The sequence below is a fragment of the Cryptomeria japonica genome, chromosome 7 (genome assembly GCF_030272615.1).
Source record: "Cryptomeria japonica chromosome 7, Sugi_1.0, whole genome shotgun sequence".
Classification (NCBI taxonomy): domain Eukaryota; kingdom Viridiplantae; phylum Streptophyta; class Pinopsida; order Cupressales; family Cupressaceae; genus Cryptomeria; species Cryptomeria japonica.
Genome location: NC_081411.1, coordinates 840966309 through 841038397, shown reverse-complemented (window position 1 = coordinate 841038397; position 72089 = coordinate 840966309).

Below are 72089 nucleotides of genomic sequence, written 5' to 3'. Positions count from 1 at the left end.
TTAATCCTTACATATGCCTGACACATACAAGAATTCAATCATTCCAGACTAAGCTATAGTCCTCAAAATTCAAAGTTTCCTTCCAAAGAATTTACTGGTATAAGTGATCCCGCGTATTTAATTTCCCTCCTAAAGAGAAAAGCTAACAAACACTTATACTGAGATTGCTTTGCAATTCCATTCAAACTAAACAACCCTGGATTATTCAAAATAAAGATAGTAAATAAATTTGTGAACAAACTTGAAGACAACACAAAGCTTTACTCAAAACCGATGGCCTGTATATTGATATTCATTTCAAGAAATATTACAAGAAATTCTGATTCTCCATTTGAACTTTGGAAAAGCTCAAATAAATTTCTGCAGCGTTTTCTTACAAAAATTTTGTGATCCCCATCCCTCTATTCTTGGTATCCATTTATAACAATCATGGATGCACAAAGCTTCAGACTTCTTGAGGAGAGTTTGTTACAATTATTTCAAAAATTGAAGAGATTACAATTTTTGCATAAAAGTAGTTATGCGCTCTTTTTAGCCTCTGCAGTTTGTTCAACAGGTTGTTTGGTTGCAACCTCTTCTATCTTTTTAGGGGTGCTCTCCAACTGCTCTGGATCATGGGTGGAATATTTAACTTCCCACTCATTATATGTCTCTTCTGTCGGCCATGAAAAATTAATCACATTATCTTTAATTTTAGTCAACCTTTTCCAAGAATTTCTCAGTTTGTTGACTTCTGAATTAAGAAAACTATAATGTGATTTAATTTTTTCTATTTCCTGTATTGTTATAACAAAGAAAGAGGTATCATCAAGATCAATGATTTCCTTAACCCTTGCTGACAATTTGACTTCTATCTCTTTAAGCCATATTTGCTTGTCTTTCAATTGATCCGGATTGGCAAAAATTCCTGGGAGCAACTCAAAAACTTGATCAGCGTATTCCTTCTTCCATAAATGGACCTTTCTATCCACATTATCTACATCTGCTACCAATTGCATTAAAACTTTAGCGACATCAGAAGTGGATTTGATAATGGGATTGGCTCTTGCTTCATCACAGGATACACACATGAACTCTAGATCTTGCTCCCTAGGCCTCCATTTGTCAAAAATGGGTGTCAAAATGGCCTTATCTCTCCTCAGTTCATTCCATATCTCCATAACTTTTCCCACACTATTGTAAAGCAATGAGGCATTTATCGTATCTGCAAAACTGGAGATTGTAGCCCTTACCTTTTCCTCATATTTCCCTGCATACAAAGCCTGAGCTTGCTTCAGGTTTTCTAGTTCTTGAGGAGTAATCTCAATCATTTGGGAGCTGGAAGGTGCTGGAGATGGTGGAAATTTGACTTGTAGGTGGAGGTCTTGCAGGAGAGGAGGAAATCATCAATGTTGAAGGCTCACCTTGTTGGTGTTGTCCCATCAGCTGGCTCTGCAACTTGGCAATGATGCTATCTTTGCCCCTTACCTCCTCCTTGGCACTGTTATAGGCCTTCAAAACTATTTCCAACTTAATTTGGAGGGCCTCCTTTTCTTTGGCTTCCTTCTCAGCCACTGCAACACTGAATTTTGCAGTTTCTAGCACAGTGCTAGCAGCCTCTACTACCCCTATACTCTGCACTCTTTTTACCATCAATCCACCAAGGTGACTTGACCCTGGGGTGTCTTTGCCTTTCTTGCCCTCATTTCTCTTGAGGGACCACATTACTAGTGCAGCATTATCCTTACTAAATGTAACCCCTTCCATGGGTTTAGTTTCTTTTCTTACTACATCTAGCACCAGAGCATCAGCAATATCCCACTCTGGTAAGATGAGCACTCCAGCTTGTGCTACTAGATCTCTTCCCTATTTAGGAGTGATGGTTTTAAATTCTTCCATCATCTCCTATTTTATTTCCTCCTCCACTGAGGCTAGATCTTTATCAGGCTGCTCAGCCTTTCTTATCTCACATCTAGCATTATATCTATTTATATGCTATTTCCAAATGAACTACATGAATGCTTCTAATGTGACAAAGTTGTCATCAGCTAAAAAGGCACTACTTGCCTTTTTTATCTCAGGATCCCACTCCTGGCCTTTAAGTTGAGTTGATGTAATGTCCATTTCAGCTTCAATGGGCTCTTCTGGCATCCCTTCTTCCACTTCATCATAAGTGTATGCAATTTCACCTAAGCTACCCAACTGCAAGAGGTGTTCAGCTGCTACTTGTTCATTTCCTATATGAATAGGGGATTGGGATGGGGAATACAAGGATGTATCTGATTTCACTTCCTTCCCCGCCCTTTGCTTCTTTGGGCTATCTTGGATGTCAATGACATCTTGTACTTTCCTCTTTCCTTTGGATGAAGAGGGCTCCCCTATTGTAGGCACTAGCACACGGTAACCTGATTTCTTATGCAGGGTGTAGTCACCAGGAGGAATTGCTTTGGTGGAAGCTGACTTGCTCAGGATCATTCTAGCCTTTTCAGGGTTACTCTTAATCACAGCTTCCCTCTTCTCCTTCAGTGTTTGCATCACATCTTCAAAGCAAACAATCAAAAATTTTATTTTTTCTTCCAATGGGAAGAAACTAGACAATGGGTCATAGCTAGCATCAAATTGATGCACAAAATCCAAGGCTTTCTTATAAGCCACCCACTTTTCTTTCCTTAATTCTTACTCATCTAAATCAAATTCATTTCTGATGAGTTCTTCAGGAAATTGGAATTGATGAGGCCTACCTCTGCATGCTACCTTCTTCCTAAACATACCATTGAAGAAGTCTTCTGGATCAGCACACCGAGACATTGCAGTGGATAAATGGTAAGGTTTGAGGAAATCCTCAAAGCAATTCCAGCCTCCCTTTGTAATTACGAATTGGTGGGCTATGGTGGCTGTAGGAAAAATAGTTCCTTTACCTCTGCCTGTTAACTCTGCCTCTTGTAGGCCACCAATTTGTCTAAGGATCTCAGCTATTCCCACTTTGAGAGGGACCTAGTAAGGTAACAAAAATGGAGTACCCCTGAAACCAAAAACTCTGAAAGCCGTGGAGACTGGATATAAATACATGTCACCCCAGTTATGAATGATTTTGATGTTCTCTGCGAATTCTTTTGGCCTTATGAATTTGAGAAGAACCTTGGGGACTCTTGAGTTATTAGAGCAAAGGAGAGTCCTTATTTTAGATGCAAAATATTTATCAAACTTTAGGAAACTAGCATCCTCTCTATCCCATGACAACACAATACTCCATAATTGTACTGGCATTTTCTCTCCTTCCTTCTCTTTAACCAGGTCTAGTCCACTGGCGAAATAATCACCACCTTTGAAGAGAAAAAGGTGCATTAAGAGTGAATACCATCCGAAAGGTCTATCCACCTCTCCATTTTTTATTCCTATCAACCCTCCATGGATAGCATCGGCAATGTAAGAAGCATAATCGAATGTGATAGCAAGAGAAGGATTCAAAATCTGAACAATTATTAGCAAGTAATGATTTGGCATATTTGCTTTAGCATCCTCTCCTAGAACTTGGCAAAGTGCCCAATACATTCCTTTAGCCCTCAAGGTAAACATACTCAATGAAAAAGGCTCTTGTGTGTTGGGCCCTACAACTGCTAACCCTCCTATTTTCAGAAAAAGTTCTTTAAGAGGCCCATTCCTAAGATGACTCCTCTGTGCACTATACACTTGGGCTAATGATGTGAAATTTATGGGTTCCAGGAAGTTTGTGAACTCATTGAGCCCAAATGTTGTTCTTAATTCTTCCGCATTGATTTCCACAAGGGTTTTCCCATTTACATCCTGGATGCATCTTGTGACTGAATCATAGTTCAATGCCATTTGGGTTAGTAGGTCTGTATCCATGAATACCCCTGGGACTACTAATTTCCCAACATCTAGTTCCCAAATACTGTTTTGAGGAGCAGGAGAATTTCTCATTCCAAATCCGACTCTAAACAGCCCAACCCGGACAATCCAACCTGTGGGTCTCTCAACCAATTACCTTTGTCATACAATCCTTCTCCTATCTTCAGATGGGGATCCCTTGGCACTAACTCTTTGGCCTTTGATGCCTGGTTAGTTGACAACGTCAACTGTTTTAAAAAATCATCACATACACTTCTTTCTAAATAATCAACCTTGCCGGAAAATTCCCTTTTAGGAGCCATTTGAAAATGCAAGAAAATGAATACACTCTTAAACAATCTTGCAACACGAGAATGATTTTATTTAAAACACCACACAAGAATTGCTACAAAACATGAGAGAACCTGATTCTTGCTTGAAGGAATTTGCTCTGCAACTGAACCGCTTGCTCTGTATCTGAAAAAGATAACTCTGCGTCTTCCCTTCTACAAAATCTTTTAAAAGATATCTTCACTTGGTTGTTAGGAAATAAAATACTTGTACTCTAGGCCTTAACTATAACATTGATTTTGCATGCTTCGGCCGTCCCTTCAAAATCGAATTCATACGAGAATTCGTATTTTTAGCTCCAACAAGTCACAACATTCCTGCAAGTGTTTCACTGTTACCTTTTTGTTATTGATGGCTTTGTCTTTAGTCTAGGTCCCGCTTTTCTATTGGCTACATAATACCATGCGGCACCCAACCATTGGCCTTAAAAATCCCTTCACATTCCACTTGATACTGACCGCGTGTCTTTCTTTATACTGTGACGGGCCCACATTTTCTTTTTTGACCATGTCATCATCATGACATGTGGACGGCTCTCGTTAACTCTCGCTATTTCGTGGGCTTAAAGAGTGAGCATTTTACCCTTGCGAAATAGCATGGGCCGTTGGATCATCCCTTGAGTTGATCACTAATTAGTCTTTTGAAAAGGTTCTCAGGAATGGTGGGCCCGCTGACTCGTCACTGACACCTGGCATCCAGTCACCTACGACGCTGATTTTTCGCTCTGTCATTCACCAAAAGGAAACCACGAGGGGCCCCACTTTCATCTCAACAGGTCTATCTCTCACGTCATCATCATGACATGTGGATGGCTCACATTAACTCTCGCTATTTCGCGGGCCTAAAGGGTGAGCATTTTACCCTTGCGAAATAGCGCCGACCATCGGATCATCTCTGCAGTCGATCGGCATTTAATCCTTTTAAAAAGGCTCTCAGGAATGGTGGGCCTGCGGGCTCATCATGAACACATGGCATCCTTATCACTCACAGAGCTGATTTGTCATTTTCTCATTTGCCAGAAGGGAACCATAGGGACCCACATTTTCCTTTTAGACCGCGTGTCATCATGACACATGGACGGTTCTTGTTCATTCTCGCTATTTTGTGAGCATAAGGAGTGAGCATTTTACCCTTGCAAAATAGCGCAGGCCGTTGGATCATCTTTTAAGTTGATCAGCATTTAATCTTCTGAAAAGGCTCTCAGGAGATGTGGGCCTGCTGACCCGTCATGGACACCTGGCGCCTTGTCACTTTCAGAGCTGACTTGTCACTCTGTCATTTGCTAGAAGGAGCCACGAGGTCTCAATAAATTGTTAACAGCTGTACCTGCCAGGTCATCTCCACCTGCGACCCGACTCATCTCTGGGACCCACTTTGAACCTTTAATCCTGACCCGCTGACTGTGGTGACTTGTGCCACGTGCTACCTTTTAATACGCCAGAAGAAAGCCATGGGGCTCCAACCACCTTTGATAGCTACACCCTTTACTTCCTCCGTCATGACGCATGGATGGCTCTCGTTAACTCTCGCTATTTCGGGGGCCTAAAGGGTGAGCATTTTACCCTTGCAAAATAGCGTAGGCCATTGGATCATCCCTCAAGTTGATCACTAATTACTGGGCCCGACAACTTTAGAAGAAAAGCATACAAGGCATAAAATTTTCAAATAATCAACATAGCCGCCTAGGCAAAAAAAACAAGGGGGGACACTTCCTACGACCCCGCGACCCATAACTTAAGTGAATAAAGTAACAAAAGATTAGAAACTAGAGGGTTTAACACAAAAAGATAAGATCTAAAAAATTAAAAACCCTTAAACCCCCAAGGTTTAGAACAAAGCTGAAGCACTTGGGATTACACCCTATTTGAAAAATTTCAAGGTACCATAGCCAATTATGGGAAAAGAAGAACCCAATTTTAAAATAGTGATAACACCTTCAAGGTGCTGAAAATTGAACTCAATATCCTCATAATCAGCAACACCACTCCATTCTAAAACACTTTCATCACTGGGTATACTTGCACTAAAAACACTATCAACATCATCTACAATTTCATTTTCATCTTTATCAGACTTAAACAAAATCTGATTACATCATATTGCATATTTCCACTTGCATAATTAGCAACACTCGGTGATCCCTCAATATTTGGTATTTTAACATCAAATACATCAGCAGCATGTAAAGACCAATGGTTATCACCATCATTATTTTTATTATCATTATCCTTGGGAGATGCATGATTTACTTGATAATTTGCAGCTACACAATCAGCATAACTGGCATACAAATCAAATGGTACATATCCTTTATATAAATCTACCTCTGTATCAGCATTATTACAACATTTCCCACTGATCATTCTATCATTACTGTGAGAGACAACCGATATTGACTACAGAGATTCTTGACTCTCATCTAAATTTGGATCACATGCATCAACAAAACCATTTGGAGCAGCAAAGCTTGATGCACCTAGACAAGGAACGATTTGTTCAGCTTCACATGGTATTTCACCATTGAAGGTATTTTGGCAAGAAACAACAATAGACACAAATCTCTTTGAGATCCCAAATTTCAAATTATTTTCAATATCCCTAGCTGTATTGAAAGCTTCATACAAAGTTTTAGGTTCTTTGTTTCTCAATAAGAAACCAATCTTCTTACCAAAAGCACTCATATAAATATCTAGACATACTTTATCATCAAACTTACACTTGCTAGAAATTTTTGACAATGTTTGTGAGAACCTGATATTAAATGTTGGTACCAATTCATCTTTCCTGATTTGTATGTATGTGAATTCTTTCAACATATCATAATCACTCACCTTTTCAATAAATTGGTCTATGAATTCTGAAATTATTTCTTCCCATGAGGAAATACAATCTGTCGGCAAAAAAGAGAACCAATCCCTTGCATCCTCTCTCAATGACTCAACAAATAACTTCATGCACACATCTTCTTGAAAAATTTCAAACTCTCCTATCAAATCTAAAAACCTTTTCACATGTTGACATGCTAATTCTGATTTCTTCCTATTGAATATTGGCAAATTCTTTCTGATTTTTGTGGGTATGGGATTTGGGTAACTCGGAATACCTTCAAAATTTAGAGCAGCATAATACTTCATACTGAAACTTTTCCTGTTACATGGTTGTTCTAGTTTACTAGACATGGTCATATGTGAATAAGATTGGGGCTGAACTAATTGACTTCACATTGTGACTTCTCAAACTTCATACACAACCCCACCAAAAATTCAACAACTTCTAAATATGTCAAGCTACAGATTTATCTTCTTCACTTTTTGACATAAGACTCAAGGATACTTGCATATCATAGGAAAACATATAAGATCTTGAAACTTAACAACACTTTAAATATGCAAATATTTTTGATCTTTTTCCCTTTCAACAAAGTGCAAAACACTAGATAGGGAAACTATTTTTCTCTTTTCAGATACCCCAAAATACGTTTAATGTATGAAAACATCTGACTGGACCTGGATAATTGTAGTTGTAAGACTTGTAGATCTGAAGATTAATTTCCACTTTCAGCATAGTCTTTTATCTCAGAGTTGCCACCTCTTGCATAGAGGACATTTTGAATAGTAGAATGCCATTCAACACATATTCAATTCTCCATTTCATCCTTCAATCTCACTGCAACCAATTCACTCCAAGCTATTTAACACAAATCTGGAAAATACATTAGACTTATGTATGAACTGAAATCTTTTATTGCACTTCTCTATAAAACTTTTATGATGAAGAATTTATGTGTAAATCTGCATTAGCAGTGATAGCTCATATCTCTACATTATATATGGAACCATAAAACCTTACGCAATACTAATTGCATAGACATTCAGCATTGGTATAAACCATAGTGTCGCCACCCAAATAAGGAATTGGGGAAAAACTTGCATATAGCTGCAAGGACTTGCTCACAACTTAGCAACATGAATATAATGTTACTCCTTCATAATATATGACATGAAATAACACATCATTCTATAGATCTAGAACAATGAACACTCTCTTCACCATAAAATCACTTTCAACTTTGTGCATACATAATGGATAGACTAGCTGGATATGAAATTGATAGGATGAGGAATACATTCAACTTCTAACCTTATCAATCAAACATTTAAATCCATTTATTCCCCAGCAGAGTCGCCATTTTTGTTGTTCACCAAATTTAGTTAACCCAAGTACACTTGCAATCCTTCTATGAAATGGCCAATTTCAGTCTATGAAACACATCAGGACTTGGACAACATAAGATAGGACCCTAATTGATCATCCTGCACTTCAGGTTCTGCTAGACCTAGGGGGGGACACCCTTTTGATGCATGAAATTAACTCATTACACACTTATGACAGCATCAAACAACAAGCAGATAGATCATTTCACAAGCTCAACAAGTTAGGAAACACTACAGATTGGCTAGATTTGTACAAACAATAGGATGAAATAGAGCTTGGAAAGAATAGAACACAAACCCCTAAACATAAAGGGAAAAATATTGTCTTTAAATTGTATAAATCTAAAATTATCCCCAAATCTGCAAGACCAGTGCCTTATTCATTGGGCAACAGAGTCACACAAAGAATTGCAAATGTGTATCCTAGTTACAAATTGGTTTTCCTTGAATAATATTCCTGCATTAACACCTTATACTAATGCATTACTCAATTCCATTCACAAAATTATCAGATCTGGGACACATTCCATTATTCATGACTGATTACAAAGTTTAAAACCTCCATTGAAGGATAGCTATAAACAATCACACAATCTCCTTAAAATTGACAAATTTTATCTTTCTTAAGGATTCAATACATAATAATGAAATGCATACACAGAGACAATATTATGCAAAATTTACTCATGCCTAACATAAGTAAGATTTGCAACTAGAAAACAATCTACTATCCTGCAATGTAACCTCTATACCCTGAAAAGATCCATAGAATTTTACAAGTTTGGGTCAATAAATTCAGAAATGGAAGCCATGAAAACTGGAGCACTTCCTCCAAAATTTTGGAACCTCTACAACTGAGAAGAAAATGGGAATAAGAAGAGGGGGAAAAAGATTAGGTCTAACAAACATGCCATGTGTCCCCCTTTTCCGACTGAAATTCATTTTCTTTCTCTTTTATGTGGAAACTACTCTTGAAATATCCCATATTTGTTAAAACTAACTGCATGATTTGATTTGTTATTCTGAGAGATTTTTGATGATATATAATACTTGATATTTTGGGTAAAAATGAGCCTCTGAGCGAATTAAATCTTAATATGTGCACATCATTTAATTTTTTCAATTTTTTACCAAATTTTGGCTCCTGATGCCCTGCCACGTGGCAGTCTCTGATTCACCAATAGGGTCCATTAGGTGCCACCTCAGATGACACCTCATTAATCCACCATGTGTCTGGATGTCACTACCACTAGATTTCCTACTTGTCGCCTTGTCAGCACCATGCCATCTTTTGCCATTTCACAATGGCTAATGGACGTGCATCTTCAGGTCACGAAATCGCACCGATCGTTGATCTTGCTGAACTTGTATGCTCTTTAACACTTTGCCATTTTGTGAAGGTTAAATGACGAGCATCTCCACTTCGCGAAATCACGTCGGCCATTGGATCTCCTAAAACATGCGTGATCTTTAGTCTTTTCGCTGCTTTGCGATACTTAACTCTCACACATCTTTACCCTGCGAAACAACACACGTCGTTGGATCTGTGCCTGTGTGGTGTCCACCTGGTCACCACTTGTCAGCCTCCTTGGTCACCTTGAGAAATGTGCCCACACGCATGGGGTCTGCTTGGGCCCAGCCAACACCATCCATCAAAAGCCCTTGAGGCTTTGACATTATAGATCGATGGAGTTTTACTTATAAATACCACAATTGATGCCTGCCTAGCCAATGTGGGATAATGCATTTTAGCCTAGAACTGTGCATTTTTTGCAAGTTTTAATGGCACCAATAGTGTTTGCTTAAAACTTTCAATGCCTCTCCTTAGCCTTCTACATTGCCACTCCATTCGCTTAACCACGTAGGGGGAAAGAATGTCAATTTACATATGCCAAATGGATTTTCCTTAAAGTTTTTTCTTGAGGTTTTCAACCACCATGCAGGAGGAGATTGGCTCTACACTTGGTAATTATGTTTGCTTGGGAGTTTCTGCAGCCTATTCCAAACACTCACCATGCAGAGGATCACTACTAATTGCATTTTCTCAGAGTTTTATATGCTCAGAGACCCACGCAAGGAGGAATTTGGCATTTTGACTTGCCAAATTTGCATTTGTTGAACTTCAACGCTACTCTATGCCTTTCACACATCTTTCAACCTCCTTCTAGAACAACTAGTTACATCTTGTGCAGAGGGGTTTTGGCTTTTAGCCTTTTCCATGGCATTTGCTTAAAGCTTCATTTTTGCTCCACACACCACGCAGGGGCTGATTTGCCAATAGCATTTTCTTGATGTTTTATGCAGCCTACTCAAATGCCACCACCAACAAGGAGATGGGGAGGATACCTCGTGAATTTTCTTTGAAAGTTTTAAATCTCCTAAACTTTACTCCACACAGCAGGGAGGAAGCCAAAGATCAAGGCACTTTGGATTTACATTAGCCAATTTGCCGCCTTGATATACTAGTCATACACTTCACAAAGAAAATCCTCTATAGCATTGTCCCATTTGAAAGGTACACTTGAACTTTCATTCACTATAGAAATTGATATTGACTGAAAATCATCCAATGAATCTTCCAGTCATTCAGGCACCTTAGACTTCAACCACATCTTGATCAATTCAGTACCCTCTCTTCTGATATCTTGGAGTTTTTCTTTTCTTTCTTTTGCTGACTTTCCTAGTTTCAATTATTTCTTTGAAGTTCCTCTTCAATATCCTTAGCTGTATTGTATGGCCAACAATGTTCACAAGACTATCAATCAATAAATTTGATAATTTCCCTTGGTTCATAGCTAGTATTATTACTTTAGCAAGATTCTATTTGACAAGTGCAAGAAACCGTGTTTTTGCTCCTTGTGATGACCAATCTTTCTCTTGAATGTTTATCATAGTTGGGTATAATTCTGCAACACTCTTTTCCAACTCTTGGAAAGATCTTTCCAACATTAAATCTTTAGGCCTCCCTATATTGTCTTCCTCAGAAGCTGATGATAAGAGTTTCTTTCTTTGTTTAATAGTCCCCATGCCATGAGCAATGTTTAATATTCCCCGTATAACACAAGATTATCCTTAGATCTAACAAGCACACCCTTTGGTTCTCGTTCGTCCTTAACTACAGAATTCTTGGCAGAATTATTGTGTCATACCTCTATAGTAATAAATGCCTCTTCATTGTTACTAATTCTCTTATAGTTGTTAATTTTACATGGCCCAAATCCAAAGGTAGAGCCTTGAATTGGGATCACTTCATTTACCAATGAACAACCATTTAAATATTCTGAAATTCTCTCAATGAACCAAATCGCCAATAAAATCAATCCACGAGCATGAGCCAGGTCGGGCCCCAAAGTGGGTCCGACTAAAAAAAAATTCATTTTCATGCAATTGACCTTTGAAATGCCTCATGAACCTTAAACATACCTCTGAAACCGAATGGAACCATTTTTGGATCATCAAACTGAGTTTTGCAACTTTCAGGCGCCTGCATCACATTTTCGCATTTAATCGCGTAGACATAATTTTCAAACTATTCAAAACACATTTCTGGACCTTGCAAACTGATAGGCATGTACTCTGGTATACAAGGATGAACTCTACCAAGCAATTTATTAGGAAGAATGCCGAGTGAAGAGATATTAATGGTCAAAGATGACCAACTGGCTTTGTAGGCATTGCGGACCTGATGAAGTCAATGCACAGGCAACACATGATGCCTTTCTTAAAAATATCAAATGATCTTCATAGACCCTCAAATCTAAGGCATAGGTACCTTGAAGTACATATCAAATATTTGAATGCTCAGTTCATCCAAAAGGATGATTGGGTTCAAATGGTGTGCTCATGAAAATAGCTACATTAACTGATATAGCAATGAAAGTACAAATCACTGAAACAGATGGCTCAATAAACCCTTTTGAAAACTTATCAAATAGATTGGGAGGATCTTCAAACTAGAAACATAGCTTTTCATTTGCACCAAAAATAGCTTGGAATAAACATTTTGACATGACACTTACTGTGGCAACTTTTACACTTATGCAAAACAGGGCTCTGACTAGTAGCTGAAACAGGGACTTGTCAAACCATACAAACTGCAAACAGATTGAGGTTGGTAAATTGAGAAAATGGATTCATAAGGACTTGAAATTTTGTATGCTAACTCACATTTGTGTATATAATTTAATCCATTTTTAAATTCTTCATGATGATTAATAGGGAAAAAGATATAAGTACTCGAAGTAGGCCACTTAATAAAATCTACAAATGTGCCTAAAATGCACTTTCAGCTCACCCCTTGAAATGGGTACCTGATAAATTGATCCAAACTGAAATATGAAAGTTGCACATCACTGCATAGGCCAAATGAAAGGTGTAGAACAAGTTTCCCAAGCCTTACCCCTTGAAAATCAACTCGGTCCATTTTACCCTCTCTCTAACTAGGCCACCTGAATGAGATTAGGTGCCTTTCTAAAAATGCAATATCAACATTTCAAAATGGGGCTCAAAACTTCACTCAAATTTAATGAGTCCCAACAAAAGTCATGAATTTCAATTGGCCATCCAATGGAGACTATATTGCATGGAGTAGCATGTATCTGAATGATGAATAAAAGTTGTAAATAGTTTGTGTAACTTTTTTTGTCTTTTAGTGGCAAATATTTTTGAACCTATATAACAAAATAAGGGTGATTTTCATCATGTGTTTTGAAGAAGTCGGTTGCATACTTTGATCCTGTGTAGGCGAGTTCAAGGATGATTGTTTTGTATAACATAATGCAGTTATATGTAGTCATTTTGAGGTGACAGGTGTCTCCTCTGGCCTAAATCTTGTTTTCTCCCTTGTTTTTTATAAAAGGGAATTCAGGGCTATGAGACAGGGTTCGAATTTTCGGTCCTTTGAGTGTTTGAATTTCTGTTTCCAAATAGAAAAATCTAGGTGAAATAAAAAGGTTGTAAAAAGTTAGTTTACAGAGCAGAATAGAAGGAGTCTTGTGTCTATAATTTTGCAGGTTCTTGAAGGAAATATGTATGGATTGTATTCTTACAGAGACAACAAAATTACTAAATAAATATATAATTCAAACCCACTTCTCTCCAATGTATTGTTCTATAATGTTTTAAATGCATACTATCAAGGATTTTATCATTTGTTGCAGTGTTGTGGTGTATGCATTTTTATTCATGATTTGGTCTAAGGGGTCAATTAAATTCTTGAATGAAATTGCAGAGTGATAGGGATCTTTATAGGGATTTTGATAAGTAGTTTTGTGTAGGGATTATAGATATGATGTATTGCAAGGTAATATTATCTTAGGTTATATGTTGTTAGATAAATTTTATCAAAAGTATAGTTCAATGCAGTATGAATTCATGTACCCAATGAAATAAGGCACTGATCATAGTTAAGTGAATGCCTTGGTATTTATTTACTATTCGGAATCACCACTGGTTTTCTACAACTTGTTGAATATCAGAATATTTTTATTTTACATGAATGTTGTCATGTGTATTAATCATCTCATGCTCCAAATTGGTTGAGGATCACTAACGAATTTCCCATTCCTGAGCATTCTCCCTTATTGTTGAGTTTTTATATGAGATTATCTACTTTGTTTCATGCATAATTTGTGAGTGTGGCGTAAAATCACAAATAAGAATGGGGATCACCCTCCCTAGTTCTACAGAGCCTAAAGTGCAAAAGGATCTCACATCCTTGTTATTGTTAGTCCAAGTCTGAAAAATATTAAATAGTTGGAAGTGGCTTTCCATAGATATTTTAGAAGAAAACAACTTGGTCTCTGCCTTGAGTTAGTGTAAACCCATTTTTAGGCACCAAAAAATAATGGCGACTTTGCTGGGGACATGAATGGTAAAGAGTCTCTGGTTAAAGAGGTTTTGTTTAAAATATAGTAGAAGTTTTCATAATATCTCTGTGATTTGATAGTTGAGCTCGCATTTCTATATTTTTGGTTCATATTTTCCTATGAAAAGGGTGTTCTACATTTTTGTGAGAAAGATATTCCGGTCTGTGAACAGGGTTCAAAGATTTCTTTCAAGAATTATCAAGCAGTATATTATTTGATATCCCAAAGTAATTTGGGTGGCGACTCTAAGGTTTTTACGCCAGTGCGTATATCTTTGAATAATTCTAACAAATCTTTGAAGGAGTTTGCTAATATGAATAAGGAGAAGAATACCAGAGGTTACATGAGGTTGCATCCTGAAGAAAAGTTGGAAGAGCTTCAGGGAGCTCTCTTGTTCTCCATTTTGAAAACTTTTGTTTCTTCTCTTTAAAAGTGAAAATTACTGCCTTTGTGCTACAATGGAAGAGAACAACGAAAGTTTGAAATAAAGACAATAATATGAGGTTTTAGAATTAAGAAACCTCCTACACTTTAAGCTTATAGAAGCTTGGGTAGGTGAACCCTTTTAAAGACTATTTTCTCACAAAAATAGTAAATGGTTTGTAGAAAACTAGTATAAATTCCTGCAAACTTTCCTTACTGACCAGTACAAGTAACCTAAATGGAAAATTGATTTGACTTTTTTTTTTTTTAATGATCACAAAGTGCAACAAAAACCAATAGATAAACTAGTGCCTTATCGGAGGAACAGAGTCATGTACAACAGACTACAACCTCACAAGAGAAACTAGTACACAAATCACAAGTTCCTGATCTATCAACTCTGAATATGCCTGACATAAACATAGTCCTAATCTGCACTAGATTTCATCATCAAATCCACACCAAAAATACTAATATCAATGACTTTGTTCAAAGTATATTTATATTTTTCTCCTTAAGAAAAAAACTCAAAACAACTTAATTAGATGCCTAGCAAATCATTCAAATAAGCAATCCTTGATTACTTAAACGAAATGAACACCCGTACAATGACATAGAGACAATACAAATCTGAATTTAAATTCTTTGGACTATATATTTCATTCCTCTATCAAAAGGTTACAAGTACTTCATATTTGACTCGGAAATTACTAAGACAAAGGCTTGTATTAATTTTGCTAGAGTTTAGCCACAAAAATTTGTGTCCCTTTTCTAGGTAGCCTTGGTATGCTTTTATAGAAATCAGGATGCAACAAGGTTTGGACTACCTAGAAGAAAAATATTACTCTTACAGTCATTTATTGCAACTTATATTTTTGTGCCATTGCACTTGAGGGAGAAATCTAACATTCTTTTTGGGATGCATGTTTCATTTATTGACGAGGCATTCATTTCGAAAATGTCTGAAAGGGCAGGCCCCTATTAACCAAAAATTGGATACAACCACCATCAAATTCATAATGTGTTAGGACCCGGAGGTAGTTGAGAGGGGGGGGGGGTGAATCAATTGTCTATTAATTTCAACCCAAATATAACTTAATCAAACTTGATACTTAAGACCAGTAAACCAAACTTAATGTCGGTAAACAGATTAACAGTTAATGTCAATACTGGTGAAACTTAATGTATGAAATAAAAAGAGAAACAACATCCCCAATACATAACATAGAGATTTGCACATGGAAACCCTGTAAGGGGAAAAACCATGGTGGGAAACCTTACCCACAATTAGATGATACTACTATAGATAGTATGTGTATACAAATGGGGTTTGCACATGCAAAAAGGCCACCTGCCTAAATCTCACTGCTCAATCACAAAAATGAGTCTCACTAACTACAAATGGATGATTAAATCCAATGACAATGTACTGCTCAAAGTAGCATCTCCAATGCTAGATTCAGTACCTGTTAAGCTTTGATTATCTCCTTCAAACCTTCCTTGAATATTGAAATGATGTCTACGTGAGTAGCTCTTCTTATATTCATATATATCGAATATCACAATATTACCATACCATATTACATACCATTACATAATCTCACAAATGAGATCTTATATATATACCAAAACCTAAGATGAAATGTGTAGGTTAGCTCACTAAGAATATTACAATAAAATCAATTAGAAGTAAGTCAAGATGTGATGCATCATGTCAACTCAACAACAATACCAATTGATTCAAGCATCTCCAAAAATGTGTCATGCTGATCTGAAATAGATAATGCATGTCAGTCTTGTAATGCCCCGCCAGGAAACCCCGAAGGGATAAGCCAAAATAACAAGAATAGAGTGCAAATTTTTTTTTTTAAAGTTACAACACATAAGATGCAACAAGATAACAAAGATTCAGATTACATAGCGGGAGACAACAACTAACTCCTAAAGAGTTTCCCAACGAGATTACTTAAATTTTCACAATACACTTAACTCACACAATTAGTCCAAAAGCTGGATATCTTAATAACGAGATAACTCATAAGCAGGACAATTTCTTTCAAAGGATTGAAATGTAAATCACAAGCAAGGATTCATCATTAAGATCCATTCATGATTCTCATTCAAGCTTTTCATTTAAAATTACAAACCATACATCTAACATACTAATACACTAGGATTTTCATCATAACATAAGAGATCTTTCCAAGCATATTTAAATTCCTTAATGACAACTGAGTATAATTCATTACTCTAAGTTACATTCATTCATATACCAACTTATTGCGTTAAAAGGACGATTTCACACATGCATTACGATAAATCGCATCTCAACCAATTATGCATTCGATCAACAAGGCATTCAAGATAGACTGATTATGAGCATTTTAAGTTAATTCCTATTATCCACTTAACCATTTTACATAAATTAATCATACATTAAAAGCTGAATAAAGGAACCATAAGAGAATACATCACATGACACCATAATGATCTCGGAGTTCACCCCTAAAGGGCTACATCTCCGGGTCTGCTCAACTGCAAGACCCCCTCTGATAAATAATAAGGTTAAGAATACAAGAGGTTACACCAATTACAATCCAGCCATCAAGGCGATACATAAGCAATATACAAATGACCACACCGGTCCACAATTACATAAACGATCCTTACAAGGAACAGGATCCAGCTGAACATAATCCAAGCTAATACAAGAGGACCAAGAGAGCATCCATAAAACTGAACCATCACCACCCAAGGTCTAGCATGAAACCGACACTCACAAGGGCAGCGACAAAGGACAACTCACAAAGGTACTCAAAACAAGACAAGACGACAACACACTAGCGAACGTAGGGACAAGTGTCATCACACAACCTGGTATGGATACCATGGCAAGTCTTCATAGGTCCCGGCCCATACACTGGTAACCCTGGCAACCTAATCCGAACTTCCGACCCATCCAAGCCTCATGTGGACCCACACATCCTCTCGTGAAGACAAGGAAGGTAGTTTGCCATTTCAGGCCTTCTCACAGCATGCCGAATCTATGATAGCATTCGTCCCATGTGTGAGGCACATTATCTTATTTAGAGATTATTTTCTAATCTACTTAGGTTATCACTTATTAGACTCACTTTCGATGGGTTACCCAGCAGCCACTTTGGGCGCGGCCCCCAATCGAAAGCCACTTTCCCATACGACACTAGACTAACTCAGACGAACTCAAACCACGGAATACACATGGTAAGATGAACGGAGTTCAAGAAGGAAAAACAATCATCAGGTCAAATACGACTCACAGAAGAGGATATGACCAACTAAGACAACATCACAATACCATAGTCAATTCAAAATTCGAGGACTGAAACAAGTACTCCAAGTCAATCCATACGACAGGGTCCTTTTAAACACAGCAAAACATGCCATTTCATAATTAAAGCGAATACAGTAATTAAACTCGCAATGCAATAATCAGAAAAGACAATATTTCCTCAATTTGATTTAATCATTAAACGACGATCAAGTTTTCTACAAGATCCAATCAGATTACAGTTATCTATCTCATCAAGGGTTAAGTTGTTCTTGGGTTCCTAACTCCTAAGGTTCAGGCATTGAACAGGCAATTTAAGCCATAAAGAGTTTTAACCAATTCATATTAATAAAATTCAGACAACCATTAATCAACCAAAATAAGATATTTAATCTCCAATCACCACGTCATTAACATACTGGACTAAAATCAATCTCTACAGATTCATAATTTCACTTCCAGATGCATTATACGAATTACGGAAATAAAAATGTAGAAAGAGAAACTAAAGAAGCTAATCATTTCCAAAAGCACATCGTTTAATTTTCAATACCCAACGATAAGTATTTCACTACTATACAGTTACTCAAATGATCTGTTCCACGATAAAATTTAACATCATCAACAATTTTCAATTGCGAAAATCAACAGTTTTAAAACTTAATCAGGAAAGGAGCATAGGTCGAGAAATGGGATTGAATAATTAATTCACTTATAAACCCATTATAAGATAAATCCATATCTAATTATCATTTACCACTATATGCCACCCTAATCCAGTTTAAAACTAATTAAACTCAACATTAAAATTACTCTCCTTTAAATGATATAAATATCATATGTTTTTCTTCCTTTTTTTTTTTTTATACTAAACATTACATTGAATACGCATTTAAAACTTCGTTTAAAACAACTACATTTAAACAAAGAAATGCATTTAATTAAAACTAAGCTCTTTTATAAAAAGGAAAAGCATTAAAAAAAAAACACGCATTGAATGCGGCGAGGGCCGTGCCCTAACCCTAGCCGCAGGGCAAGGGCGTGGGCGGCACTCGTGGTGGTGCCCGCAGGTGCCGCGGCGCCCTGCGGCCACCGTGGCCCCTGCGGCCACCGCCGTGAGCCGCAACCGCCACGGCCGCACCCACCATCGGAGAACCAGGCTTCGCGGGGAGCAAGGGAAACAAGGGCGAGCAGAAAACGGTGGACGTGCGGTAGAGGGGAGAGGGGAGGAGGAGCGGGGGAACCCCAACTCACCGCTTGTCAAACACAAAACCTCCGCCCAGCTTAGTAAACAAAATAACGCACAGTCCGAAACAAAGACAAAAAAAACGTCCAGCTCGGATTCGAACGAAAATGCACAGTTGGTCCATTTTAATAAATTTGCTATTTAAAACACACACACAGTTCGTTTTCAAAAAGGGACGGAATAACCATGAACTGGTTCAAATTCTAATTTCGATAAAACCTTCAAGAATTCCATCTTTCTCTAAATAGGGATATGAGTTTAAACACTTCCTTTCAACACAGCAAACCCCATCATGATAAAACACAGTTCAATAAAGAGATTAACAATATGGTTTCCAGCATGGTAAGTTCTCCCAACCCCACCCAATCTTTCAACACAGACTCATATTGAGCCAACAGGATCCATTTAAACACAATAACTAAAATTGAGAGATAAATCCTACCTGATCTCGCGATCCTGGCATGGCTGAAGGAGAGCCCCAATCTTCAACTCCCAAAATCCTCCAATTTTCATTCCCAACCAAAATCTCTACCAAAAAAAATGTCCATTCCTCCCCAAATTTTCCCAAATTTGGGTAATATGGAAGAGTTGACCTCCAAAAATTCCATTTTTTGGGAATAAAAACTTTTATTTACAAATAATACTCTAAATTTAATCCTATTCAACAATATCAACAATATAGCTTGCTATTTCAATTAAAAATTCGATTTCCTCATTTAACAAATTTAACCTTTCTAATATAATAATCCAACAGTTTACAATTAATCTATTGCGATAAAATATCAGACTTTCTTTTCATCTGCATATACAAATGCATTTAATAATCAAAATCAGTCATTAATTCAAATTTACTTCCAATTTACAACGAGCAATTCATTAACAACGAAAAACGCATAACGAATTCTCAATCAATTTAATCCATTAATCTTCACTGCTCAAATGCATAAATACTCAAAATAATGCTAAGGACTAATTAATCAATTTACCAAACACACCAGGCACGCAAACCGAGGAAGTCAACCAAACAGATGACTCGCAAACCCAAACAAGAAGGGATTACCGACGACGACTGGCGATGCTCACTAGAGCACGACTAAGGTCGACTAAGGTCTTACGACCACCTAATCCGACTCTAGGGATTAAAAAGGGTATACTCAAACCTGCAAAACCAGGTGACGACGAACCTCGCACTCATGCAACTTCATACCTGAAATCTCCTGCAACCAACGATCATACATGCATACTTATATAAAACTTAATGAATGCGTTAGCTCGATGAATACCATGAAATAAGAACACTAAACAACTAGCATAAAACTAGTGTGAGAACCACATCAATAGCTATGCGTAAAATTAACATCTGACTATAACATAATATTACGATTAACTAATCAAGATTAAACCAAGGTTAGAGATCGATTACGGTAGGGGTACTACAGGTCTATAACCTAGACCAATTTGTCGGTAACAACAAATGTGTCAACTCGATTAGACCAATAAACAAATAACCAAAACAAAGTGCCCAAACCATGTCTTCGATATATCCAAGTGATCTTGAGATCATAACAAGTCATCCTCTATGCCACTGAATGATATAACATGTCGGTGAACCAAATACCAGTGACTGTGCATAAGTCACTGAACTTGCCGGTGAATATAACCAAAGATCTCTAGAAGGATAAGTGTTGATAAGTGTTGACATCAATGACAAAACCAATGTAACATATCCAAAATTCCAACAATCTCCCCCTTTGGCATTGATGGCAACACAAGATGGAAAAACCATCTAAGTGCCAAAGCAGAAATGCCAAAAACCAAAAACCAACAATCTCCAGAATAGATCAATACCAAAAATCAAAATACAAATGTAGAGAGTAAAAAAATTTCTCCCCTAATGAATAATCTCTCCCCCAAGGATAATGTTTTAATGTTTTTCCATAGATATCTCTCCCCCTTTGACATCAAATTCCAAAGCAATACAAATACCAGATACAATTAGTTCATAGAACCAATTACAAATACCAACTACTCCTCCTGAGAAATGGCTCTCCTCCATAAAAGCCTTAAACAAGTTTCTCTAGAAATTTTGTTTGTTTGAAGCCAAGCTTCAACTGTCTAAGTCTCTACCGGTGAGGGTATAACCCCAAGTTGTTCTCTGAGATATTCAAAAGTTTCCTTAGGAAAAGGCTTAGTAAAGATGTCTGCAATCTGCTCTTTAGTATTCACATAAACCAATCTCACTTCTTTTGTTTCAACATTCTCTTTTAGAAAATTGTATTTGATAGAAACATGTTTAGGTTTAAAGTGAAATACCAGATTCCTAGATATATCAATTGTTGTTGAATTATCACAATAGATGATTATAGGTTCTTTGCATTTTACCTTTATGTCCTTGAACATTTTCTTAATCCATAATACCTGAGTATAATTAGTTGCTCCTGGAACATATTTTGATTCTGTTGTTGACAATGATGTAAAACTTTGTTTCTTGCTCAACCATGAAATCAATCTGCTCCCAAGAAAGAATACCCTATCAGTGGTTCTCTTTCTGTCATCTACATCTCCTACCCAATTAGCATTGGTGTATGCACATAAATCAAAATTTTCATTTTTAGGATACCATAAACCAAGATTTGTTGTGCCTTGTGAATACCAAAAAATCCTTTTTACTGTTGATTCATCATTTTCTCTAGGATTACTTTGAAATATTGAAACAATACACACTACATTCATTATATCAGGTCTTGTTTGTGTCAAATATAGTAAACCTCCAATCATAGATTTGTATCTTGTCAGATTAATAGGAGCTGAATCATCCTTCAATGATAGTTTATCAGTGGTAGTCATAGGAGTACTTACCAATTTAGAGTTTTCCATACCAAATTTCTTCAGTAATTCATTCAAGTACTTTGATTGACATAAGAATATACCTTTACCAGTTTATGAAATCTGCAATCCTAAAAAGAATTTTATCTCCCCAATCATAGACATTTCAAATTCTTCCTATATCTTGTTAGAAAAGTCTTTACACAATCCATCTTCTCCTCCAAAAATGATGTCATCAACAAAAACTTCAATAACCAAAATGTCTTCATTAGTTACTTTGAAATATAAGTTGCTATCAGTATTACCTTTAGTATAACCAAGCTTCATAAGATATTTGTCCAATCTAGCATACCAAGCTCTCGGAGCTTACTTCAATCCATATAAAGCTTTCCTTAGTGTGAAAACCATATCTTTATCATTTGTCAATGAAAATCCATTAGGTTGTTCAATGTAAACTTCCTCTTCAAGATCACCATTTAGAAATGCACATTTTACATCCATTTGATTTACTTTATAGTTCTTGTGTGTTGCAAATGCAAGATATTATCTGACTGCCTCAATTCTAGCTACCGATGCAAAGGTTTCATTGTAATCAATTCCCTCTTTCTGTGAATATTCTTTACACACTAATCTTGCTTTGTTTTTTATTACCTTACCATCTTCATTAAGTTTATTTCTGAATACCCATTTAGTTCCAATTACATTTTTAGTTTTAGGTTGGGAAACCAATGTCCATGTATTATTCTTTTCACTTTGTTCCAATTCATCTTCCATAGCTTTAATCCAATGTTTATCTTCACATGCCTCAATGACAGATGCTAGTTCAATTTGAGAAATTAGACACACCTCTTCCTTTTCCAGTCTTCCTCTTGTCATAATCCTTGATACTTATTCCCAATTATCTAACTTTCAGAGTGATTCAATCTTACATATCTGGGTGTGTTCACTTGCTTTTGTTCTTCAGTCATTGTGGAATTCTTTGATGGTTCCAGTGTGACTAGATCAACATTCTGTACCGGTGCACTCTATATAGGTTTATTTGTGATTATCTCAACTGTTGGTTCAGAATCCATAGACCTTAAATTTATTTTATAGTGTTCATCTATCTTCACATTTGCACTCTCAATGATTTTCTGCAATCTTTTATTAAAACATCTATATGCTTTTCTTTTAGATGAATAACCAAGAAATATTTCTTCATCACTTCTAGGATCAAATTTACTAATGTACTCATCTCTCCTAATGTAACTTTTTCTTCCAAATATTCTAAAGTATTTAAGAGTAGGAATATTACCAAACCATAATTCATATGGTGTCTTACCAGTTTCACCTTTGATGTGAACTCTGTTGAAAGTGTAAACCACTATATTGACTATTTCTCTCCAATACACATGAGGTAGATTTGCTTTTGATATCATGCGTCTAGCTGCATCCAGAATAGTTATGTTCTTCCTTCCCACAACTCCATTTTGTTGAGGTGTCCGGGGTGCTGATAGTTGTCTTCTAATTCCATTCACTTCACAAAATGTATTGAAATCCTTAGATGTAAATTCACCTCCTTGATCTGATCTTAAAAATTTGATTTTCTTACTGGATTCATTCTCTACAAGTGCCTTGAATAATTTGAATTTCCTTTTGATTTCTCCCTGAGAAAAGTAACCCAACACATTCTAGAATAATCATCAATTATTAGCATAAAGTATTAATCTCTTTGTAGACTTCTTGTTATTGCCAGACCACATAAGTCAATATGAATTAAATCAAGAACATCATTGGTTTTCTCAGAAATACTCTTGAAAGTTGTTCTAACTTGCTTTCCCATTTGACATTCCTTACATACTGGATTATGAGGTTTTATAATCTTAGGTAAATCCCTTACTTCTTTAGATGAACTAATCTTTACAATGCAATCAAAATTCACATGATAGAGTCTTTTATGCCATAACCAACTTTCATCAATATGTGTAATGAAGCATGTATTTTCATTGTTATTCAAATGAAAGATATTACCTCTAGTTTGATTACTAGTTGCAATTTCCAAACTAGTTCTATTCATGATTTTTCATTTACCATTCTTGAATTGTAACTGAAATCCTTTTTCAACTAATTGACCAACACTCAGAATATTATGCTTCAAACCTTCAACATAATAAACATTTTCAGTAATGTGCTTACCATCAAAAGATATAATGCCTTTTCCTCTGATCAAACAAGCTTTGCCATCTCCAAATCTCACTAGACCTCCATTGTATTCCTAAAAGTATAAGAATTTACTTTTATCACAAGTCATATGATGTGAACATCCAGAATCTATAATACATTCACCCTTTTCTTCAATTTTAGCTGCTAGGGCCTGTTCTACCGATGGAATAGTAGGTGTCGATTGATCTTCTATTATTGCAACAAAATCCCATCCATTGTCTCCCAGTTGTTCATCAGAATCATCAATAACTCCTTCATTAGCATAGTAACATGATTTGTCTCTATTCTTCTTAAATCTATATCTCTGATATTCAAGGTTAGGCTTATATGTTCTTTTAGTTTCTTCTCTTAATCTTGCATGTCTGTCAGGACATCTAGATGCCATATGACCAATTTGATTGCAACTAAAACATTTAAAGGGTGCTTTACCTTCATACTTACTTCCAATAGGACCTTTAGGCATTTTTCTTGCAAATAGTACTTCAAGTTCTTCCAGTTCTTCATTTTCCCTCCTAATGTCTTCAGGTTCTCTTGCATAAAGTACTTTCCAATCAGATTTATCAGTTGATGATGAAGATGCTACAGATGATGATGCTTTGAAAGCTAAATCTATTTTAATTGTACCAACAAGACCAAATTCCTCAAGCTCAAATGCTGAAAGTTTTCCAACAAAGGTATCTCTAGATACTGATGTATTAGGCATAGTTCTTAACTCATTAATAATAGTTACTTTCATTTTGTATGCTAGTGGCAATGCTCTTAAAACTTTAGAAACAATTTCATCTTCACTTAAGGAACCTCCACAACATTGTATTCCCAAAATAATTTCATTAACCCTCTCCATAAAAGAAAAAATTCTTTCATCTTCTTCCATTTTCAAATTTTCATACCTGACCCAGAAGCATTCTAGTTTTACAATTTTGATAGTGGAATCATCTTCCTTCAATGTCTCCAATTTATCCCAAATAGCTTTAGTAGTAGATCAGTCTGATAATCCCATGATTTGTTGATCTGACAAGGTGCCCAAAAGTGCTTCTCTTGCTTTGCAATCATTTTCGTGATCCTTACTCTATGTAGGTGGATTAGGTTGACCTAGTGTAGGACCAACATAGCCATTCTATGTAACATCCCATATGTCTTTTTCAATGAAATTTAGATGTGTTTCCATTCTGATCTTCCATATACCATAGTTAGTTCCATCATGTTTTGGATTGTCCTTCCTGAAATAGTTAGTTGTCATAGAATCTCCTCAAGTTGTTAAACTTCTACAAAAAGAGGACTTATCTCTGATACCAATTGTTAGGACCCAGAGGCAACTGAGAGGGAGGGTTGAATTAGTTGTCTATTAATTTCAACCCAGATATAACTTTCAAACTTGATACTTAATACCAATAAACCAAACTTAATGTTGGTAAATAGATTAACAGTTAATGTCAATACCTGTGAAACTTAAGGCATGAAATTGAAAGAGAAACAACATCCACAATACATAACACATAGATTTGTACATGGAAACCATGTAAGGGGAAAAAACATGGTGGGAAACCTTACCCACAATCAGATGATACTATTACAGATAGTATATGTATACAAATGGGGTCTGGACATGGAGAAAGGCTAGCTACATAGAGCTCACTGCTCAATCACAAAAATGGGAGTCTCACTGACTACAATTGGATGATTAAATCCAATGATAATGTATTCCTCAAAGTAGCATCTCCAATGCTAGATTCAGTACCTGTTAAGCTTTGATTATCTCCTTCAAACCTTCCTTGAATGTTCAAATGATGTCTACATGAGTAGCTCCGCTTATATTCACATATACTGAATATCACAGTCTTACCATACCATATTACATACCATTACATAATCTCACAAATGAGATCTTACTTATATACCAAAACCTAAGAGCAAATGTGTAGGTTGGCTCAATAAGAATATTACAATAAAATCAATTACAAGTAAGTCAAGATGTGATGCATCATGTCAGCTCAACAACAATACCAATTGATTCAACCATCTCCATAACATGTCATGCTGATCTGAAATAGATAACGCATGCCAGTCCATAACCTAGACCAATTTGTCGGTAACAACAAATGTGTCAACCCAATTAGACCAATAACCAAATCACCAAAACCAAGCATCCAAACCATATCTTTGACATAACCAAGTGATCTCTAGATGATAACAAGTCATCCTCTGTGCCGATGAATGATATAACCTACCGGTGAGCCAAATATTGGTGACTATGCCTAAGTCACTGAACTTGCTGATGAACATAACCAAAGATCTCTAGAAGGATAAGTGTTGATAAGTGTTGACATCAATGACAAAACCAATGCAACATATCCATAATACCAACATAATGTTGGTGGATCATCTTGTGTTAGAGCATTGATGAGTTCTTATCTAAGAAAACACATGGCCACACACCATTATGTTCTCTGTACATTGCCTTGAATACCTCTCACCAACTTTTCACTTCAAACAAAATCTGATGGGATTCGCACATCTCTGCCATTGATTCTTTTGAATATTTAAATTTTTGGCACCAATGGATCAAGAGGTCATCTTTCTAAGAACCTCTCCTTTAGTCACCATGTCATGACCTTTAAATTTAGACGTGTTTCCATTGCGGTATAGCAACAACCATCCAATCATGGGAAACTAACATGCCCTTTAACTTTCCTAAGTAATCCACTAAAAAACACACCCTACCACTTGGTCTCTAGCTATTAAAAACTTAGCAGCTACCACTAGTCTTCCATCGTAACCACTTACCTTAGCTACTGGCATTAACCATTATTGCACTTGGCCTATAGAAAATCATCACCTTCTATGATCCTGAGGTCACTACCCCAAAAATACTTGTTGTCGCCTACACTTTACTATAGAATAAGATTCCTTGGATCAAGAGCTTTCCAATGATATATGGAAAATCCATATTTGGGTAAAAATTCAACCCTCATCCGTCAATCCCTCTAGAGGTCGGTCATTTAAGCTTTTGCCTTTTCACCATAGTCTGAAACTATATTTTAACCTGACCTTTTCGCATAGGTTTTGGCCACATGTCACCTCTTGGTTCACTCGTGAGTCCCTCTGGACTCCACCTATCTTTCCACCCCACTAGTTTCTAGGTCGCGACCATTAACATTCGAGCACCTCTGTCTTGCGGTATGGCAACAACCATAGATCTTCCTTGAACCTGCTTATTCTTTACTTCCTCCAAACTATTCTTCCTATGGGTCCCACCTCTTAGCCATCGAGCATCTTTCCATTGTGATATCATGACCAACATTAGATCATCCATCCAACCATTCGATCACTCTTGACATGCCCACCAGTTAATTCACCTGGGCTAATATCTCCTCTGGCGGGCCTGCTATGTGTCATTTCCTAGTTTTTTAGGCCTCGGTCTTTTGGCCAAACCTCCCCCTTAGCAAGCCACTTTCATGTTTTATCAAAACCCTAGTTTCATCGACACCTTTTATGTCGATGAAACTAATGCCTTTGATGAGTCCCTATAGTGATCCATCAAAGCCAAGGTCTCATTGATGTTCATTTTGATGACATGCCACCTGTCTTCCTCATGTTACCACTAGACCTTCCACCTCATCAGCTACGTGTCACCACATGGCACCTCATGATTAGCTTAGAGTCCACCTCAGCGCCACCTGTCTTCCTTGTGTTACCACTGCACCTTCCACCTCATCAGCTGCATGTCACCACATGGCACCTCATGATTATCTTAGAGTACACCTTGGTGCCACCTATCATGAGGGTATTCATTTTGGGCACTTCACAACCGTGGTACATTGATAGTCAAGGTTAGCCCTAGAATTTCACCCCACCATTGGATTTCAACGATATGCTCGATCATTAGCCTCTCCTAAGAGGATCTCTCTTATGCCACAGCATCACCACATGTCCGCCACTTGTCTGCCACCTCATCAGTCACCAAGTCACTGCTATTAATAGTCAAACACTTTCACATGTCGGTATAGCAACGGCAGTAGATCTTCCCTCAACCTGCTTGATTCTTAATGCCTGGGTTGCTTTCCATTTCCGGATGTGCTTAGTTGCCAAGTCGCAATGATAACTCGGTAGGCATCTTTTTATCATAGTATAGAGACCATCGTTGGATATTTTGCATCACCATCTGATCTTCCCCGATTTGCTCGACCGTTAACCATGGCTGATCTGTTTCCTTCTACTGCATGTCACCATGTGGAACTCCCTGATTCATTTATGAGATCTACCTGGGCACCACCTGCCTGTTGGGTCTGCCATGTGTCAACCTTTAGTTCGCCACTAGATCCACCTAAGTGCAGCCTCATCTGCCACGTCAGCACCACCAGACCCACCATTTCACTTTGGTTTGTTCGGCATCATTCTTTTGGCCAAACTTCCTCTTCAGCAAGCCCTTCATATGTCTCATCGAAACTGCAGTTTCATTGATGCCCCTATTTGATCGGTGAGACCAGTTGATATTTCTTTGATGTTCCTTTGTTGATGGAAATGAGATTTTGGTGAAACCATTTAAAGGATGCAATAAGTATGAATCCTTTCCATTGATATCACAAACAATTAAAGGGCCTATCCACAGTGATTCAAATTTCTTATGCTTGCCTTTGTCTTGGTCTTTTACATTCCACTGCAACACCATGTCATCAATCTGGAACTTTCTTGCACTAGTCCTTTTATCAAAAAGGTACTTTGACTATAATTGAAGTTTCATATTCTTTTTATGGGTTGTAGTCCTCATTTCCTCCAGCTCTATCAACTAAATCATTCTTTCTTCCATGAGTTCAGATATTTCTAATTCTTCAATCTACAAAAATTGGTAAACTGGAAGCAAATTATTCACAGGTAACCTGGCCTTCACTCCATAAACTAGCTCAAAAGAGGATATACCAAGGGCCTTTTTTATAGTTGTCCTATCTGCCCATAAATTTAACCTAAGCTTTTGATCCCAGGACCTTTTATTTTCCTCTAGGATTTTCTTGATGATGTTGAGGAGACTTTTATTACTCGATTCTACCTGATCATTTCCCTATGGGTGGTAGGGTGAAGAGTATGACATAATAATCCCATAATTAGCATAGAACTCTATAAACTCCTCAGACCTGAAGCACATAGTATTGTCCATGACTATTTTAGCTGGCACACAAAACTTTATCACTATATTATCAATAAAAAATTATGACTACCTTGCTAGTAGCTTGTTTGGTAGGTATGGCTTCAATCCACTTGGTGAAATAGTCTGTAGCCACCAGAATCCATCTGTGACCTCTACTTGATTTTTCTATTATCTCTCTAATAAAATCAATGCCCCATTGAACAAAAGGGACTTCAACTATAATAGAATTCAAAGGCAAAGCACCAACATACCTTAGTTTAGAAGAAAACCTTTGACAAGGATCACATTTTTGAACATATTTATGAGTATCCTTGAACAAAGTTGGCCAATAATACCCTACTTAGATTATCCTATGAGTAGTAGTCTTAGCTGAATAGTGGTCTCCACACACCTCACTATGCATCTCTATTAGAACCATTTTAGCATGAAATTCATCCAGGCAAAATAGTAGCATCCCATCGATGTTCCTCCAATATAGGTCTCCCTGAATAAGAACATATTTTTGTGATTTTAACTTTAATGTTCTCCTCTGGTTGTGAGTCATACCCTCTGGACATGAGGCATTCTTCAAAAAGTATACCACATTTAAATACCATGGTTTCCTCTCAATGTTGGTGACAAAAGCTTGTTCAATCTCAACATTATTTATGTCAATATCCTTAAAGTTTGTCTCAATCATTAACTTGGCTAAGCCTAGACCTCTTACCAGCTTTGTGATTTTGATCTCAAGATCAAATTCTTGTATTCTGCTTATTGATCTGCATCTTTTTCCAATTACTTCAGCCTAGGATAGGATATCCTTGACAGCTGCATGTGGTACATAGGCTACAATTTGGGCATTTACTAGATAAGGATGGAATACTTTAACAGCCTTGACTAGAGCATATGCTTGTTTTTCCATGATTTCATACTTTAACTCAGTAGCCTGTAAAGATTTTCTATAGAAAGCAATTGGATGTTCATATCCTTCATCATCCTTATGAAGCAGAACTGCTTCTACTGTGTGATAAGAAGCAAAAGAAAATAATGAGAAAGGCTTACTATAATTAGGTGATTTTAGCACTAGTGCTTCCTATATAGCCTTCATAATTTTGTCAAAATCCTGTGCAACTTCTTCATCCCAAGAAAACTTGGCATCTTTTTTTAGGTAATTTAACAACAGGCTTAACGATTTCACTAAAGTTAGATATAAATATCCTAACACAATTAACCTTGCCCAAGAAATACTGAATCCCTTTAACATTCTTTGGCTAAGGTACATTATTTATAGCTTCAATCCTTTCAGGGTCTATTCTAACCCCTTCCTTGGAGACAATATGCCCTAATAATTTTCCTTCTGTCACTACAAACAGACATTTTTTGGGGTTCAAGGATACACCAAACTCTAGAGCTTTGCAAAAGACCCTTTCCAAGTGACTGCAGTGATCAACTGCCTTTTTCGAGAAACATGTCAAATCATCCTGGTAAACAACCATTATGATATTAATAAATTCCATGAAAGCTACATCCATTTCTCTCTGAAAAGTAGCTACAACATTCTTTAGACCAAATGGCATTCTCACATACACACAAGTCCCCCAAGGGGTAGTAAAAGCAGTCTTAAATTGCTTAGACTCCTTTACTAATACTTGATTATAACTTGAGAACCCATCCATCTTTGATAATAAATCACAACTAGTTACCCTTTGTAACATAGCCTCCATATTTGGGGAAGAATAATTGTCTTTTAGAGAAGCAACATTCAAATTTCTAAAATCCACACAAAGCCTTATATCCCCATTCTTCTTTCTGACAGGGACCAAGTTGGATACCTATGAAGAATATCTTATAGGTTTCATGATCTCCCCTTCCTTTAACTTGGTTAATTCTTGTTGCATTTTGGTCTCCAAAAGGGGGTTAATAGGTCTTTGCATCTGTCGAAAAGGCTTAGAATCAGAATGCAGAGGAATTTTATGTTGAAATAAGTCTTGTCTATACACCTTTAGGTCCTCATAGGACCAAGCAAAAACATGTTTATATCCTTTTAATAAGTTAATGAGGTTGGTCCTAATATGGGGAGACAAGTTCATCCCAATATACACCAACTTAGGGGATGCTTCTGTCCCTAAGTTCACCGCATCCAATTCATCCAACTTTGTAGATGATTCTTGATGTAAGTGACCATCACTTTAACTGAACATACCCTCTAATTCAACTAGTCCCCTGGGTATTTCATTTGTCTCTAGCTGCACTATGTCATGTTCAAAAATGGTTTCCTATCCATCTACTACTTCCACCAATGCATTATAATCAATCTTTTGACCTTCATAGTCATCTATGCATTGTACAAATCTAAGGATGTCTTCATCATCCTCAAAAACTTGCTAATTGTACACATTATCTAGGATGGCTGGTTTGGCTTTTCTCTCAATTATTGAAACTCTAGACAATGTTACATCATCATTCTTTAATGCAACATTAGCTAAAAAATCTGCCATAATATTCTTAGACCTTTCAATCAAATCAATGGAAAATGCATCAAAGTGTTCAATTACATCCCAAACAACATGCTTGTATCTTTTTAACTTGTCATTTTTAGATGCATATCTTGACCTTATCTGAGACACTACAAGTTCAGAGTCTCCATAAACCCTTAACAACTTGATCCCATGCCTTTTAGCAATTTCTAAGCCCAATAGTAGAGCTTCATACTTAGTTGTATTGTTTGTACATGGGAATGCTAACAGAAAAGAATACTTGAAGGTAATACCTGATGGGGAAACAAATAGCACTCCCACTCTAGATCCTTCCTTAAAGAAATCTCCATCAAAGTACATCTACCACAAGCCTTCTTGTTGGGATTCCCACTCATCAATAATAGGATCAATATTCTTCAACTGAGGCTGAATGGGTTTAATCCTAAAGTTATCAAGATCTACATCAATCATGCAATTAAGCATGTTTGGGTCTATTTTTTCAATAACCACTGGGGCATGTAGTTCTCTATACAATTTTATAGAATTCCTATTCATTGGGATAGTTGCATATGAAAAATATAGCTGAAGATATCCTCCAATAGTAGCAACCCACTTTCTAGATAGAAGCATGCCATAATGTGGCTTTGTGTCTATAGCAATTACATCCATTTTATAAGTAGCTTCAGGGAAAGCTATTATTTTTACTTCTATATCTCTCATAGTACCTACAACGGGAACTTCTCTATTATCCATGGCATAAAACCTCCCATATGAAGTGTGTATTGACAAACCTAGCTCTTTCATAACCCCACAAGGCATCACATTAGCAGTTGCACTAGAATCTATCATGCAATTTTTTATCAATATATTATTTACTAATAGTGTGACATAAAAGGGGTCTATCTGAGATGGTTCCTAATTAATAGTGGTGCCCACATAAACTTTTGGGACCATGCCCACATAAACTTTTGGGACCCCTTGTTCTTGTTCCTTCTCATCCTTTGCATTTCTCCTTTTAGAAGAAGCATCTCCATCTAATATACTTGAAATCAAAGAAAAAGCAGTGTCTCTATGTTCTTTTATTTTCAGCAACTCTATCAAAGGTACTGAAACCTTCATATGTGTTAAAGCTTGAGTCATTTCAAAAGTAGTGTTAACATTAGACTCAACATGATTTTTAACCTTTTCTGCCTTCTGGTGGCTTGTTCTCTTGTCAGCAATGGTTTTTGCCTTACATCTAGTTGTATTAGCAATACGAGGTTTCGTTGAACTACTTGACTAATCACCTTTAGCTTGAATATCTTTGACATAAGTTTTGTTCTCAGTGGACCTCTTAGAAGAAGTCTCTTTAAAAAATAGAGAACCAGGCATACCTTGACTTCCATCATCTTTTTTGCTTCTCAGATTATAGTTATGCTTAGCTTTAGCTATTGCTGCCTTAGTGAGATTCTTGACTTCCTCCTCACTAAGCCTTCTAAGGTGAATCTCTTGATCTTCCATTGTGACTACATTTGAAGTGGGATGCCAATTAATTGTCAATTTCTCTTGGCAATTTGCATTGCTTCTTGAGACATTATATTCACTTGCTTCATCCTCTGAAGACTCACAGTCAGTTTCCACAGTATACTCAAACATATTAACTACAAGTTCATCCTCACTTCTCATGGATTCATTTAGAGCTTGAGCCACAACACACTGATAGGGAGAATGTGGCCCATCACATGCCATACACCATGGGGTATTTTCCACATTATGTACATTTCCTCTCTTCAAAGTATCAGGGGTATCCTAATTTTGTGTTCCTTTTGATCTATCTTGCCAGGTCTGCCATCTTTGCATGTAGTGTTATATGGCTGCTAGTTGTAGTGAGGCCTCTCAAGTTTTTGTTGTACTTTAGCAGTAAGATCCTTGACAATAGTCATTAATTTCTCTATCATATCCTCTTCTTTAGAGGATTTATTTTGTTTTGGTTTTTGTTCCTACCACAATCTTCCATCAGTCCTTCTTAACACTTTACTCGATGCTTTTCTATTACTCTATACATTGATTGCAATTCTAAGAGGATCCCTCAAGCTATGTGGGGTCTTATCTCTGAGAATGTAAGCCATTTTGGGGTCGAATGCATTGTAATAGGTAGTTAGAGACATATTTTCATCTAGCCTCATTGCTTGAAAAAGTCTATGCATTGCCTTTTGAAACCTTGCATTAAAATCTGTGACGGCTTCATTATCAGCTTTCCTGATGTTGTTAAATTCATTGAGCATGAAGCTCACATTTGTCTTATCTCCATATTGCTCTTGAAAGCAATTTTTGAACTCTTCCCAAGAACCTACGCTATCTACAAGTAACCCTCTGTACCAATCTCTAGCATCCTCAATCAAGGATTGCACAAATAGCTTCATGATGACATCTTCATGTACAATTTCATAGTCATTAATCATGTCATCAAAATATTTTAGATGCTCTTCAGCACTAAAAACATTATTCCTAGCAAAATTCTGGAGTTTATCCCTCATTTCAATAGGGACATGGTTTGGATATCCTGGAATTCCACCAAAAATGTGTGTGCTCCCCTTGAGCATATGATTCCTGTGATGTTGAATTTTCTCATCCCACTACTTCCCCTTTGGAATCAATGACAAAGGTTGTCAAGATGTCAGTAGAGTTTGTATTTTCAACCTTGTAACTGGGTAGTTACAATTTGAAATAGATCCGCCAAAATCAAGTTTATACTCTCCATAAATTTTTTACTATCTCTTATTGTTGTCTCTATTCTTTTAACTGTACCGATGAAATGTTGCAAATGCTCTGCTAGTGTTTTCTATCCCTATATCAGTGCCTCAAATATTTCCTTCCGTAATGATGCTAGATAGTCCAGTCTTGGACTCAGTTTTAATCTCAAATACTTTTCCTTATTCACTATTCTCTCCTTTTCTCTTTCCAATTTAAGTAATCCTTCCTCAAAATTTGTTATCTTTTGTTCAAAAATTGATAATGTATCAAGTGAGTTAACAAAATTATTTGCAAGTTTATTGATTTCATCCTACACCTTGCTCATCTTCTTATCTATATCTATACTCAAAAAGTTTGTCTTATAGGTGTCTTTGCACAGAGTTTTGTACTCTTTCAATAAGTTACACAATTCTGGTAGAAGTATGTCAAAATCTCTGGTATACTTCTTTATCTGATCATCAAAGAATCTTTGCTTTTCAATTTCCAATTTGTCCTTCAATGTCTCTTCCTTTAATTTCTCAATGTTTTCTATGATATATTTACACAAGGTATCAAGTTGTCCTAAAGAATATTTATTGTCTATATTACAGTTAGGAGCAATTACCTTCAAAATTGGTATTGTGTCATCTATTGCCTTATAAGCTTGTGAGCTGCAATTTGTTATCTTTTTAATTGAATCTAATAATACTTCAGTCACATTAGTTGATTTGTAGCTTGATGATGAACCTACATTCTAAGTACCACCAGTGGAAGTAACCAAGCTTGTATTGACCTCTAGCAGGTCTGTTTGTGTTTGCATTTCCTTAAGCAACGATTTTTCTATTTCTCCAGTTGCCGATGGCACTGTTTCCTTATGAAGTTGTTCCTATTCAGGAGCCTTTTGCTCTATTTGTTTCTTTATTTGTTGCATTGTCTCAGTCTGAATCTGAGTTTCTACTTGTTTCTCTTTGTCATCTATCAGTTTCTCCTGTGTGTTATCAGTTTGCTCAGCTACCGGTGGCTCACTAGCCATTTCAATCTTATCAGTTGTATCTTTGTCTACCATAATGTTGATCTTTTGAGTATCAACATCCACTATATATAAGACTTCAGGATTAGGATTGACATCCTCTACATCGATACTTTCAACTGTCAGTTGATCTTTTGTAGTTTTTATTGGTGATGTAGAAGGAGGTGGTGGGGATAAGTTATCTTTAACTTTTATACTCAGAGGTCCACCAACCTTTCCTTTACCCTTGTCTCTTTCCTTCTGATATATCTTTATTGGTTTGGGGTTCTAGTATTCCTCTTGTTTTTCCCATGCATTTTTTGTCTCCTCAACCACCTCATTAACTCTTCCAACCATTAAAGCAATGTGCTGGTGTGCAGTAGAAAATACTGACCGGTTGGCTTCAGCAATTAAGTCATCAATTTCTTTGGGTGAATTCACTGGATATACAACAAGTAGCTTTTCTATCTTGATTTTCTTGTCAAGTTCTATTACTGCTTGTCTCCTTCCTTCCAATCTTTTGAATAGTTCATCTGGTACTTCATCTACAACTTCCATAAAAAATTTCTTATACATGTCCATATGTAATAAAACACTATTTTCTACTTGTTCTTTTTCATCAGCTGTCAGAGTGTCATATAGTTTCTCTATATTCTTCAATTTCCCTTCCTCTATAATTTCATTCAACAATATGTCAAGAGGGGCCAAGTCCTTGTTTGTCCTTTTCTTCTTCTAGGGTGTCAGTTTCTTCTTCTTTGGTGTAGCCTTTCTTACTGGAGATCTCACTTCTTGTTGTTTTTGTCTTTTCCTCCTAGGTGAGGGTGTGGTTTCCGGTGAGGGATCTCTTTTCCTTACAACTCTTTTGAAAGTTGCAGGCATGTCATTCTCTGAAGATGTGCCTATCGGTGATAGGTGAGTTTCAGGTTGTGGAGCTGCTAACTCATCCTCTGTTATACCGGTTTGTTCCATTACTTTATCCTTGATTTCCTTTGCTTGCCTAGAACCTTTTCTTACAACTACCTCAACCTTTTCCAATCTTTTCTTAGATTGTATTTGGCTTTCAATAGTTTCTGCACCACCAAATACTTCTTCCTTTGGTTCTTTAGGGGCTTCCAGAAGTGCTTTAGCATAAGTTTCAATTATATGATCATCTGTTTCGTAGCCCATCTCTATTACTCAAAATTTCCTAGGGATGATTGCTTCCATCCAGATCTCATCCTTCTTGATTACAAAGCATATTTCATCCTTATATTTGTCAACAATCTTTTGTGATAATCTGATTCTTTTCTTCATTTTGGCCTTAATAAGTGCTTGAAAGAAATCATGGATATTGTTTTCCTTATCTTCTCCCATATTATTGAATAGTTCTATTAGTTGTTTACCTACTTGTATATCATATCCAAGTTCTTTGTAGCCTATACCAGGAACCTATTTAGTTTTATGTAGCATCAGACATACTAGCAGATTTCCAAATTTAAAAGTTCCTTTATTGTCCTTCTTAATCTTTCCTAAGTTGTCAATTAATTCATCCTTCAACCACCCACATACATCAATTTTTGCATTATCTGTGACCATGTCATAAGCACTCTTAATGCATAAACTTGAAACTAAATTGAGTCTATTTGCATGAGTAGCTTTATATCCTAATATCATGCTGATAAATCTTACATTAGTATCTTTTACATCATTGACTCTTAAGGACCTTTTGTCAGATGTTGCACCAGTTAGGTTTATAACTAGGTCATTGGAGACCTTTTTAGTCTTGTCTGGCCTTTTACCGATGGTCGGTAACCCTGTTATAGCTTTCACAACTTCCTTGGTGATTTTGTGAATTGCATCTAACCAGAAAAATTCACCATGTACCCTGCTTAAGACTATCCTAATCACATCCTTGGGGAATTCAGGAATGCTAAGGATCTTTGTAAATCCTAGGGTTTCAATGATCTTATGTTCATCTTTTACATTACCGGATTCATCACATATGACAGATTTAAACATGGTTTTAATCTCTTCATCTTGTAGTTCCTCAATGTTGCATGAATGTAAATTCTAGGATCTTCAGCATAAACAACTCCCTTAGGAATTTGAGAAAAAGCACCTAAAGTATCATCTTTCTTTGCTACTTCAGGAACTAATTGAAATACGGGCCTAGGTCTTTTTATAACTTTGACAATAGTAGGGTTTGCTATATATTCAAGTGCAGAGGTGGATGCCATGATAAAATACCTTTTACTGCCTTTTAGGTTTTGCTTGAAGTGTTCTTGCCTCTTGCTTGAGAATGTCTTAGCTCAGAATCTTCGCGCTCTTTGTAGGTTTAAAATCTTGGTGAAATGAAATGGAGCCAAAACCTCAAATTTATAGTGTCTTTTTTCCAGCTACCACATTAAATGCATGCCGATTAAGTATTCACTGGACATTGTCTGTCGATAATAAGTAATTTCCAACTTCTCATCTCTAACCGAGGGAATAATAACACGTGTCATTAGATTACCAAACCCCCAAGGAAACTTTCTTCAATTCAATGAAGAACTTCTTGCCGGTGGAGCACTACTCTGTCCTAGCAGTGAAGCATTGACTGGGTCTACCAATGGAGGAGTATTCCCAATATTTAGATCATCTTTTCTAATCCATTGTTTTGAGAATTCTTGCTTAGCCTCTTCAATTTTTTCTTTACCCTTCAAGCTAGAACTTTTGTTGTCTGCCGGTGATCCTTTACTTCTATAGAATTTTGCAATATGCCCAATCTTGTTACATGCATAATAAGTTACATTATTTTTCTGAATAGCTTTCCCATAACCTATGCCGGTTTGTGTTCTGTATTGATTAGATAAATGTCCAAATCTTCCACAAACATAACATCTCACATTCATTCTACAATTTTTAGAGTTGTGACCAACATTGTTGCATTTAGAACATTGACTGGTGGGTGTGTTGATATTCTGATAATCTCTAGATCTACATTCATTTTCTCTATGACCATACTTATTACAGTTAAAGCATTTTCCATTGAATTTATAAGTATTAGGTTGTCTTACCGGTTTGCTTTGATCTTGAGTATTTGCAGTACCAGAGCTTTCACCAACTTCAAAGCCAATTCCATAAGTGTCACCTTTAGGTTTTTTATTCTTCAGCAAGGTGCCAATTTCCTCTGAGCTTTTCTTGAATTTTTCTTTATGTTGATTTGCAGTTTCTAGTTCTCTTTCTAAGACTTCTTTCTGTCTCATCAGTTCATTTGAGTCATTCTGAGTGTGCATCAGATCTGTCTTTAATAAATCATTTGCATAGCTAATTCTTGTGTTCTCATTTGCTACGTCACTTAGTCTTCTAGTCAATTCTTCTTCATTCTTCTTCCTATCTTCAATCTCTTTAAAAAAATCTCATAGTCATATCCTGCATCTCATTCTTTATTGTCATGTTCTCCAGTTTTAGCTTGCTTATTAGATCATTAAGTGATTCCTTTTCATCATTTTTAGTTTGCATTTTTTTCACAAAGTTCTCTTCACTTATTTCTTGCAACAGTAAGATTCTCTTGAAGTGCCTGAATGATATCCTGAGCTGCCTTTAGATCATCTTCTAGTTTGATATTTTTCAATTTTTCTGTATCATATTCTGAGAGAGCTCCTTCAAGTTGCTTCATCAGATTTTCCATCTTTACTAGTGTCAAGATCTTCCTCAAGCTGTTAGGCTTCTGAAAATAGAGGACCAAGCTCTGATACCAATTGTTAGGATTCCCACAGATACTGAGAGGGGGGGGTGAATCAGTATCAAACCAGTGAGTAGAATTTCTTGTCTTAAAATATGCAAAACATATTATAATAGTGTACCGGTATGCAAGAAATAATGCAATAAATAGAATTAAAAACATCCACATGAAAAGCACACCATGACACAAGGATTTAACAAGGAAACCTAGTGTGGGAAAAACCTTGGTGGGATTTGTGACCCAGAATATCCACTTACTGGCCAATAAGAGAATATTACTTACAAGAGGGGCCTGCACATGTAGGAAGGCCAATTTCCTAGAGCTCACCGCTCAATGGGAAGTCTCACTGACTTACAATGTGGATTTAAACAAATCCAATATCTTGTACTGCTTTACAATAGCATCTATAATGCTTGATTCAGTACCGATTGCTCCTCTGCTTCTTACATAAACCCTTTAACCTATATTTTGCATAATATGTTTGCCTTAATATTTTTCCCTTTCTCTTACATCACTTCCTTTTTCTTTACAAAATGTCTACAATGATCTCTCTTATATATAAGAGTCATTTTACAACATGCCAAGTCAGCTTACAAAGTTTTTACAATAATATAACAAAATCCTGTCGACCTCTATGCTAGTATACTTCCTTTCTTTGTGTCGGTACTGGTGTCCTGAGTACCGGTGTAGAGTGATAGTTCTGATACTTAATGTTAAGTATAGATGCCGAGCTAATAAGATGAGAGGGGGGGGTAAATCATACAACCTTAATCTTCCATAAAAACAACAGATTCAACCTCAGTAATATATACTTCAGTAATATAACCAAAACTGCTAAACATGCAAACTCAAAAGCATATAAACATCATAACACTCATAACACTAGCTTTAATGTGGAAACCCAAATAGGGAAAAACCACTGTGGGATTTCGGACCCACTAAGAAATATACTTTTCTAGAGTATGCTCGGTTAAAAGCAAATCCTATTAAAGATTACAAACACATTGCTAGATGTGACCTGGTTAAGGGATTTCCCTCAGATCTGTTAGGATCTTCAGCTTGTTAGAATTTACCTTGTTAAAGGATTTCAAACACTCAATCAGAATGTCACCTTGCTAGAGGGTTTTACAAATAAGACTGTTAAGTCCACTCGATTAAGAGATTTTCTGTCACTTCACAAAATAATAGTAATAAAAATCTATCTACAACTTCACATCTAAAATGATAAAGCAGATTCTTATTTTCTCAATACAATCTAGGACTTATCTTGTCCATCTACTGGGCTCTATACTCTATTATTCAAATAGGTCTTCAAGCTTCTATGCTCGGTAATCACTATGTAGCATCCCTGTGCATACACTTGCCCACATACATTGTTTATCAATAGTTCCTTATTTATAAACAATTTGCCAACCACTTAATCTCCTTGATCACATATCCCATGATCAATCATAGCCATCAGATCTTCAATCTTGACTAGGTTCAATGTATCCTTCAATCAGAAATTTTTTTTACCCCACTTTGGAACTTGCATACATTTCTTGGAACTTGTGCTAGGGTATTGTGGTTCAATCTGAGTTGTAGATCTTCCTGTCGATTTTCCTTTACCATAGATTCTTTAACAAACTTCATTCATGGCATACCAAACATTTAATCAATTCTAGCTCATCAACTTCCTTCATTAAATGATGTTTTTATTCATTCAATGCATTCTTTTATTACTCAGTTGCAACTTGGTAAATACTAAACTTTACTCGGTAGACATTCTAGCTTCATTAACTGATAGCAGTAACCTTAGGGTTTATTGACTAGGTTCCTTAGGGTTTACCGACTAGGTTCTTTGCTCAGTAACATAGTATAGTATTAACCTTACAATCAATCAACATATGTAGGATATCAAAACAATCTAAACATCATAATCTCATCATTGTCTAACTCGGTAATAGTTGCCCATTGAATAGCTTATTCCTCCCCTTATTCATCATATTCTTTATGTGTCTTTTACTGACATCTTTATACTCATCGAATCAAATCTATATCTTTTACTGACATCAGTCTTCTCCCCCATACATTAGTCTTCTCCTCTTTTCTTCAGTCTTCTCCCCCTTTGACAACAATGCCAAAAAGTAAAGAATTAAAACATAATTTCTTCCTGTATGAAGTGATTTCCTACTGTTATGTGTCAACTTAGTCTCGATCAAAGAATTTTGTCTTTAATTCTTGTTCCCTGTATTGTTTCCTTTACACCTTTAGAAAACATCCTAAAGTGTGTAAATCAACATCAACTCCTAAAATATATTCTCTAGAGTCATCAAATTGATGCATTCACCGAACTCAGTTAGTGAATGGAAGATAGGGATAGGACCCCTAACTTACTTCTGAGATACTCAAAAGTGTCCCTTGGCAGTGGTTTGGTAAAGATATCTGTTATTTCTTCCTTTGTGCTAACATACTCCAACACCACTTTCTTCTCTTGAGCTTCTTCTCTAAGATAATGATATTTGATAGAGATGTGCTTTGTCTTAGAGTGCATAACAAGATTCTTTAAAATGTTAATGGCACTAGTATTGTCACAGAATATAGTTACTGGCTCAGTAACTTTCTCATTTATACCTTCCAATAGTTGTTTGATCTATGCTATGTTGGTACAATTCAATGTTGTAGCAATGTATTCAGCTTCTGTTGTTGACTGTGAAACACATCCTTGTTTCTTTCTAAGCCAACTCACTAGTCTTTCTCCTAAAAAGAAAGATCCTCCACTTGTGCTTTTTTTGTCATCAATGTTGCCTACCCAATCAACATCAGTATAAACTTTTAAATCAAAGTCATTTCCTTTCTGATATACTAAGCCGGAATCTTCAATGCCTTTCAAGTATCTAAAAAATTATCTTGATTGTTGTCATGTGTGTTTCCTTAGGATCTGCAGAGAATCTTGCAACTATACCTACTGCATGTGCTATGTCTGGCCTATTGTGAACAACATATTGTAGCTTTCCAATGAAGGATCAGTAAAGTGTCTCATCAATAGATGTAGATTCATCATTCTTTGATAGTTTATAGTTGGTAGTCATAGGAGTATTTACTGGTTTTGAATCCTCCATTCCAAATTTCTTCAAGATTTCCTTTATGTACTTGGATTGAGTAATGAAAATCTCATTTTTTATTCATAGTATCTGTAAACCTATAAAATACTTTATCTCACCGATTAATGACATCTCAAATTATTTGCTCATTTCATTTCCACAAAATATAATATCATCAACAAATATGGCTCAGATCAGTATTCCATATTCATCATTCTTCATGTACATATTGTTGTTTTCACTTGTTCTTATAAAACTAATCCTGATCAAATAATAAGAGTGCAGTCTTTCATACCATGCTCTAGGTGCTTGTTTTAGACCATATAAAGCTTTGTTCAATTTACATACCTGATCTTTATTCTTGTCTTCAACAAATCCTTCAGGTTGTTCAATAAAAACTTCTTCTTCTAATATACCATTCAGAAATGTAGATTTGGCATCCATTTGATATACCTTAAAATTTTTGTAAGTAGCATATGCCAACAATGTTCTTACTCCTTCGAGTCTAGCCACAAGTGCAAAAGTCTCACCATAATCAATTCCTTCTTCTTGGGCATAACCTTTGCAAACTAGTCTTGTTTTATTTTGAATGACCTCACCTTTTTCATTCAACTTGTTTCTGAAAATCCACTTTGTACCGATTACATTTTTGTTCTTCAATCTTTGGACTAGTGTCCATGTGTCATTCTTCTTGATTTGATCAATCTCTTCTATCATAGAATTTATCCAATCTTTACTATTAAATACCTCTTTCACTATCCTCGGTCCAAATTTAGATATCAAATATGTGTTCTGTCTCAGTTTGTTCCTTGTCATCACTAGATCATCCTTATCTCCTATAATCTGACTTGATGCATGATGTCTTCTGACATACTTGGCTAATACAAGTTCGATAGGCTCTATATGATCTTCTTCATCACTCAGTAACTGGATATTCTCTTCATTTTCTTCAATAGTTCTCTCAGTAATACTTGTTGGTTGAACATAGACAAATTCATCATAATCTTGTAGTTATTTGGAGTTTCCTTCATCATTTCTTTCTACAAATTCATCAATTTTCACATTTGCACTATCTACTATTTTGTTAGATGATTTGATTAGACATTTAAATGCTTTACTTCTAGAAGAATAACCTAAAAATGTTCCTTCTTAACTTTTCTGATCAAACTTTCCATTTCTATCATCATTGTGTACATAGCATCTACTTCCAAAGATTTTGAAATAAATTACATTAGGTTTCTTGTCATAGCAGATTTCATATGGTATCTTCAAAGTTCCTTTCTTCAGTTGTACTCGGTTCAGGGTGTAAATTGTTGTGCTTATTGCTTCTCTCCAAAATGTTTGTGGCACTTTCTTTTCAATCATCAAGGTTCTGGCACAATCCACAATAGATCTATTTCTTCTCTCAGCTATCCCATTTTGCTGTGGAGTTCTCAGTGTAGATACTTGTCTTTTTATACCATGATCATTTTAGAATAAGTTCGACTCAATAGATGTGAACTCTCCTCCTCTATCTAATCTAAGACATTTTAGTTGTCTACCTGTTTCTTTTGCAACTCTTGCCTTGTACCATTTAAACATTTGAAAAGCTTCTGATATTTTATTTAAAACATTACTGACATCATCCTTGAGTAATCATCCACAAATAATATGAAATATTTATCACCATAATAACTTTGAACTTTCATAGGACCACAAAGATCAGTGTGCACAAGATCTAAAATTCCCTTAGAAGTGTAGGACTTACTTGTAAAGCTTGATCTTGTCATTCTACCCATCTGGCATCCTCAACACATAGCATTCTCAGGTTTCTCAGGACTCGGTAGACCTCTTACTGGGTGCTTCTTGCTTATTTTGATCAGATTATCAAAATTTACATGACAAAACCTTTTATGCCATAATCAGGTGTCTTCTATCTTTGCATACAAACACTTGTTCCGAGTTGAGTCAAGGTGAAATGTGTTACCTTTTGTTTGTGTCCTAGTAGCAGCTAACTTTCCATGTTTGTCATGAACTTTGACAATCCCTTTCTAAAATTCTATTCGGTAACCTATATTGTTTAGCTATGCTACACTCAACAAATTGTATTTCAATCCTTCAACCCAATAGACATCATTACATTTAGCATTATCAAGAAGTGTTATAGATTCTTTACCTTTTATCGGACATGGTGCATCATACCAAATCTTACATAGCCTCCATCATAATCTTCTAACATAACAAACTTGTGTTATCACCTATCATGTGATGTGAGCATCCATTATCTATGATCCAAGAATCATTAGTATTTATGTGAGATATTAGGGCTTTTTCTTCATACCTTTCTTCATCTGATCCATCTTTGATAGCCACATAAACTAATTCCTTTGTATCAGTTTCATCTGATTTATCATCATTGGATTCCTCATTGGCTATTAAGAATGACTTTCTATCTCTTCTTATGAAGTCTTGGTATCCTCTATAATGATTATCTTTCTGTCAATCATCTCAGTAATCTCTCTTTTTAGTAGAATCTTTGTCAGGATAGTTAGAAGCCAAATGTCCTATCTTATCACAATTGAAATATTTCAAAGATAGTTTTCCTTTATACTTACCTTTGCCTCTCGGTAACCTTCTGGCTAATAGTGCTTCAAACTCTTCTTGCTTTTTGATTTCCTCATACAATTTGTGTACTTCTTCCATGTTCTTGCGAAATCTTTCACTTGCTCCACTTTGATCCCCTTTAGTGTACTTACTCATTCTATCATTGTAATCATCAGATTAACCAATATGAAAAGAACTAAATGTAGATTCAACTTTATCTACCTATGACCCACTGTTATCAAAGTTACTTAGCTCAAATGCATGTAGCTTACCAATAGTAGCATCTAAAGAAACTGGCATATTTGGTACAGACCTCAATTCATTGATTTCAGAGACTCGGATTGCATAAGCTAGTAGAAAGGTTCTTAACAAATTTCTTGTTATAGCCTTTTCTTTAATAGTTCCACCTGCTCCTTTGATTTGATTAACAATCTCCTTTAGTCTTTTACTTTTTCTCTTTGAACATGTTCATCTCCATCATACACAGATATGAGCTTGTCCCACATTGCCTTTGCATCATTGCAGGCTTCTAGATCATTAAACTCTGAATCAGTCAATGCAGATGTTATTTCAATCATTGCTTGGATATGTTCTTGTTTTGCTTTTATCTCTTCCATTGTCAATGGATAGGTGCTCAGTGTAATGAAATCATTCTCCAGATAATATACAACATATTCTCCAACTCCTGATAGGTGCAGCTTCATCCTTTTCTGCCATGTAGAGAAACTTGACTTGTTCAGCTTTGGTGCATCCCTCTTATACATCTTTGGATCTTTGCCTCAAGTACCTTTAAACTTTTTCTTCTAGAGTCCAATGCTCTGATACCAATTGATAGTTTTGATACTTAATGTTAAGTATACATGCCAAGATAATAAGATGAGAGGGGGGGTGAATCATACAACCTTAATCTTCCATAAAAACAATAGATTCAACCTCGGTAACATATACTTCAGTAATATAACCAAAACTGCTAAACATGCAAACTCAAAAGCATATAAAAATCATAACACTCATAACACCAGATTTAACATGGAAACCCAAATATGGAAAAACCACTGTGGGATTTTGGACCCACTAAGAAATATACTCTTCTTGAGTGTGCTCGATTAAATGCAAATCCTGTTAAAGATTACAAACACATTGCTAGATGTGACCTAGTTAAGGCATTTCCCTCAGATCTTTTAGGATCTTCACCTTGTTAGAAGTGACCTTATTAAAAGATTTCAAACACTCAATCAGAATGTCACCTTGCTAGAGGGTTTTACAAATAAGACTATTAAGTCCACTTGGTTAAGATATTTTCTATCACTTCACAAAATAACAGTAATTAAAATCTATCTGCAACTTCACATCTAAAATACTAAAGCAGATTCTTATTTACTCAATACAATCTAGGACTTATCTTGTCCATCTACTGGGCTCTATACTTTGTTATTCAAATAGGTCTTAAAGCTTCTGTCCTTGGTAATCACTATGTAGCATCCCTGTGCATACACTTGCTCACATACATTGTTTATCAACAATTCCTTATTTATAAACAATTGGCCAACCTTTTAATCTCCCTGATCACATATCCCATGATCAATCATAGCCATTAGATCTTCAATCTTGACTAGGTTCAATGTATCCTTTGATCTGAAAACATTTTACCCCACCTTGGAACTTGTGCTAGGGTATTGTGGTTCAATCTGAGCTATAGATCTTCCTACTGATTTTCCTTTATCATAGATTCTTTAAAAAACTTCATTCACGGCATACCAATCATTTAATTAGTTCCAGCTCATCAGCTTCCTTCATTAAATAATGCTTTTATTCATTCAATGCATTCTGTTATTACTCGATTGCAACTTGGTAAATACTAAACTTTACTCGATAGACATTCTACCTTCATTAACTAATAGTGATAACCTTAGGGTTTACCGACTAGGTTCTTTGCTCGGTAACATAGTATAGTATTAACCTTACAATCAATCAACATATGTAGGTTATCAAAACAATCTAAACATCATAATCTCATCATTGTCTAACTCAGTAATAGTTTCCCATTGAATAGCTTATTCCTCCCCTTATTCTTCATATTCTTTCTGTGTCTTTTACCGACATCTTTATACTCATCAAATCATACTTCTTAGGATATGGCAACATCATAATGAATTAAAAAATCAATTTCTTGACATCAATGACAAAATAATAATATTAAGATAGTAAACATCCTTGATCAGTTATATCCATAGTCATCAACAACCTTCTCAATATCCTTATGCCAACAATCTCCCTTTGTTTGTTATAATGCCAACATAGAGTCTGATCGTTGATGCCAGTGGACTATCATGCCAGTGTAATGCCTTGCCAATGTAATGCCTTGCCAGTACCATAGGATTGTAAGGTTGCCATCAATGACAAAATCTTCAATCACCTACAATGTCTCATTAGAGTGTGCATGTGCCAACAAAAAGAACTCCAAGAATAGATAGATCTCAGACTTAACAGAGAAAAGGAAAAGAAATCTGAAGTTAATAGAGCTGTGATAGAGAGAGATGGTCTGATAAGGCAGTTAGCAACACTCAAAGCCTTAGCTCAAGAAAATGATAAGCCTAGTGTTGAGGTCCCTGTTTTAAGAGATATTTTAGATAAGAAATCTGAAAATGTCATAAGGGAAAAGGCTAAGAGTAATATGGATAACCAGAGTTTAGTGGATCTTAGTCAGCCAAGTATTCAAGTTCCTAAATTAGACTTGGATAAGGGAAAACAAAAAATGTCTAGTGTTAAGATAGATGATAGAAAATATTCGACTATCCTAGATCTAAGTCTCAATTTATCCCAAATTGACATTGAGCTAGAAACAGCTAGGATAGAAAATGAAACTCTTTCAAAAGAGTTGAAGAGAGTTGAAATGGAAGCCTTAAATGTAGAGATGAAAAGGAAAATTGATTTCCTTAAGTTATCAACCTTGAACAGTGCTTCATTCATTGCTATCCCATCCAAAACTGAGGCTATTTCTAATACAACACCAAATGTCATTACGATTGTTCCATTTCAAAATGTCCAAGATACTCAGAACACTGGAATTCCACTTATTGGATAGAAATGTCAGGTGACTACTTAGAATAGTAGTCAACCCCAATGTCCTAAAGATATTAACATAGATGTAGTGGTTAACACTAAAATAGATGCTATTGCAGCTAATACCATAACAAGTGTTGCAAGACGAGCTGCAGTAGGGAAATTTCAAAGAAGACCTATCCACCTACAGAGGTATAGGCAATTACATTTTGATGGGATCCCAATGATATCCCAAATGACTTAAGGGATAAATCTAGTAAATTCGTAGGTAATAATGCTATAACTAGTGAAGAACACCTAAGGGCATTCACTAATAAGTTGAATGATTATGAGGTGGAGCATGAAGATGTGGTTATGAAATTATTTGTACAATCTTTGATAGAGGACACCAGGGATTGGTATAGAGGATTGCTGACTACAAGTATTAGTTCCTCAGAAGAATTTGAGAGATTTTTTAAGGAGCAGTATGGTGACAAAACAAATCCCATTTTCATGTTAAACGAGTTCAATAACATTAAGAATTCATTGAACAAGGATGTGTTTGATTTCAATATCGAATTTCAAAAAGCTATGCACAAGTTGTTTCAAGTGTTAAGGTTGGATGACAATGTTTGTCTGACTACATATATGAATACATTTGATGAAAAAATGACATATATCCTTAGATACAAGGATCCTCAAACTCTCAGAGATGCATTTAGAATAGCTTTAAATGTGGAAGAAAATAGAAGAGCTTCAGGTAAGCTTAGCAGGAAAGAGGATCCTAGATTTTCTAAAACTGGCAAAGAAAAAATTGAAAAGTTATTAGGTACAAAACCTAAAGAAGAAGAAAGATGGGACAAGGTGCTTAATACCTTGAAGGATTTGAAATTTACCATGGCAAAAAATTACAAGAGTTCTATACCAAAAAAGCCACAGTTCAATAAATTTAATAGACCACTATTGGTATTATGGATGACTTCATCATGTGTTGCATTGATTTTGTCATTAACACTTATCTTTCTGGAGGTCTACATTATTTATTTGGCACTCTGGTTACATTGGTTTATTGTTGAACTGGCACATTATGGTCCTGGCATGGATATTGTCTTATGCATAGTCACCAATGTATGGTTCACCGATAGTGATGATGACTTGTTATCATCTGGAGATCATTTGGTTATGTCGAAGACATGGATTGGATGTTTACATTTGGTGTTTTTCTTATTGGACTAATCGGGTTCACATATTTGTCTTAATCGACAGATAGGTCTAGGTTATGGACCGGTACAAGATGTCATGTTCCAGATCAACATGACACATTTTGGAAATGGTTTATTGATTGAATAATGTGCAAATGTATTGAGTCGACACATTGTATCACATCAAGACTTATTTTATAATTGTAATATCTTTAGTGAGCCAACCTCATCATAAGGTCTTAGAGTTTTGTATAAATAATTGTAAAGATCTATGAGTGTATGATGAAATGAGTGTGTACGAATATTGAAGATCATTGTGAAGAGCAGATCCTTGTGTGAATCATGTAGATATTATCTGAAGGTTGAAGGAAAGGTTATGAAGGTGTTTGGCACTCATGATCAGAGCTTAAACTGGTACTGAATCCAGCATTGCAGATTCTATTCTAAAGCAGTACATTGTTATTGGATTTAACCATCCAATTGTAGTCAATGTGACTCCTATTATGTGATTGAGTAGTGAGCTCTAAGTGGTTGGCCTTTCTGCATGTGCAGACTCCATTATTGTATCCACTTACTATCTACAGTAGTATCATCTAATTGTGAGTAAGGTTTCCCACCATGGTTTTTCCCCTTACAGGATTTCCATGTCAAAATCTTTGTGTCATGTGTTATGAATGTTGTTTTCCTTTCTATTTCATGCATTAAGTTATATCGGTACTGCTATAATTGTTAATCTGTTTTACCGACATTAAGTTTGTTTTACCATGACTAAGTTTTTTGGATTAATTAATTTTGGGTTATAATTTATTGACAACTGATTCACCCCCCCCTCTCATTTGTTCTTCCGGTTCCTAACAATTTGTATCAGATCTTAGTCCTATTTTGCAGAAGCCTAATAGCTTGAGGAGATCCTATGGTAGCAAATATTTTCAGGAAGGACAATCCTAAACTTGATGGAACTAACTATGGTATATGAAAGATAAAAATGGAAACACATTTGAACTGCATTGGAAGAGATATATGGGATGTTACAAAGAATGGCTATGTTGGTCCTATTCAAAATAACCCTCATCCACCAATATTGGCTAAAGACACAGAGAATGATTGCAAAGCAAGAGAACCACTTCTAAGAGCATTATCAGATCAACAAATCATGGGATTATTAGACAGATCTACTGCAAAAGCTATTTGGGATAAACTGGAAACATTGAATGAAGGAGATACCACTATCGAAATTGCAAAATTGGAACGTTACTGGGTTAGGTATGAAAATTTAAAAATGGAAGAAGATGAAAGAATTTCTGCATTTATGGAAAGAGTTAATGAAATTATTTTAGGAATACAATGTTGTGGAGGATCTTTAAGTGAAGACGAAATTGTTTCTTAAGTTTTAAGATCTTTGCCACCAGCTTACAAAATGAAAGTGACTGTTATTAATGAGTTGAGAAAAATGCCTAATACATCAATTTCTAGAGATACTTTGGTTGAAAAACTTTCAGCATTTGAGCTTGAAGAATTTGGTCGTGTTGCTATAGTCAAAACTGATATAGCTTTCAAAGAATCATCATCATCATCATCTGACAAATCTAATTGGAAAGAACTTAATGCAAAAGAACGTGAAGATATCAAGAGAGAAAATGAAGAACTTGAAGCACTATTTGCAAGGAAGATCCCTAAAGGTCTAGCAAGAAGTAAGTATGAAGGTAAATGATCTGAATTATTTTGTCAATTCAGAGGACAATACCCAAAGAATAATTTGTGGTATTGTAAACACATAACAAATCATATAAAATTTTATTTCATTGAAAATATGTAAGAACCATACAATTTTTGGCAAACTCTATGAAAGAGAGTTGTGTGCCCTTGAATTTATCCCATTTGGGCAAACGCTGTAAAAGAGAGTTGTATGTCGGGAATGTATCCAATTTGGGAAAACTCTGTAAAAGAGAGTTGTATGCCTGAGCCTATATAATTTAGGCAATCTTGTGAAGGAGGGTATGCCTATAACCCTTTAACTCCATAACTCTCCAACTCCTTGCAATTGGATTCAAATTGGGCTTATTTATAAGCTTTTAAAGAAGCTGAACAACCACCACATTTATGTTTACATCAAAAGTCGAAAAGACAATCTAGTATTGAAAGGTTATAACATTTATATGAGAACAAAAATTAATTAAAGATTAAAATATTTAATTCTCTGACTTATTTCTGATCATTACTCCCTTCTTGAAAGGAAATGGGACCCATTGCTTGATCATCTTCCAAATAAAATTTTGCCATGTAACTTGGAAGTGCTAATGAGACTCTCTAGAGAATAATCGCTTCTTCCTGATCTATTGTAGCAGTAGGAGCCTAGTCAGCTTGAGACGTAGCAGCTACTAGTTCCTTGGTAGATGTTGTAGTAGCTTCCTCATTTCCTTTTTCTGAAGATGAAGACAAGGAAGAGTTTGGCGTAGTATGGGCAGTGGCTCATTGGCTATAGATGCACCTATAGCGATCAAAAAATGGCTCTGATAATAGTGATCTAAATTATTTTGTCAATTCAGAGGACAATACGCAAAGCAAAATTTGTGGTATTGTAAACACATAAAAAATCATATAAAATTTTATTTCATTGAAAATATGTAAGAACCATACAATTTTTGCAAACTCTGTGAAAGAGAGTTGTGTGCCCTTGAATTTATCCCATTTGGGCAAACTCTGTAAAAGAGAGTTGTATGCCTAGAATGTATCCAATTTGGGGAAACTCTGTAAAAGAGAGTTGTATGCCTGAGCCTGTACAATTCAGGCAATCTTGTGAAGGAGTGTATGCCTATAACCCTATAACTCCATATCTCTCCAACTCCTTGCAATTGGATTCGAATTAGGCTTATTTATAAGCTTTCAAAGAAGCTGAACAACCACCACATTTATGTTTACATCGAAAGTCGAAAAGACAATCTAATATTGAAAGGTTATTACATTTATATGAGAACAAAAATTAATTAAAGATTAAAATATTAAATTATCTGACTTATTTTTGATTAGTAAAGCACCTTTCAAATGTTTTAACTATAATAAAGTTGGTCACATGGCGTCTAGGTGTCCTAATAGACATGCAAGACTAAGAGATGAATCTAAGAGAACATATAAACCTAACCCTGAACATTAGAGATACATATTTTAGAAAAATAGAGATAAGTCATGTTACTATGTAGATGATGGTGTTACAAATGATTCAGATAAAGATCCAACATATAGTGGATGGGCATTTTTTGCAATAAAAGAAGATCAACCGACACCTATTGTCAAACTGGTAGAGCAAGCATTAGCAACAAAAAATGAAGAAAAGGATGAATGGATTGTTGATAGTGGATGCTCACATCATATGACTAGTGATAAAACCAAATTCTTATCATTATAGGAAATTCATGGAGGTCTAGTAAGATTTGGAAATGACAAAGCTTGTTTAATCAAAGAAAGAGGCACTATATCTTTGGATGATAAGCACAATACTGACAATGTTTATTATGTTGAAGATTTAAAGCATAATCTTTTAATTGTTGGTCAGATAGTGGAAAAAGGATTTCAATTACAATTCAAGAATGAAAAATGCAAAATGATTAACAAAACTAGATTGGAGATTGTCACCAATAATTAGACTAAAGGTAATATCTTTTATTTGAATACCTATGATAAGACATGTTTGATTTATCACATTGATGAAAGTTAGTTATGGCATAAAAGACTCTGCCATGCGAATTTTGATTGCATTGTAAAGATCAGTTCAACCAAGGCAGTAAGGGATTTAGCTAAGATTGTGAAACCTCATAATATGGTATGTAAGGAATGTCGAATGGGAAAGCAAGTTAGAACAACATTTAAGAGCATTTCTGATAAATCCAATAATATTCTTGATTTAAAACATACTGATATATATGGTCTAGCAAGGACAATGAGTCTTCAAGGTGATAGATACTTTATGCTAATAATTGATGATTATTCTAGAATGTGTTGGGTTACTTTTCTCGGGGAGAAATTAGAAGATTTTGGAAGATTCAAGATATACAAGGCAATGGTAGAAAATGAAACCGACAAGAAAATCAAATGCTTGAGATCTGATCAAGGAGGAGAATTTACATCTAGGGAATTCAATGCATTCTATGAGGAGAATGGAATCAAATGACAACTATCAGCACCCTGAACACCCCAGTAGAATGGAGTTGTGGAAAGAAAGAACAAAATTATACTAGATGCAGCAAGAACCATGATAATGGAAGCAAATCTACCTCATATGTACTGGAGAGAAGTAGTGAATACAATGATTTATACTTTCAACAGAGTTCACATCAAAGGTGAAACTGGTAAGACCCCTTATGAACTATGGTTTGGTCATACTCCTACTCTTAAATACTTCAAAATATTTGGAAGCAAATGCTATATTAGGAGAGATGAGTCTATTGGAAAATTTGATCCTAGAAGTGATGAAGGAATATTTCTTGGTTACTCAACTAGAAGCAAGGCATATAGATGTTATAATAAAAGATTGTAGAAAACCATTGAAAGTACTAATGTGAAGATAGATGAACACTTTAGAGGAGAATCAAGATCTGTAGGTTCTGAATCGGTAGTGGAAATGATTATAAATGAATTGAAATAGTTTGCACCAGAACAGAATGAAGAACCAATCACATCGACATCATCAGAGAACTCAACTATGATTGAAGAACAACAGCCTATGAGTGGAAATCAGAATAAACCAGGTATGTAAGATTGAATCATTTAGAAAATCAGATAATTGGAAATTAAAATCAAGGTGTTATGAAAAGAGGAAGATTGGCAAATGAAGAGGTATGTTTAATTTGTCAATTTGAACCAACATCAGTTATTGAAGCATGTCAGGATAAACATTGGATAAAAGAAATGGAAGATGAATTAGAACATATTGAAAAGAATGATACTTGGACATTAGTTCCCCGACCTCAAGACAAAAATGTAATTGGAACTAAATGGGTATTTAGAAATAAATTTAATGAGGATGGTGAAGTAATCAAAAACAAAGCAAGATTAGTTTGTAAAGGTTATTCTCAAAAAGAAGGAATTGATTACAATGAAACCTTTGCACTGGTAGCCAGAATTGAAGCAGTAAGACTATTTCTTGTAGTTGCAGCTCATAAGAACTATAAAGTTTATCAGATGGATGTAAAATGTGCATTTTTTAATGGAGATCTTGAAGAAGAAGTTTACATTGAACAACCTAATGGATTTTTATTAATAGATGTTAAGGATATGGTTTGTAGGTTAAGAAATTATTTATAAGGATTGAAGCAAGCTCCCAGAGCTTGGTATGCTAGACTGGATAAATATCTTTTAAAGCTTGGTTATACTAAAGGTAATGTTGATAGTAATTTGTATTACAAAATCACCAATGATAAAATTTTAGTTATTGAAGTATTTGTAGATGATATCATTTTTGGAGGAGAAGATGAGTTATGTAAAGAGTTTGCTAACAAGATGCAAGAAGAGCTTTGGATCTCTATGATTAGAGAGATAAAAAAATTTCCAGGTTTGCAGATTTCACAAACAGATAAAGGTATATTCATATGTCAAACAAAATACTTGAAGGAACTTTTGGTGAAATTTGGTATGGAAAACTCCAAGCTGGTAAGCACTCCTATGACTACAACTGATAAATTGACATTAAAGGATGATTCAGCTCTTATAAATCCAACAAGGTACAAATCTATGATTGGAGGATTATTGTATTTGACACAAATCGGACCTGATATAATGAATGCAGTGTGTATTGTTTCAAGTTTTCAAAGCAATCCTAAATAAAATCATGAGTGCAGTAAAAGGATTTTTTTGGTACCTACAAGGCACAACAAATCTTGGTTTATGGTATCCTAAGGATGACAATTTTGAGTTATGTGCATATACAGATGCTAATTGGGTAGGAGATGTGGATGATAGAAAGAGTACCATTGGCGGTGCATTCTTTCTTGGAAAAAGGTTAATTTCATGGATTAGGAAGAAGAAGACTTGTACATCATTATCTACAATAGAAGCAGAATATGTTGCAGTAGCAACTAATAACACTCAGGTATTATGGATCAAGCAAATGTTGAAGGATATCAAGGTAAAATGCAAAGAAACAGTAATTATTTACTGGGATAACTCAACAATAATTGATATATCAAAGAACCTAGTATTTCACTCTAAAATAAAGCATGTTTGTATTAAGTACAATTTTCTGAAAGAGAATGTTGAAGCAAATGAAGTGAGATTGGTTTATGTGAATACTAAAGAGCAAATTGTAGATATCTTTACAAAGCCTTTGCCTAAGGAAACATTTGAATATCTCAAAGAGCATCTTGGGGTAATTTCCCCACTGGTAGAGACTTGAATGATGAAGATTGGTATCAAATTGATAGGGAATAATAGAAAATATTTTTTCAGCTTTGATGAAGGAGAGCTACTTCTCAAGGGGAGTAGTTGGTTCTATGTTATGTTCTAATTTTGATTCTTGACTACTTTGGCATTTGATGTCAAAGGGGGAGAGATATCTATGGAAAAACATTGTACTTTGAAGATTGGGGAGAGATGTATTTTTGGTTTTGGTTATATTGTTTATGTTTTTGGTACAGAACTTTGTATTGATCTATTTTGGGAGATTGCTAGTTTTTTGGCATTCTATTTTTGGCACTTAGATGTTTTTCCATCTAGTCTTGCCATCAAAACCAAAGGAGGAGATTGTTGATATTATGGATGACTTCATCATGTGTTGCATTGGTTCTGTCATTGATGTCAACACTTATCTTTATGGAGGTCTACATTGTTGATTTGGCACTCTGGTTATATTGGTTTATTGTTGAACCGGCATATTGTGGTCCTGACATGGATATTGGCTTATGCACAGTCATCAGTATATGGTTCACCGACAGTGATGATGACTTGTTATCATCTGGAGATCATTTGGTTATGTCGAAGACTTGGATTGGATGTTTACATTTGCTATTTTTCTTATTGGACTAATTGGGTTCACATATTTGTCTTAACCGACAGATAGGTCTAGGTTACGGACCAATACAAGATATCATGCTTCAGATCAGCATGATACATTTTGGAAATGGTTTATTGATTGAATAATGTGTAAATGTATTGAGCTGACACATTGTATCGCATCAAGACTTATTTTTAATTGTAATATCTTTAGTGAGGCACCCTCATCATAAGGTCTTAGGGTTTTGTATAAATAATTATAAAGATGTATGAGTGCATGATGAAATGAGTGTGTGCAAATATTGAAGATCATTGTGAAGAGAAGATCCTTGTACGAATCACACAGATATTATCTGAAGGTTGAAGGAAAGGTTATGAATGTGTTTGGTATTCATGGTCAGAGCTTAAACCGGTACTGAATCTAGCATTGCAGATGCTATTCTGAAGTAGTACATTGTTATTGGATTTAACCATCCAATTGTAGTCAGTGTGACTCCTATTTTGTGATTGACCAGTGATCTTTAGGCGATTGGCCTTTCTGCATGTGCAGACCCCATTATTGTATTCACTTCTTATCTGCAATAGTATCATCTAATTATGGGTATGGTTTCTCGTCGTGGTTTTTCCCCTTACATGGTTTCCACGTCAAAATCTATGTGTCATGTGTTGTGAATGTTGTTTTCCTTTCTGTTTCATGCATTAAGTTATATCAATATTGCTATAACTATTAATCTATTTTACCGGCATTAAGTTTATTTTAACGACACTAAGTTTTTTGGATTAATTAATTTTGGGTTATAATTTATTGACAACTGATTCACCCCCTCCCCTCTCAGTTGTCCTGCTAGTTCGTAACAACCACTAAGATTGCAAGATTATCCTTACAATATAAATTGGAAGGATGGAAAGCCTTTCCAGCAAAAAAAGGGTAAACAGGAACAACAATATCCTAATTCATTGCAGAAACATACATTGAACATGGTGGATGATACTCCTTGGTGTGTTTCTTGTCAATCACCCCATTCACCTGAATATTGTGTCATAGCATATTTATTTCTGCTAAGGATGAGACACATGAACAAGAGGAAGAAACCTTTGAAGGTGACAATGTTGACTATCTTATGATTTCTTCCTGTCTTGGAGAAGCATAATATTCTTCTAATATTTAGACTCGGGACTTTGATATAGATAATCAAAGGCAAATAAATGAAACATATCATCAGCAAGTTTTTTCTGATGAGGAATTGTCAGTTGATAACCAAATGTGCAATTTTGAACAAGGTGAGTGTTTTGTGTCCTTGAGAAGACCCTCAAATGAAGAGATTGCCAAAATAACAACTACTATGGTAGCTCAAGTAAAAATCAACTATCAATTGAGAAACAAGATTGTGGGTGAAGACTAGGGCAAGCCTTTGGGTCTATTTGTCAAAGAATTAAAAAATAAAGGAAAATAGGTCAAGGAGGATAAATCAGGGAGAGAGGTAATCAAAATTAAGGAGGTCAAGAGAAAGGAGTGGACTAAGAAAGAAGAGGTTGTGAAACCTATTGAAAAAAATTCTCCACCTAAGATGAAAGAAAATATGGTTGAAAAGTGTGCTTCGTCCATTGAAAGAGACTTACAGAAGACAAAATATTGAAGGCAACATACCAAAGAAATATGAAGAGAAATCAAGTATGTCACTTGAATTACCAAATTACACATCTATGGATATGCTTCAGTTTCTTTCTCAACTTATAGTTAAGGTTCCTTTGCAAGAGATGCTAAGATTTGAAGAGCATAGGGAGAAAGCCATGGCTTGGGTCAAGGGTATTTCCCATTCTGTTGAAATTGAAAATAAGAATATATCTCATAATATAAAGGAAAAAATGATTAAAATTACAAAGGATAAAGAGTTAGAGGGAATGGTTTCTTAGATTCCCCAAATTTATCTTGAAGATACAGTAGGTGAGAGCCCTGACAATGTAGATCTTTTCTTTCTAAGTGTTATTGAAAATGGAGGAGTCTTGAAGAATTATATGATTGATTTTGGGGCCTCAAATAATGTCATGCCAATAAGGATAATGCAATCCATGGGTTTGAAGGTAGTTACTCCTCATGGAAGATGTTGTGCTATGGATTCAAGAGAAGTGCCTATGATAGGAACTATAAAGGCACTACCATATAAACTTGTTGCTTTCCCTAAGAAAGAATTAATTATGAGTGTCCTAGCTGTATATATTCCACCGCATTATGGGATGCTACTATCAAGAAAATGGTAAAAATGTAAAGGTTAAAAGAGAATCTAGGGTACCATATATGATGGTACATACAATATAGTCTGATGAAGATATGACTTGTTTTGTAGACATAGGGATAAATGCATTTGAGGTTGAAGATTCTCCATAGAAGAAAAGGAAACAACCTGCATTTTTGGATGAAGAAGTAGAAAAATCATTAGGAGATGATAATTTGTGGACCATGTTTTTTGATGGAGCCAGTTCTAAGGAGGTCTCAGGATCAGGTGTGTTATTCATATCACCCCATGGAGAAACTTTTAATTTTTCTGTTACTTTGGCCTTTGCATGTACAAATAATGTAGAAGAGTATGAAGCATTGTTGCTTGGTTTGAGGCTATCTAAAAAACATGGGATAAAGAATCTCAAGGTGTTTGGAGACTTTGAGTTAGTCATATCCCAAATCAGATCTAAATATGCGTCAAAAAACAAAAGGCTAAAGCAATATAGAAATGTTGTATGGGACCAAATTGAGAACTTTGATGCATTTGGTATTGAATGGAAAGAGAGAAGTGATAACAGAATGGTTGATCTCCTAGAAAATATAGCTCTAAGGCTAGAGGATATCACTTTTGCCGGAATCTCAAAGATTGAGAGTCAGACAAGGCCTTCAGTCCCTAATAATATTGAAAACTGGCAGGTTTTTAATGATGATGATGATATTTTAAGGTTTCTACATTGTGTAGATGAATATGAAAATTAGGAGATTCATTTCAGTGCTTTTGTGTAGACAGAGGATGACAAGGAAACAATCTTTGGGAAGGAAGTGATTCAACTAAAGACAAATAAAATTCTTAGAGGTTTGGTTGTTTTAGAGAGGGTGTTTTATAGTCAAGATAAGGATAAGGTTGTTACTACTACCCCGCACCCTGAAGATTTAGAAAAAAGTTAACCATGGGATAGAAGGAGCTCCAAGGAAGGTATATATTGGAAAGAAAATATCACCCAGGGTTAGGAAAATGCTAATTGATTTATTGAGAAAATACAAGCATGTTTTTTCTTGATCATATGATGACTTGAAGGCTTACAGGGAAGATTTATTTCAACATGAGATTCCTTTGAAAGAAAATGCCAAGCCTTTTAGACAAAAATAGAGGTCTATTAATCGAGCACTAGAACCTAAAATGCAAGAGGATTTAGTCAAGCTAAGAGATGCTAGGATTATAAGACCTATCAGAAATTCATCATGGGTGTCTAACCTGGTGCCTGCGAGAAAAAAGAATGGAGATATCAGACTATGTGTCGATTTCATAAATCTGAATATATCTTCATTAAAAGACAATTATCCATTGCCAAATATGGAAGCAATGTTACAAAGGGTAATAGGCTTTGAGATTTTGTCTATGATGGATGGATTTTTTAGGTTACAACCAAGTGATGGTTAAAGAGCCAGAACAATACAAACAACATTTACTACACCTTGGGGAACCTATGTTTACATAAGAATGCCTTTTGGTTTAACAAATGCAAGAGCAACATTTCAAAGAGATATGGATGTTACATTTTTTGATATCATAAATGTATTCTTAGTAGTGTATCAAGCTGATCTAACAATTTATTCTAAGAAGGAAAGTGATCACCGTGGTCACCTTGACTTTTTTTTTGATAAAGCTATTGAATATGGGATATCCCTAAACCCAAAAAAGTGTGGTTTTGGGGTAACCAAAGGTAAGTTACTGGGTCACATCATTTCAAAAGATGATGTGAGAATTGACCCAAAGAGGGTAATAGCAATTGACAAAGTCCCTCAGCCCAGAACAGTGAAAGGTATCCAATCTTCCTTTGGGCTGATCAATTTTTTAAGATGGTTTGTCACTAATTTTGCTAAAATTAGTATACCTATATCCAAAATGTTAAAGAAAGGTGCAAAGATAGAATGGAATGAGGAGCCAATCAAGGCATTCCTAGAGATCAAACGGGCTATTAAAAATGCACCTATTCTTAAAACACCTTATTATGGAAAACCTATGCAGATATTTTCATTTGCATCTTTTCATACTATTGCTACTGTATTATTGCAAAAGAATTTAGAAGGTTTTGAATAGTCTATAGTATTTTTTAGTAAGTCTTTGCAAGCTACAAAACTGAAGTATGATTTAAATGAAAAGAAAGCTTATGCACTAGTGAAGGTTGTTAAAGATTTTATGAGTTACTTGATGGGAGCAACAATGGTTGCATATGTGCCTAGTGTTGCAATTAAAGATATTTTCACACAACAAGAAGTATCTAGAAGAAGAAGCCGATGAATAAATAGGATCCAAGAGCTCAACATTGATATCCAAATCACTAAGTTAGCGAGAGGATTAGGATTGGCAAAGTTAATGGCCTAGAGTAATTTGGATGCCAATTAAATAAATATTGTGAAAGAAGAGCACAGATCTTGAATCTATGATATGGATGGTTGCAAATGGTATGATGATATCATATATTATTTGCAAAGGATGAAATGTCTAGAAGACATGACTGATAATAAAAGAAGGACATTAAAATTACATGCTATTAAATATGCCATTGTAAATGGGAAGATTTGGTGGAGGAACGGTGATGGTGTCATGTTAAAATGTGTGGACTAGGATCAAGCTCAGAAGTTGTCTGAATTGCATAGTGGAGTTTGCAGAGGGCATTATATGGCCAAAACAACTGCACACAAAGTATTAAGAGCTGGGTTTTGGTGGCCAACAATTTTCAAATATGCACATCAACTAGTCAAGAAATATGACCCGTGCCAAAGATTTTTAGGAAAATTAAATTTTTTAGGAATCTGCCATTAAGACCTGTAAATGTGCAAGCTCCATTTCAGTAGTGGGGTATAGATTTTATTGGAGAAATAGCATGCAAATCTAGTAGTGGCCATTCTTGGATTTTAGTGGCCACTGACTATTTCACTAAGTGGGTTGAAGCTATACCCACTAAAAAAGCAATAAGTAAGGTGGTAATTGATTTCCTTACAGACAATAAATTGACCAGATTTGGATGTCTAGAGAGGATAGTCTTTTATAATGCAATGAGTTTTAGGTTAGAAGAATATGAAGACTTCTATAGTAAATATGGTATCCATATTTCTTATTCATCACCTTACCACCCACAAGGAAATGGGCAAGCTGAATCCAGCAACAAAATTTTGATGAAGATTATTAAATGAATCTTAGAAAAGAATAAAAAGGCTTGGGATTCAAAGATGAGATTAGTTGTTTGGACAAACAAGGTAACAATCAAGAAAGCAATTGGGTGTGCACCTTTTGATTTGGTGTATGGTATGCGTGCAAGGTTACCTCAAAATAATCTAATGGAGATGTATAAGTTTGTCCAAATTTATAACAATGATATAGATGATGATATGCATTTAAGAATTGAGGCTTTAATGGAATTAGACGATGCTAGAAGAGAAGCCAATACTAAAAATACAAAGTTATAGATGCAAGTTAAAAACTTGTATGATAAAAGAGAAACTACAAGGATTTTTCAAGTTGATGATTTGGTTCTGATGTGGAATGCTAGAATAGAGGACAAGGGAAAACATGGAAAGTTTGATGCCATTTAGTTGGTCCCATATCTGATTCAAAGAAAATGGGGAGAAGATTCTTATATTCTCTAGGATATAGATGGTGATACTCTTGAATTTCATGTTCATGGACAATTCTTGAAGCTCTACTTTTCTTGAAAGAAGTTATTTTTCATGAGCATTAGTTAGGTTTTGTATATATTAGTGTAGTTCCATTTCAGTTGAAGTTACCCAGTCTAGGTAATTTCTTTTTGGTCTGCTCTGTATTTGGTCTACTTCACCCAAAGATCTCAGTTTCTCATCTCATTCCCATGAAATGGACGTCCCCAACTAGAGCCACTGATAGGATCTAAAATTATGTCTTGCAAAATTTGGTCGTTCTGGTTTTGTTTTGCCCTTTGTCAACGTATCAGGGTTTAGGGCTTTAGGGGTTATGTCTTTTCTTGATTAAATCTTGGTTTGAAAGAAAGCCTTTGGTCCTTTTTATATTCGGTCATTACCTTTTTCTCACTTAAAGCTGAGGGTACCACTTTCATTCGTGAGGGCATTTTATTTCCTAAATTTAAAGTGGTGGTTAACCAGTTTATAAAATATGATTGTCCTATGTCATGCACATAGAATTTCCCTATGACTGGTCTCCTTTTTAAATTTTGTGCCCGCGCTTATATTTTCCTAAGTCCAAAAGTCCTAAGTAGTTTGGCAAGTTGTTAAAGACAAATTGAATCCAATGGATCACGCTTCCCCATGATCAAATATGCAAGGGTTTTAAAGACTGCGACATCGCGAGATTGTGCCATGTGTTCTTAGCGGAAACCGGTGAGGTTGGAAGTATAACTGTTCAAAGAATTATATTACCAATTCTCAGGTAGTAAAGGTCAGTCTACTAACACTCCCATCCATTTGCATGTGTTCAAAATGAACGGAGATGTTTTGTCCTGAGGTAAAAGGTGCTCTATTTTTAATTCTGGAGGACTTAATGGGCATTGTGCTAGATAGTAAAGTTTGAACATATCTGACGACTGCCATGTTCCCATGATGGAAGTTGCAAGGAGGTTATGGACCACGGTATCGTGAGATGATGCCACGTGTCTCGGGCTAACCAAGAAGGTTTACAATGGGGCCACTGTCGGAGTCTAGTCGAAGGATGATGTGGTGTTGATTAGTCATGATTTTGTGGGTCTGTTGATATAGATGGAAATTCAAGTACTGAGTCAACAAGAGATGATCATTGGATTTTCCAACTTGGAAGATGATCGATAGCTAGGTTTCAAATTTTTTAAATGCAAAGTTATGAGTCGTTTCGCTCATGCGAATATTAATGGCAGACGAGCCATTTGCGTTCTTTTCCATGTAATAATTAAAAGACTCTTAAAATGTTTTTCTTCATTTGCAAAGGATTTCATAGCAATCCAGAAGGTTTCCCTACTACTAAGGAGGTTGAAATGACTCTTTGTGACATGAAATTTTCATCTCTGGCAAAAATCAAAGCAGTAAGTTTATCTGAGCTTTCCATATGTTCTTGAAACAAATTGATATTATAAATTGTACATGAAGTTGTAAGAAAATAATTCAATTTGTTCTAGGGTTAGGTTCTAGAAAGAGAGTAGTGAAATTTGTGTGAATTACTCTGGTAATCTGAAAATCTTGTACTAGCCCTAGTTTTTTCATTCCTAAATTTGGAGTTATAGTATAAAGCCCTAGTTGCAAAAGATGGCTCCCTCACAGAAACATTTAGGACAAGTGGATTAAATGAAAAGAAATATATATGATGATTTCTTGGACCAATTGGAACCCTCTACAAAATAATTATTCATCTTGGATATTATTACAGCTTACTTAAGTTTACTTAGGAAATTAATTTCATAGTAGTTTGGGTATGAGACACTTGGGTGTTTGTGCCACATTGGGGTAGTGTGTGTAGGAGAATTTCCACCTTTTACAGTATTGATCTTGTTACTACTTTATTATATCCACTTATTGTGGAGTGATAATTCCACCTTCGGTGGGTGATCCACCTCATGTAGAATATTTTATTGTGTCTCCTACCTACCCACACCTATTTCCTACCTACCCTTGTTTCTTATTGAGCCACATGTCATGTTTGTGTGCTCACATATCCATAAGCCTTGCCTATATAAGTAGGCTCATCTACATTGTTTGTATGAGCAATTATTGAATGATTGATGATCCAGTTGATCAGTATTTTGCATCTTGATAGAATACAGTTTATTCCTATCATCTATTTTATCTATCTTATTTGTTCTTTCCATTGCCTCTAGATCTTGGCAAAATCTCACAATGATAAACAATAGGGGAAGAGATTTGTGGATGGAAAAACCCTAGGGGAAGGGTTAACTAACAAAGCATTCCTCTTAGCAGATGCTAATATATCGATGACTGGGTTAGAAATGTTTATACTATGGTATGGACAAAGAAAATTGCATTCCCCATTATCCAGTCTTTGGAAGTATGATTTGGGCAAGTTGGCAGTACCGAGTACTTTCATGGATGTCGACCTACTCAAAGTTGTTGCAAACAGATATGACCCAATTTCAAGGGTTAGTAGAGGAAATGATGGAGAAATTCTATTAACCATTAGAAGGGAAGAGTTCCAAGAGATTTTTGACCTATATGAACCATCCCCGAGCCTGGTACATATAGATTTAAATGAGAAAAAGGTAGAGTATTACAAGATGAGGGAATTCATTAGAAAGAGTTTCCTTCCAATGCATTTAGCCAAAGCAAGAAATACAACATACTATATCAGCCCTAGCTCAGAAGAGTCATTCCCAATCGGTGCTTTTGCTCCCTATTTTTAGGCTACTTTCTTCTCTTTGTACCAAATATTGGGTTTTAATCCCATTATAGTAATGCCACCTGATTTTATGTACATGGCTATGCAAATACAACATCCAGAATTTACAAGTCTTTGACTTTACACCCTACCTTGAGAAAAAGATTCATGAGGGGTTACTAGACATTAAGAATCAAGTTGTTGGTGCTAAATTCTCTTGGTATTCTTTACTCATGTATATGTTCCTTTCTAGGAACACAGATTACTTTGCGGGTACCATGAACCTCAAATGGACAATTGACAACCAGTAGATTCTAGTACAGCTCTGGAGTACAGATATGTCTTGGGATAGACAAACGGCTAGATTTATAAGGTTTGATAACAATTTTGCTTCTAGGTTGAGGCAAAAGTTGACAGTAGATCCACCAAGAATTCCTAAGGAACTGCATGATTTTGTGAGACCCAAGGAGAGGGTGCCTCTTGCCAGGATTGAACATAATTGGGGGGATTTTATCCCTTTCTCTGTAAGTATTGTTATCAGGATCTATGGTTTCTCCAAATAGCCAAATGTACTGCCCTTCAACATTCCTTTGAGAATGGGTTTTGCTGAGGTGATGTGGCAAATAGGATGCATCTAGGATAAGGATTTAAAAGGAAAGGGAAAAGGAACAATTTTCCTGGATTACACAATTATCCCTTTGTAATTATAAAGGGAGGATATGAGAACTTTGAAATTTTTTTGCTCCATATCATTTGGGGGTCAGTATAGCCAGAAACAGTGATCTTGAGAGTTTTTACAAAGATTTTAGAACAAGAATAAAAGGAACTCTATTTCCCCATGTGCATAATATTCTTGAGGACTTAATCAGAAATGAATTTGACCCCATGACTCAAGAATGGAGAAAATAGAAGTGGATAATCTTTAGAAAATTATCGCTTGCTATCCAAAAGATGGATCCAAAATATGACCCATTAAATTATTTTTCCCCAGTTTGTGCTAAGATTGATTTTGTTATGAAAATTTTTTATTAGTTGAAGAAGATTTTAAAGGAGAAGATAACTAAACTTGAAGAAGTTCATGACCGATGACAATTAAGAAGCTCACAACCTCATTTATCCTAGAGAGAAGGTGGTGTTGTAGTAGGGAGGCTTATTCAGGAATCTTCTCACAAAAGAGAAAGAGAAGAAGAAAGTGATGAAGAGGATAGTAGAAATGATAGTGAAAGATTGATAAAGAGAAAGGGTAAGAAGATGATGAGTTTAGAGCCTTTCCCCAAGATAAAAGCTAAACCTCTTCAAGGAGTCAAGATCATTGATCTTGAAGATTTTGACAAAAGTCCTTTGCCATCAACTGTATCTTTTTCACCAGTAAGGTAGGGTGAAGAACAAATGGAGGAAGAAAGGCTTATTGCAACAAGTGCAGAAATGCAATTTGGTGTTCCTACATTGCCTCCTAATTTGGAGTTGGATCTTACTCCCTTGGATATCCAGGGTCAAGCCTTCATAGATGCAAGAAAGGAGGCATGTGATAAATTCCTCGAGGATGATGCTTTTGTAAGGAGCCTAGCCTTTTTGTAGTTAGTATGGAAGACAAAGGATGAGGAATACAAAAGAAGAATTACTGAGAAGAAGGCCCAAAGGCTAGACAGATTAGATCAAGAAATCCAAGAGGAAGTAAAGAGTGAAATGAAGAAGGAGTTTAAGAAAATCACTGTTGATGAGGGCAGTAAAATTGTAAGTCATGATGGAGTCTTTATCTTGCCAAAATAGGATATAGTAGATGCAGTGGCATTTGACACAATTAGGAAATCACAGAAAGAAGAAGCAGGGTTAGCACTATGAGGATCAAGTTTTGTAGATGATTATGCAACCTTGGCAATATGGGCACTAGAGGAAGGACCTAGGAAGCCTAATATTAGTGATTTAAACCCCAACTTGAGGGGAAGCTTAATTATAAAATGAGCATCTGACACATCAAGTGTAGAGGCTACAAAGTTAAATGTTGATGTTGCTAAGCTGGCACATGAGAGCGCAAAAAAAGAAGCATCAGAGAAGGCTGAGATAATAAAAAAGTTTTATAAGATTTTCAATGATTATAATGCATCTCAAAAAATGTGTGTGGAGTTACAAATGAGAGTGCAACTCCTCAAGAAAGGACAAATAAAAAGATTCCTATCCTGCACTTATAGGGCCATCCGAGCCATCGACATCCAGGTCACCACCTATGGTCCAAGGAGGAGAAGCAGCTCAACTAAATACAAGTATTGATGTCCATGGTATGGTATTAGTCCCATATGATGATGATGATGATGATGATGATGATGAGCCTAATACTACAAGATCAACCAAAGAAAATGAGTCTCAGCTTTGAGAGAAGATTGTTGAATTAAAAAATAAATTGAAAGAATTAAAAAAATAATCAGCAGGGCAGCAAAAGGATATAGTTAGCTCAGTGCTAACTCATTTAAATGAGAAAGTTGATAGTAGGTTAAACAATATCCATGCCTTATATTCTTTACCTTTTAATGCTATTCAAAATTTTAATGATGATAAAGAGGTGGCAATTCCCTTGTTTACAAAATGGTTGCAAAGAGGAAATAATCTCAGAATGATGTCCATTGCCTCTAAATTTCATGTTGAAAGACCAAATGCACTCCAACCAATGTATTTGTTGGTAGAATCAATGCAGGAAGCCCAGATTTTGCTAGAGAATATAGAAAGAAAGGTAAGGGAATTGATGAAGAGTTTTAGTGAATTAGAAAAAACTCTTTTACCATATATTGAAGATGAGAAGGGGCAGTCAAGCCTTTACAATTTTGGAAGGAAGAGGTAGAGAGGGTCATGAATACCTAGGTAGAAATGATTTGTGAAGGGCTAAATATGGATATGCTAGAGGATAGCATGGATAAATATAATTGCTACAGGATTATTTTTTGAAACTTTTGAAAGAGAGGCAAACCAAGTAGTTGTTAAGTATATTCCATACAGGCAAAAGGTGATGAAGTCATGAATTTCAATTTGCCATCCGATGAAGACTATAGTGCGTGGAGTAGCATGTATCTGAATGATGAATAAAATTTGTAAACAATTTGTATAACTATTTGTCTTTCAGTGGCATATATTTTTTAACCTGTATAACACAATAAGGGTAATTTTCATCATGAGTTTTGAAGAAGGCGGTTACATACTTTGATCCTACGTAGGCAAGTTCGAGGATGATTGTTTTGTATAATAGAATGCAGTTATATGTAGTCATTCTGAGATGACAGGTGTCTCCTCTGGCCTGAAGCTTGTTTTCTCCTTTGTTTTTTATAAAAGGGAATTCAAGGCTATGAGTTGAGGTTCAGATTTTTGGTCCCTTGAGTGTTTTGAATTTCTGTTTCCAGATAGAAAAGTCTAGGTGAAACAAAAAGTTTGTAAAAGGTTATTTTATAGAGCATAATAGAAGGAGTCTTGTGTCTCTAATTTTGTAGATTCTTGAAGGAGTTATGTATGGATTGTATTCTTATAGAGATAGCAGAATTATTAAATAAATATATAATTCAAACCCACATCTCTCCAGTGTATTTTTCTATCATATTTTGAATGCATACTATCAAGGATTTTATCATTTGTTGCATTGTTGTGGTGTATACATTTTTATTCATGCTTTGGTCTAAGGGTTGTTGGTATTATGTGAACTAGTATGAGGACATAATGATATTGTATGTTGTCATTGATGTCAATATGTGATATGAAGAGAGAAATAGCATATGTGAGAACCGGCATATGTAAGAACCGGTATATATGCCAAAGTAAAGCGGTATATTTGTTCAAGGTGAACCGGCATGTGGTCATGGGAACCAGCACATGGAAGCATTGTATGACTATCGGTTGGTAGGTAGTTTCCACCTCAGGATTTCTAGTTGGAGTACCTCAAGCCTATGTGACTCAATCAATGATCTTTGTGTGATGAGTTAGAAGTATAACAAAGAACTAATCATGTTGCCATGTCAACCTTATGCGCGTGAAGGATCTTGCATAAAGAATACTATCCCTATCTACCTCGAGAATGTGTGAAGTTTGTAAATGGTGATAATGTGTGATGGGTTATCATCCACCATGAAATTAGTGGAGAACAAACGATGGAGAATGTCTTGAGATTGGATCAAGACTGTTGCATTCAATATAGTATGATCAACGGTCAGGATTGAAACATTTGAATTCCTTAACCTAACAGGTCTAGGGTTTAGGGTTTATGCTACTGACCTGTTTGTTGTCCTATAAGGTCAATGTTGTGATTCTTTCAGAGTTGGTTGGCAAAAGTTGTGTGTGAGTATCCAAGAGAAGGGATACGTGAGTCTTGCCAGACCAGAGGAGAGAAGTGATACCTGCAGAGTGTAAGTGCAGAAGGTGAAGAGGAGCTTAAGCAGATCTGCATTGACATTGAGTGTTGTTACCAGATCATTGTAATACCTGTTGATCTCTAACCACATCAATAGTTGGAAAATCCCCTAATAGGGTAGCCTTAACCAGCTTGCTATAAATCCCTTAACAGGGTAACTCAAAGTTATTGAGATCTGGAAAGCTAGAGAGCTCTAGAAATCCTTTAGCTATTGAGTTCTTGAAATCCTCTAACAAGGTACCCTTAACAAGGTTTAACCCTTAATCAGGTATTGTAGCCATCCCTTAACCGGGTGATCTCTAACAGGATCGGTACCTAGTAGAACCTTTTGTAATGTCTTTAACTGGACAAGGCTCCTAACAAAGTGGACTTCCAAAGAGTTCAAAAACAGCTTGTGGGTATTCATCCCCACCATGGTTTTTCCCAATTGGGTTTCCACATGAAAAATATGTGTGTCATGTTTGATGCTTTTATCTTGTGATGCTTTGTTATTGCTTGGTAAGCATATGATGGTTCTGTGTTTTATGCCTGTCAATAAAACTTGTTGAACTGGATGTTGTGAAGATATGATGATAGATTACTTGTTCATGCATAAGGTTGAAATGGTAGTGTATTTTTGAGTTGAGTGGAAAGCTAAGTGAGTAAGCAGTTTATGATTATTTTAGTTGTTCTGGGTTTTACCAGTTGCACTCTGTTTCAAACCGATGTCACTGTTTGCCAGTCATTTAGAGTTATTGTCATTGAACTAGTTTAGGACTATATTTTGTCTATACTAATTCACCCCCCCCCCTCTCAGTACCAGTTTGGTACTTTTCATTCATCATTGAGTTAACAATTGGTATCAGAGCATCCTCCAAGTCCTCTATGTTGTAAGCTTAACCGCTTGAGGTAAAGATCCCAGACAAATGATGAAGAGGGAAGGTCCAAAGTTTAATAGGGAAAATTTTGGTATATGGAAAGATAGGATGAAGATATTCATCAAAAGCATGGGTGCTCAACACTAGAGTTATGTTGAGAATGTCTATGTTGTCCCTATCGGTACTCTCACTGATGACCAAAAGAGAGAGATACAAGAAAATGGGCAAGTCATGGAAGCCCTTATTAGTAGTCTATCTAACATTGAGTTTATTGATGTTTAGGACAAGGTCAATCCCAAAGAGGTATGGGATGCTCTTGAAAATATCTATGGTGGTGATGAACATGTAAAATAGGCTAAGGAAGAAATTCTGAGAGGGAAGTTTGAAGATATGCGAATGGTTGAAGGTGAGACCATTCAGAAGTATGGAATAAGAATCAAAATAGTTGTTGGAGAAATCAAGAGTGCAGGTGGTAAAATAGAAGATTCCACTATGGTAAGCAAAGTCCTGAGATCCCTATTGCCGGTCTATCCAATAAGGGTTGCTGCTATTCAGGAGCTGAGATCAATAGACAAGACTAAGGTATTCTTGGACTCCATCATAGCCAAGTTGACAGCCTATGAGCTAAATAGTTTTGATGGCAGTGTTCAAAAGATTGAATCAACTTTTAAAGCCTTTGCTATACCATCTAGAAAAGGAAAAGAAGCTAGCACTAGTGGTGAACCTAGACAGAGCAAAGAAATGGATGATGAGGAGATTCTAATGGCATTTGAAGCTCTCATTTCCAGGAAGCTTCCTAAAGGAACTGGTAAATACAAAGGTAAGATACCTTTGAAATTCTTTTCTTGTAACCAAATAGGACATATTGCTATAAACTATCCTAATGGCGATAACAAGGACAAACCAGAAAGGTTCAGGAAATTCAAAGGAGGAAACCGGAGAAACTATTTTGTGGTAGTTGATGAAGGTGTCACAGATGAAGAATTAGAGGATGAAGAAAATGAAGATATTGTGTTTGTTGCTGTCAAAGAAGATGTGTCAGACAAGAAGGCTCTTGTCTCCTAGTTTGATAATTCCAATGAGTGGATCATTGATAGTGGCTATTCTCACCATATGACTGGTGACTGGAGCATGTTTCTATCCTTGGAGAAGTATGATGGTGGTGTGGTTCACTTTGGCAATGATGCACCATGCATGGTCAAAGGTAGAGGGTCCATCTCTCTAAATGGAAAGAGTACTACTGACAATGTGTACTGGATTGACGGTCTCAGACACAACCTACTGACTATTGCCCAGCTGAATGATAGTGGCCTCACTCTGGAATTCAAGAAATGGAGTTTATAGAATCAAAGGAAAAGATGGTGAATTGGTGGCCACCGGCATGCAGACCAAAGGTAACCTATTTCATCTAAATGCAAATATAAGTACATGTCTTATGGCTAAGTTTGATGATAGTTGGATATGGCATAGGAGACTCTACCATGTAAACTTTGATAACATTGTGAAGGCTAGTAAGATCAAGGCAGTTAGAGGGTTGTTGGTGCTAGGCAAATTGGATAATACCTTGTGCAGAGAGTGGCAATTGGGGAAAATGTCTTCCTCAACCTTTAAAGGTAAATCTTTCACTACTGACAACTTGCTTGATCTTGTTCATACTGATTTATGTGGTCCTATGAAAACTAGAAGTGTGCAGGGTGATAGGTACTTCATGATTCTCACTGATGACTACTCAAGAATGATGTGGGTCACATTCTTGAAAGACAAGTCTGAAGCCTTTGTGAAGTTCAAAGCTTTTAGAGAATTAGTGGAGAAGGAAAGTGCTAAAAGGATCAAGTGTCTCAGAACTGATCAAGGAGGGGAATTCACTTCCAGTGAATTCAACAAGTATTGTGAAGAATTTGGCATCAAGAGGCAATTATCTGCCCCCCGGACTTGACAACAAAATTGCCTAGCAGAGAGGAATAAGCGGACTATGGTTGAAGCAGCTAGAACCATGTTGATTCAAGGAAAGGTAGCTCACACCTTTTGGAGAGAAGCGGTGAGCATTGTAGTCTACACAATGAACCAGGTACTCATCAAGAAAGGTATGGATAAAAC